This window comes from Malus domestica, chromosome 04 (genome assembly GCF_042453785.1).
Source record: "Malus domestica chromosome 04, GDT2T_hap1".
NCBI classification, from domain to species: Eukaryota; Viridiplantae; Streptophyta; class Magnoliopsida; order Rosales; family Rosaceae; genus Malus; species Malus domestica.
Genome location: NC_091664.1, coordinates 16,322,590 through 16,394,678, shown reverse-complemented (window position 1 = coordinate 16,394,678; position 72,089 = coordinate 16,322,590). Strand labels below are relative to the sequence as shown.

The following is a 72,089-nucleotide window of genomic DNA, read 5'->3' as shown; positions in this document are numbered from 1 at the left end:
GGTACTGAAGGAAATGCTATTATAAGAAGGCATACACATTACAAATGTTTTGACTCTTAACCGCTTGAGATCTTTTGTCACACAAGCCAATCGGCAAATATTTAAAGAAGAGGGAATTCAGACAACTTCTTCTGAGTCTTTTGTGTTCCTAGCATTGGAACACTTGGTCTACGCTGACCTACCTTTATACTCCAACTCAGAGCTTCAACATGCGTACTTTGACACAAAGTATGTGATACTAAGTGTTACAACCAACATGGTTCACATATCAAAAGCATGGATCCCTTCATGCATAGCAAAACATTCATAAGCATCACTTATATCAATCAACATAAACATTATACATTCCAACACATTCATACATAAACATCATACATTCAAACACATTCATACATAAACATCATACATTCCAACACATCCATACATAAGCCAACTGTACTTCGAAAGGGTTCAACATACTTTGTGTCTTCGACACTTGCAATAATGGGCCTCGAAACCTTGCCCTTATTCTCACCAATCAGGTGATGAAATGCGAAGAAGGAACTCATCTTCATGCCACCAACAAGGTGATGAAATGTACAACCCGTACTCTCCTTCATGCCACCAACCAGGTGATGAAATGTACAACCCGTACTCTAATATCATTTGGCAACTTGCCACTCATGCCACCAACCAGGTGAAGAAGGAACTTATCTTCATGCCACCAACCATGTGATGAAATGTACAACCCGTACTCTCCTTTATGCCACCAGCCAGGTGATGAAATGTACAACCCGTACTCTAATATCATTTGGCAACTTGCCACTCATGCCACTAACCAGGTGAAGAAAGAACTCATCTTCATGCCACAAACTAGGTGATGAAATGTACAACCCGTACTCTCATTCATGCCACCAACTAGGTGATGAAATGTACAACCAGTACTCTAATATGATTTGGCAACTTGCCACTCATGCCACCAACCAGGTGAAGAAGGACCTCATCTTCATGCCACCAACCAGGTGATGAAATGTACAACCCGTTCTCTCATTCATGCCACCAACTAGGTGATGAAATGTACAATCTGTACTCTAATATCATTTGGCAACTTGCCATTCATGCCACTGACCAGGTGAAGAAGAAACTCATTATCGTGCCACCAACGAGGTGATTAAAGGTGAATGAAAGGTGATAAAGGAACTCACCTTCGTACCACCAACCAAGTGATGAAAACAACTCCCCATTCATTCCACCTACCAGAAGACAAGTGGTACAACTTGTACATGTGAACTCATAGCATTCACAAATAATCAAAAATCCTCAAGCTTGACAACTCAACTAGGGGAGCACTTATGCCCAAGAAGAGTTATAGTCACCAACAAAGTCTTATTGCAAACCAACAACAACTTCAGTGCATGGCATACGAAGATCAAGCTATTCAGCCCTCTTGCATCTGCTTCAGACATTTCCCCTTTTTAACAATGCAAAGACTATAACTCATAGAAAGCTTCACACACTCTTGATCAAAACAGTGTGAAACAAAACCAATTTATGGTGCCAACAAAAGCTTCTTCAATGGAGGGCAACCACAATTCTCAAAAGCTTCACACACTCTTGATCAAGACATGTGAAGCAAAACCAATTTATGGTGCCAACAAGAGCTTCATCAAAGGAGTTCAACCATAATTCTCAAAAGCTTCACACACTATTGATCAAGACAATGTGAAGCAAAACCAATTTATGGTGCCAACAAGAGCTTCATCAATGGAGGGCAACCACAATGCTCAAAACCTTCACACACTCTTGATCAAGATAGTGTGAAGCAAAACCAATTTATGGTGCCAACAAAAGCTTCATCGAAGGAGTTCAACCACAATTCTTAAAAGCTTCACACACTCTTGATTAAGACAGTGTGAAGCAAAACCAATTTATGTTTCCAACAAAAGCTTCATCAATGGAGGGCAACTACAATTCTCAAACATTCGAAGCAAATTCAAGACTGTTCGAAGCAAATTCAATTTATATGGTTCATCCAAACCTTCGACTACTACAAAGTGTGGCTTGCATCACAATCTCTCACTCAACAGTGTGGAAGCAAAATTTGTATATGTTGTCTCTCCCACATTTTCAAATTTCTAGTTTCCAACAAAAGCTTCAACTCCAAAGCTTCACCAACAAAAGCTTCATCAATGGAGGACAACTACAAATTCTCAAAAGCTTCACACTATCTTGATCAAGGACAGTAGGGATTGGAAGGCAGGTCAGAAGAAGGACAGTAGGGATTGGAAGGCAGGTCAGAGCCTTGCAGCGAGAGAAGGAGGATAGTTGCCCTGGCAGCTCTGAAAAGCAGAAAAAGAAAATAAAAAGAAGAGGGCAGCGTGAGCCTCGGAGAGACAGGAGAAATAGGGCAGCAGAGAGAGAGGGATTGACGTGCGAAGCAAAGAGAAGCAGAGATAGGCAGTGCGCAAGAGAGGAATAAGCAGAAAGCTGCTTTGCAGCGTGAGCCTCGGGGGTTCAAAGGCACGGACAGAAGTAGAGGCTTCACTCAATCTCTCGGTTAAATCTTTCCAAACTTATATTTTATTTCTGTTTTAATAATGTGTAACTAAATTTATTTTGGCTAGAGGTTAATTCAAAGCCATGAATATATTTGTAATATGAATTGATTACCTTCAGTTGTGATTTCTGAGTTGTGATTTAATTTGCTTAACTGCTTGATTGATAACTTGTTTATGTATGTGGGTTGAGGGTCGATACTTAATTTCCATGCCTAAACTTGATGCTAGAATATAAGTGAATTTCACCTAATCGTTATGAACTTATATTCACAAATAGTGAAGGTTGTTATCCACAATCGTGTTAAGTGAATTCTAGGCGGGATTAACATGCGTATTCCATAGTTATGAATGCCTAGTCAATGTTTATGATTTCCGTTGAACTTAATGATCTTTGTTGAATGTTTCTATCATGCGTATTTCATAGTTAGGGACTTTGATGAGGAATAATTTGGTTGTAATGCGTATTCCATTCAATCCAATGAATTTAGGGAAATCTAAGCGTTAATTTAAGCGGACCTAATTAACTTGGAACATTGTCATTCACAATTTATTGAAAGAACAACTGAAAATCAATTTAGGTTGCATATGTGTCATGTGTGGAGAAGAACCCTCTAGCTAGTCCATCACCTATCATTTCACCTTAATTTCATGCTTTTGTCAATTCTGTAATTTATTTAAGTTTAATTTACTTCTCGTCAAAACCAACCCCCCCCATTATTAAATTATATTATTTAGTTAGTTTTCATTGTTGTTAGTCTTTTAATTCAATTTCTGTCCATTTCAGTTCCTAGTGTCTAATTTGATTGTTTTCATTATTTTGAGTCATTCTAAGTGTGTTTCGAGTTATTAGAGTTTTTAGCCTAGTTTTGTGTCCTTGAGTCTTGTTTAATATTTTTAAATTAATTTAGAATAGATTAGCAATCCCTCCTAATCCCCGGCCTAGAACGATACCCTACTTACATCTATACTACAATTGTCAAAAAGAGGGTTTAATTTGTGTGTCAAGTAATTCTCACATCAAATTTTGGCGCCGTTGCCGGGGATTAGCAACTTTGCTAATCCCTTTATTTTTGTTTTTGTTTATGTTTATATTGGTGTTTGTGTATTTTACTTTTGATATTTGATTTAGTTTTCTTTCTTTGATTTTAGGTACTAGAGAAGTAAGACATGGATTTTGCTAGCATTCAAGCTCAATTGGCAAATCTTACTTCTCAAATGTCGCAGTATGCCGAAAGGACCACAATGCAAAATGTCCCTATATTTGGTGCATCTTATAGGCAATGATATCAAGCCAATCAATGTTCACAAAAAGATTGGAGTGATCATTCAAACTCTATGTGGTGGGAAGCTCAACAAGTTCAACATGAAGGATATTGGCAGCCATATGAGGAGTTCTATTCAGGACCTATGCAGCCACCACAACCTCATATACAATATGCCCAATCAAACTCAGATTCGTCAATAGATTACAATCAAATTTTTGATGAATTAAATTCTTTGGTGCAGGGCTCACAAAATCAAGCCAAGGAGGCTCAACAAGATAGATATTGGCAGCAATCTGAGGAGTTTTATTTAACGCCTATGCAGCCACCACCGCACACCCCACAACAATTCCAATCAAATTCAAGTATGTCCATGGAGAGTGATCAAATTCTTCAAGTACTAACCTCTTTGACGCAGGACCAACAAAATCAAGACAAGAAGTTGGATAAATTGAAGAGTCAAATGGGAGAGATTATGGAATTCATGGTACAAATTCAATAGCAAAGTGAACTCTCCAGCTCAACTGTTGAAAATTCGAAGGAAGATTTTGAAATCCACGATGCTATCACTTTGGAAGGTGACATGAAGGATGAAGCTGTCCCAGAACCATCCAAACACATCCCGAACATGGATGAATTGCTGCTGCAAGCAGAAGAGGAGGAGGACGACCTGGGCAGTTTAGAAGAATTCTTGCTGCAAGCTCCTCAAATCCCTATGTCATCCAACTCAGGTGAGGAAGTTCTAAATCCACTTCATTCTAACATTATTCCACCAAATGTCCTTTGTCCTTGCAGGTTTTTGATTCCAAATATCAAAGAGAGTGAAAAAGACATTGTGGAAGCTCTTCCAAAGGTGCAAAGTGATATCCTAATTCTTGGTGCACCAAAACAAGTTCCCGATGGTATTGAAACGTTCAAAGAACCTTGCACACCAAGAAAAGGGATTCAAGAGAATGAAGTGGTTGAAGCATATCAAGAATACATCCAAGAGGTTGTGCATGAGACAATCAAGCCCAAAGCAGTTGAGTTTGATGACACGGGACAAGCCACAACCATCATAGTAAACCTGGCCAAGTTCAAAGTCCCTGAAATGTTCACAAATGTGGTGTTTGTCATTGAGTTTGTGTCGGAAAAAGAAAGTAAGCCATCTTCTCCAATTTCAATTTTAATTTATACTAACATGTTTCTGATTTTGATGATTCAGGCACCCACTCTTGAATTTAAACCATTGCCGAATCATTTCAAGTATCACCTCCCATTAAAAGATAAATTCCATGCTTTGGAGCCGAGGGGAATTTAAAGGAAAGATTCGTCCGGCTAAAGACGTTAAATCAAGCGCTTCTTGGGAGGCAACCCAAGCATTCAACGAAGGGAGACTTTGGAATCGCTAACCCAATCAGATTTGCATTCTTACACCCTTATCTTTACTGCTTTCATTTTGTTTTGTTTAGTTAGTTGTGTTATTTGGTTGATTTCTGTGAGTTTGTGTTATTTAGTTTAAGTGTGGGGGAAGGTTAAACAAAGTCTTTTTACATTGATTTACATATTTTACATTAATTAAAAAAAAACAAAACAAAACAAAACACACCTAAAAAAAAAAAAAAAAAAAAACATAAAAGTAAAAATATTTTACAATGATGTGTAAACTAATAGCATTCATTGGTCAGGTGGTGCTTCAGTAGTCGGCGGAGCTTCAGCAGTCGGCGGGGCCACGGAAGGAGGAGGTATCGGAGGTTGATCAGTTGGAGCTTCATTACGCGGTGCCGCCCCAGAAGACGAAGGCAGATGCGGTTGGAACAAACCCACAAACCTCCGGTGATCAAGTAAAATCTGACCATCATTTTCCTGCAGCTGGTCAATTTTCCTCTTCATGTTTATGGCATAATTGTGTGCAAGCTTGTGCAATTGTTTATTTTCATGCTTGAGTCCTCTAATCTCCTCTTTGAGACTCTGTATTTCAGCCACCAACGATTCGACGTGACGGGTTCGAGCAAATAGGCGTTGGGCCATGTTGGACACAGAACCCGCACACTGCACGCTAAGAGCCAGAGACTCCTTAACCGCCAATTCATCAGACCGTCTAGCGAGCAGTCTGTTATCTCTAGGGGTGACAAGGTTCTGGGCCACCACCGCAGCTGTCATTTCATTTTTCATCACCGAATCCCCCACGGTAAGGGGACCGGTAGGGGATATGAAGGATGGGCGCCATATGTTGTCTGGTGAAGGCGGAGCTGCCTCTTCACCAATGTTCAAGTCAAAACGACGATCGGAAGGGCCAGACATTTTTCAGAATGGTAAAGAAAGAAGAGATCGGACATATTAAGATTTTGGAAGTACAAGAAGGGAGTGTTTACAGGAGAGAGCTCAAGTGTGTTGTGGAACAAAATTAACACCTCTATAAAAAGAAGAAATCAAAGAGGCGCTCCTCAGAAATCGAATAGGCGTCCTCTCGCAAATCGAAGAGTCGGGGCTCCTTTCTCAAAAGTCGGATTCTTTTCTCAAAAGAGGCGTTTCATTTCTCAAAAAATGGGCTTGCTCAGAAACCACGAGCCGAACCCCGGATTTCAAAAAAAAAATCAATTTGTCTAGACGTGTCGTCACTCGTCACATGCAACGTGCAGCTTTGCGGAAATTACAGGCAGCTTTGTCAGAAAGTGCGTAATTTGTACTATTCATCCATCCACCGGCTGCCGACAATGAGTGAGGGAATAGTTCCGGTTGTGAAGAAAAGTCCTATAAGTGTCTACCTTCGCCTTCCCACAGCAAAGGCACACCCTCTCAGCACTTCTTCATCTCCGAGAATGTATTTCCAACACACCCTCTCGAGTTACTCAGTTTTCCTCATCCCTTGGGATACCCCTGCAAACAACCCATCCAGAGCAAAAGTATTTCATATCATGAAGGTTGAAAGCAAGAGTATCTCATATCATGCTTTCTCCCTGTCCTTTTCCTTGTATTTGTTTTACGACAAGGAGAAAGAGAGCAATCAGCCAGCATTTGGTATCAATCTTCCGATCTGGAGCCAACTGCCTGGAACCCCTTCCTGATTGCTTACCTAGCCTTGCTCTCGAGTACTCATCTTCATCATTTTATGCTTTCTCTTCATCTACCACATCTGCCTGGGGGACAGTAAGGGAAGTGAAAATGATACCTCGAAGCATGTGGAGACAATTCAGCTAGGGACAAGGAGAAAGAAAGCAAGAGGTGGGCACTTGGAAAGATTGAAGAAAGAAACAGACCAACACCTTTACCTCGTGCCCGCCCGTCGTGCAGAAGAAACAAGCAGAGAAGAATGCAGCTTGCACAATTAACCCAGCATAAGGAGTCTGAGTTGAAGAACTAGAGAAGTTGCCACATCTGCTTGGAGAACAAATAAAGAACTGCAACATCACCAAAGAGAAAAGCTCCGCCGTACAATATCATCAAATCATCACTTGCAAGTAAAAAGCTAAGTGTCACCCCGTTCAAGAGGAAAGCTGTGGAAAGTCAACAAGCACGACCAATGATCACTTATTAGTTCTATTCATTGTCTTTTATCGTGATTTTAAATTTTTCGTTTGCAATTTTTTTTACATTTTCTTGCGTTACTTAACTGAATTATTTCTTTTCTTTGCAGGAATTTTTGGTTATTTCCACCCTTGAAGTTGATTGCAGAATTTTAGCTTGGGGGGGTCATCGCTTGATTTTACTGCAAACTAGGGAAGTTTTCAGTCCAATTGCTTTATTTTGTTTCTTATTATTTATTTATTTTATTTTTATTTGCATTATAGTGTTTTCTGACATTGGGGACAATGTCCAGTTTAAGTTTGGGGGTAAAGAGTATAAAAAAAATGACCAACTTGAAATTTTTTGTACCTTCGACTACAAACTGGTTTCATTTGTTTCTGTGTTGTTGCTTTTTGTTTTCTTAATTAGTTTTGTTTTCTGTGAAAAAAACAAAAAAAACAAAACAAAAAAAATCCAAAAATTTAAAAATCCAAAAATATTGTCTTGTTTCCCTTATTGTTTTGAATTAGATTTTTGTTAGTTTCCCGACCCAATGATATAATTGGATCAAATTTGAACCATGATCATCAAGAACTTAGTTAACATGTGTTTTGTGAAATTCCTAATTCTCTTATTAGTTTTGTACATGTTTGATCATCTTTGAAAAACCAAATGCACATAGCCTTGTTAATGTGAAACTAAAGTATGACTTAAAGCTTCATATGTGAATTTAGTGACCATATACATCCTATGTGAGTTTTTGAGCCTATTGAAAGTGTGTGCATTTTTCATACACTCCTATTCTTTCATGTGTGATGAACTTATGTGAGATACATCTCTAGAACTTGCGTAACGATCTTTCGAAATGTTTGTCATTGATTGCATGAACTTGGAAATGATAGAGGCATTAGGTTTACCACCATGGCCCAAATAACCATGTTTCCCAAAGAAAAATGATATCATTAGATTGCCAATTTGAGCCGTGTATGTTGAGCCTTTTATTTCTTATCACCAAATATGTCTACCCTTATACCTGAAACATTTTTCCTTACCCTTTCCAAGCGAGCAATGCGAGATTGTCTTATGAGAAACGTTTGTGAAGTACTTTGAAGGTGTTTGGCAAAAGAATAAGTGTGGGGGTATTTCATGTTTGTATTTAAAAAAAAAAAAAAAAAAAAAAAAAAAAAAAAAGAAAGAAAGATTGTATACAAAGAAAATAAAAAGTTTTTAAAGTTTCAGTTTAAGGGTGTGATTGGAGGTATCAGAAGAATCGTTGGAGAGCTTGAGTTCTTATAAATCTAAACAAAAGAATTGCTTAAAAAAAAAAAAAAAAAAAAAAGAAAAAAAAAAAAGAAAAAGAAAGATTGTATACAAAGAAAATAAAAAGTTTTTAAAGTTTCAGTTTAAGGGTGTGATTGGAGGTATCAGAAGAATCGTTGGAGAGCTTGAGTTCTTATAAATATAAACAAAAGAATTGCTTGCAATGTAGCTTGGAACTTGTGTTTTCCTATTCTTTCGTTTCAATAACCTTATCCCTAAGCCTCATTACATCCAATAAAAGTCCTCTTGATTTAAGTTTTGCAATTATGACTGTGGAGAAGTGATCTTTATGCAAGCTTATGGTAGAAATTTCACATTTGTTTCTTTGAGCGAAACACATTAAAACTAAACACATGTGTGATTGAGTGTATATCCCGTGAGAAGGTTGCTAGTTTGCATATGATGATTTTAAAAATAAAAACTTGAAATTGCATTAGCATGGCTATCTCACACACTACACTTCAAGGATGATTTAAAGATTATTGCTAATATTTGAATAAGGAAGATGAACTTGGATTAACTTGTTTGGTGCTAGCTATGGTTCCTGATGATTTGTGTTCTCAAATGAAATTCTATGAGGGTCACATAGGGGGAAACTAATGTTTTTCATGTTAGTACTTTTTCATGTTTTCTTTGTTTTGCTCGATGACTAGCAAAAGCTAAGTATGGGGGTATTTGATCGGATCATATTTATATATATTTTTACTTCAAATTCACTCGTCTTTTATTAGTTAGTTCCTTATATTTTTGAGCTATTTACGTTATTTTTGTGTTTATAGGATTTGTTATGCAAAGAAAATAAAAATAGAACAAGTGAAATTTTATGTAATAAATTCGTCGAAAATTGCTTTAGTCGTTCTCATTCTGTCATGGGTTATTGGTAGAATTGTGTCACGGATTATAGGTCATGGAAGTTAGGCTAAATTTATTAGGTATGCATTAGAAATTATATGGCATTAGAAATTATATGATATATCTAAAATTGAAGTGTTTTGCAGTTGGTGAGTAAAGAAAAGAAACAAAAAGAAATAAGCCTTTGCAGCTAGTGGAAAACGAGTGGGATGCCAGAAAAGAATAATAGCATAGACAATGGAATAAAAAGAAAATGAGGGCAGCATGTGGGGAGAAGTGGAAGGCAGCAAGGCTGCCAAAAAGAATAAAGAAAGGAAATAAAAGAAAGAAGTGGAGGACTGACGCGGGAAAAAAGAAGACAGTGGAGGGCTGACTGACGGAAATAAAAGAAGAGGGGAGACTGTCAGAAGAAGGACAGTAGGGATTGGAAGGCAGGTCAGAGCCTTGCAGCGAGAGAAGGAGGATAGCTGCCCTGGAAGCTCTGAAAAGCAGAAAAAGAAAATAAAAAGGAGAGGGCAGCGTGAGCCTCGGAGAGACAGGAGAAATAGGGCAGCAGAGAGAGAGGGACTGACGTGCGAAGCAAAGAGAAGCAGAGATAGGCAGTGCGCAAGAGAGGAATAAGCAGAAAGCTGCTTTGCAGCGTGAGCCTCGGGGGTTCAAAGGCACGGACAGAAGCAGAGGCTTCACTCAATCTCTCGGTTAAATCTTTCCAAACTTATATTTTATTTCTATTTTAATAATGTGTAACTAAATTTATTTTGGCTAGAGGTTAATTCAAAGCCATGAATATATTTGTAATATGAATTGATTACCTTCAGTTGTGATTTCTGAGTTGTGATTTAATTTGCTTAACTACTTGATTGATAACTTGTTTATGTATGTGGGTTGAGGGTCGACACTTAATTTGCATGCCTAAACTTGATGCTAGAATATAAGTGAATTTCACCTAATCGTTATGAACTTATATTCACAAGTAGTGAAGGTTGTTATCCACAATCGTGTTAAGTGAATTCTAGGCGGGATTAACATGCGTATTCCATAGTTATGAATGCCTAGTCAATGTTTATGATTTCCGTTGAACTTAATGATCTTTGTTGAATGTTTCTATCATGCGTATTTCATTGTTAGGGACTTTGATGAGGAATAATTTGGTTGTAATGCGTATTCCATTCAATCCAATGAATTTAGGGAAATCTAAGAGTTAATTTAAGCGGACCTAATTAACTTGGAACATTGTCATTCACAATTTATTGAAAGAACAACTGAAAATCAATTTAGGTTGCATATGTGTCATGTGTGGAGAAGAACTCTCTAGCTAGTCCGTCACCTATCATTTCACCTTAATTTCATGCTTTTGTCAATTCTGTAATTTATTTAAGTTTAATTTACTTCTCGTCAAAACCAACCCCCCCCCATTATTAAATTATATTATTTAGTTAGTTTTCATTGTTGTTAGTCTTTTAATTCAATTTCTGTCCATTTCAGCTCCTAGTGTCTAATTTGATTGTTTTCATTATTTTGAGTCATTCTAAGTGTGTTTCGAGTTATTAGAGTTTTTAGCCTAGTTTTGTGTCCTTGAGTCTTGTTTAATATTTTTAAATTAATTTAGAATAGATTAGCAATCCCTCCTAATCCCCGGCCTAGAACGATACCCTACTTACATCTATACTACAATTGTCAAAAAGAGGGTTTAATTTGTGTGTCAAGTAATTCTCACATCAAATAGCTTCACCTACAAAAGCTTCACCCATAAAAGCTTCACCAACAAAAGCTTCACCTACAAAAGCTTCACCCACCACAAAAGCTTCACCCACAAAAGCTTCACCCACAAAAGCTTCACCCAACAAAAGCTTCACCCACAAAAGCTTCCCCCACCACAAAAGCTTCCCAAACCATAAAAGTTTCACCCACAAAAGCTTCACCCAACAAAAGCTTCACCCACAAAAGCTTCCCCCACCACAAAAGCTTCCCAAACCATAAAAGCTTCACCCACAAAAGCTTCACCCATAAGAGCTTCCCCCACTAAAAAAGCTTCACCCACAAAAGCTTCAACCATAAAAGCTTCACCCACCATAAAAGTTTCACCTACAAAGCTTCAACACAAAAGCTTCACCTACAAAAGCTTCACACTATCTTGATCAAGATAGTGTGAAGCAAAATCAATTCATGGTACCCAACAAAGCTTCAACCTCAAAGCTTCACCTACAAAGCTTTAAAATATATATATATATTTTCGGAAATTCAAAAATTCGAAAATTCGAAAATTCAAAAAACAAAATCGAAAAAAAAATTTCGAAAAAAAAAATTACCTGGGCCTCTCTTCTTTGGGCCTAACAACTTTCATAACAAATATATATGAAGAAGGATTTTTGGGCTACCACTTAGAAAGGAAATGCCTCATTCGTCAACTCCTTCGACCGGAGACTTGGGGGACTCCTACCATATGCTACTGCACCTTGATACTTGGAAGTCTCACGACCACTCAGTGACTTGGATTTTTTTAAGTCTTCAACCGAGAAGTTTTCCTCACTCGGGAAATTAAGGGAGCACTACCTCAACCTACATGTTTCACTCACAAAGCTTCAACATACAAGCTTCAACAAAAGGAAAAATTCAAAGAACTTAGTGAAGAAGGCCTTGGTGTATTTAACACAATACGTTGAAATGAAGCAAAGCTTGTTTATTGATATCTCCGATAAGTTACAAATATGTACATATACATGAATCAAAATAAACAAACAAGAGGGAGCCTTCACAAAGGTTGCTCAGGATAAGTCTCAGCAGTCGGCAGAGCCCCAGAAAGAGGAGGCACTAAAGGGAGATTATTCGAAGCCTCAGTACTAGGTAGAACCCTAGAAGGAGGAGGTACCGAAGGTTGATCATTTGGAGCTTCATTATGCAGTACAGCCCCAGAAGACGAAGGCAATAAATGTCTTCAGAACAAACCCACAAACCTCTAATGATCAAGTAAAATCTGACCATCAGATTCCTGCAGCTGGTCGAGATTCCTCTTCATGTTTGTAGCATAGTCATGTGCGAGCCTGTGCAACTGTTTATTCTCATGCTTGAGCCCTCTGATCTCCTGTTTGAGACTTATCACTTCAGCCGCCAATTATTCAACTTGGTGGGTTCGAGCAAATAGGTGTTAGGCTATATTAGACACAAAATCTGCACACTGAACACTGAGAGCCAGAGAATCCTTAACAGCCAACTCATCAGACCGTTTGGAAAGTAGTCTGTTATCTTTGGGAGTAAGAAGGTTCCTGGCCACCACCGCAGCGATCATATCATTGTTCATCACAGAGTCCCCAATGGTAAGAGGACCAGTAAGGGATAAGAAGGATGGGCGCCATATGTTGTCTTGAGAAGGTATGGCTGCCTCTTCACCAAAGTTCAAGTTAAAACGACGGTCGGATGGGCCAGACATTCTCAAAAAATGATGAAGGAGAAATGAGGTGCAATGAATCTCTGAAGTAAGGGGAAAATTCCTACAACCAATAACTTTATGAATGTACTTCTTGCACACAATTGGTGCCCTTATAAAAGAAAAGGCAACAAGGTCGTTGGTTCAAAAATCGAAGAGGCACCACTCTCCGGATTCCGAAGAGGCACCACTTTCCACACGTAACATCAGCTCCTCAGGTACCACAAATAACTTTGCCAAAGATCTCTGACAAAGTTTAGACACATAAATTTTGAAGGTCCAGCTACCCTACTATTACCCATAAGGGTAAAGGAACAACACCACTGCTTGATAACTAGAAAGTCTCTATGTGTGTCAACCTCCGTGCTCCGCGGCAAGGCAGACTGGTAAAAATGCCCAACCTTTACTCATATTTGAGAAAACACTCCCAACAATATTACTTGCTCAAAAATTGAAAAGGCACTGCTCTCTGAATCGCGAGAGCCAGACTCCCAACAGGATTACTTACCTAAAAATCGAAGAGGCACCGACCTTCGAATCTCGAGAGCCAGACTCCCAATATGATTACTTGCTCAAAAATCGAAGAGGCACATCTTTCCGAATCTCGAGAGCCAGACTCTCAACAGGATTACTTGCTCAAAAATTGAAGAGGCATTGCTCTCTGAATCTCAAGAGCCAGATCCCAACAAGATTGCTTTCTCAAAAATCGAAGAGGCATCGTTCTCCGAATCTCGAGAGCCAGATCCCCAACATGATTGCTTGTTCAAAAATCGAAGAGGCACCGCTCTTCGAACTTCGAAAGCTAGATTTACTTGGATAAAGCTTGTCTGCAATATTCACATGCAACATCAGCTTTCCAGATACCACAGACCACTTTTTCAAAATGCTCTGACAAAGTTAAAACACGTGAATCTTGCATCTTCCACTACATTGCTATGACCGAGAAGGGTAAAGGAACAGCATTACCACTCGCTGTTGGGATAATTCCTATATATGTCGACCTTCATCCTCCACAGTCAGGTAGACTTGCAAATAAAAAAATGCTCAACTTTCTCTTCACATTCGAGAGGGCACTCTCAACAGAGTCTCTCGAAATACTCAGCTTCTTTTCCCCTCGATAATACCTCTGCAAACAAGCCACACCAGAGCAAGAGTATCTCATATCATCAGGGTTAAAAGCAAGAGTATCCTATATCATGTTTTTTCCCTGTCTTTTCCTTTGGCCTTGTTCTTACCTACAAGACAAGGAGAAAGAGAGCAATCGGTCAGCACTTGGAATCAAGCTTCCAGTCAAGAAATGACTGCCTGGAACCCCTTGCCTGATTACTTACCTGGCATTGCTCTCGAGTACTCATCTTCAACATCTTATGCTTATAGAGAAGATACCACATCTGCCTGAGAAACAGATAGGGCAAGTGAGAATGATATAAGGAAACATGTGGAGACAAGCATAACAGAACATGTGCCGATACATCCACTACTTTATCAACAGCAAAAATATCTTATATCATCAGGGTCGAACGTACTCTAGATTTGATGGACTTGTTTTGACCCTCAAATTCTTGAGTCAGCCTTATACTCTGGAGGAAACCAGAAAACCCTCTAGCCCAGTTCAGGAATAAGCCTGTGGAAAGTTACTTCTTCAAAAGCAAAAGTATCTCATATCATCTCTTATCCATTTGCTTCTCCTTATCCTTGTTACTGTTTACGACACAAAGAGAAGGAGAACAATCAACCGGAAGCCAAAGTCGAACCTTCGATCCAAGTTGCTTGCTTGGAAGTCTGATTGCTTACCTTGTCTGTTACCTCCTTCGGCAAATCTCTTAGCTCGGCGACTTGGGGGACTCCTACTATAGGGGTTGTATCGCATTTGACCAAGCCCGAAACTACAAGTAAGCTTCAAGTGAAATTAATACATTACCTTGTGCATCTTCATCAGTTAAAGATACCACCCCTGGATGGAGGAAAAGTACTTACAGAGAAGATGCCACATCTACATATGAGACAGATAAGGCAAGTGAAAATGATACCACACTTCGGTACTTAGAAGTTTCGTGATTACTCAATGGCTTGGATCTTGCTAGTCCCTAACTGAGGAGTTTCCCTCACTCGATAACTTAGAGGCACACTATTTGTACCATACTTGACCAATCCCGAAACTGCTGAGCACCGATCAACGTTATACCGTCAAGGACCCAGAAGAGCTTCCTTTCAACTAGGAGGCCAATCACAGCGCGACACGTGTCAACATCAGAAGCCAATCACAACACGACATGTGTCAATGTCAGAATGAAACTAGAAACTCTCTTCTATAAATAGAGATCATTCTCTAACAATATTTTCTAATGTCATTTGTACTAAATCATTCACTTGTACTCACTAAATGCGAGCTTGAACCTATGTACTTATGTAAACCCTTCACAATTAATGAGAACTCCTCAACTCCGTGGACGTAGCCAATATGGGTGAACCACGTACATCTTGTGTTTGCTTCCCTGTCTCTATCCATTTATATACTTATCCACACTAGTGATTGGAGTAATCTAGTGAAGGTCACAAACTTAACACTTTCTGTTGTACCAAAGTCCTCACTGATTTTGTACATCAACAAAAAGCATGAGTGAGAGTATGTAAAATAGAGGAGCCAACATGATTTTTTGTCAAACCTTTACCATCTCAAACATAGACTTTATCTTCACCTTGATATGGAGCAGGAGACTGGATATTCGAAATATCATTAGTGATTGGGAGTAGAATCCAGAAGCCAAGAAGTAGGTGACTTAAAAGTATAATGTGCACACATGGCAGCCAATTTAGGTGGAGGTATCTTGCAAAAAATATAAGGATTCATCCTATCAAAACAGTCTATAGCTTCATGGTTTGTTGAGCCACATATATGGTGGGTACTTTAGTGCCAGAAAATGATGAGTTTCGATTATTCTGATAATTGCCCCAATAATTATTACCATGATTTCCACAATAAGAGCCACGATTTGCACGATTATTGTTATATCCTCTAGTATTCTTGCCTCGGTTGGAATTGTACCTGAATGAAGAATGCAAAGGTTGATTGTTGTGAGCAGCAAACACCTGAGGAGGTGGTGTAGGAAGAATTGGTGCCTGAGATTGAACAAAGAAGGCATGAAAAGGCTCCTATGCACTTGAAGTTGCAATTTTCCTGCAACGAGACAATTGAGAGCTCTTTGGTGAGCAATAAACTGTGCAATTCATCAAGAGAGGTAGACGAGTGGTGAAGCATGATGGAATCAATGAGAGATCTTTTACTGATTTAGTAGACTGAGAGATCTAAACGTCACTTATTAAATTTTGTCCCATTTTCTGCTACTTAGGGCTAAAGTTTAGTAACATTTCTTCACTTTTAAATGAGAGATTTTAGGCTTGATCTTGTAAATGAGAAGTTTGAAAACAATTTGCTACCCCATCTTTTATTGTAAATATATCATTGTGTAAAAAAAACAGTTGTTCAATCATCTAAAATTCTAACGTTTGAAGCCAAGAGCTTGTTAGGGCCCTCATGAACGTCATGGGTATTCACAATACGTATGAAGTTATTGCTCCAAATATTAACAGAAAGGCATGTTCCAAGATAAAAATTCTCTCATCTAACGATCTTTTTTTACCAACAATTTTTGTTGTGAGATTTCTCAAATCCTTAGTCCATGACATTTGAACTCAAAACCACCTTTAATAGAATGAAAATTGAATACCTAAGAACAAATGGCCATGCTTGAACGCAAGAGTCTAATAATCAATAGAAGGAAAGGGATGATGTAAAGCTAGCTTTCTTAAGAAAATATGGAAATTAAGGGTTTGTTTGGTATTCTACCCTAAAACTTTGATTGTTCATAAAACCATTTTTTAAGAAACATCTCTTTTGAAAAGTTTTAGGAAAAAAATTCTCAAAAATTCCAAAAACCTATTTGGTTAAATTCATGAAAATATATATTTTTATTATTATTTTTTTATATCTTTTTTGAAGAGAATTGTTTTCTTATTTAAATTCAAGCTACCCTGAACATAAATTTGAGGAGAGAGGGGAGAGAGAGAGAGAGAGTAAAGAAAGAGCAAAAAGAGAGAAAAAGAAAGCAAGTACATAGACGAAGGAGTGGGCGAGAAGAGAGAAAAAGACGGCAGGGAGGAAGAGACGAGATATTGAGGAGAGAGAAATGACAGACATACATAGAGGGGAGAGCTTTAGTTAGAAAATTTCTAAAAGCTCACTTTTGGTATTTTTAAGAAATAGTCTATTTTTTATAAGTTAGTTTTGAGTCCAGTTCTTGGAAATAGTCCTATCAAACAAGAATTCAAGGCTTAAGACTTTGAAATTATTTTTGAGTTTAAAAGTTGGATTCAAGTTAAATAATAAACAAGCCCAAAAAGTTACGTCTAAGAGCATCCCCAATAGGAACTTTATTCTCATTGAGGCTACTACATTTTAGTTCTAGTGAAAATTTAATCCCCAAAAGGTCGAAAAGTTGGGCTACTTCCACCACATGAGCTGACAACTTCAATCCTTGGGTGGCAAAAAAATAGGCTACATCTAGCTCCAAAAAGTAAGGGGAGCCACACCAAATTGAGGGCCCAGTCTTGGTTTTTTTTTTTTTTTTTTTTTTTTTTTTTTTTTTTTTTTTTTTTTAGTTTATAAATGGGTGAGCCGCATTTTTTAAATTGGTACTAGGCAAAATAACCTGTAATAAAAACTCGAAATCTGCTAGAATGATTAGTCAAATGCACTAGTCAACTAAGTACATATTTGTTAGTCAACCAAATACAAATAAGCCAAATAAACTAAGGTTACTAAGAGTTGTCAACTACAGTCTTGTTTATTCTTGACTATTGTAATTAAGTTCACTTTGTTATCAATTTAAATCCAGTAGCAAGCCCTACAAAGTATATAACAATTACTAACCAATGAGTTATGAAGATAACTTTACAAGACAAAGAACATAAGAAAGTTTTGGCTGCAAAACCCACCTCTAGGTTAAAAAACCAAGGTCTCCACTAAGTCCAATCCACTAAAGCAAATAAGGTTCTTACAAAGTACCACAAAACCGAGGTCTCCACTGAGTCTAATCCACTAGTACAAATAAGGTTCTTACAAAGTACCACAACAAACTCAATTCCTAGATCTAATCTACGAAGCAACTTTACCTTTGTGCAACCATACTTCGCCCTCGATGGAGATGTCTTTAGTCTTCACAAGATGACAACTCCTTTCCCTAAGCTCTTCACCTTGTTGCACCAAGACCAACTTAACCAATGCAAATGGTATGATTATATAGATGATATGAAATCTAGATTCAATTGACCAGTCAGTTTTTCCAGTCAAATAGTTGAAGGAAAAAACCAACGTGGACCCGAAATACGGGTCAATAAACATATTTGAAACTTGAAGAACTTGACCACGAATTTAATGCAAAGCCATGAAGACGATGCAACCCTATTATGCAATGATTGGGTGTTTAATGCATGAAGATGGTTTCACGACTAGGGTTTCTAATGAAGAATACAAGAGGTGGCTCAAAGCTATAAACACACTCTTGAGAAAAATATAAACATCCTAACCAAAAATCAAAGGCTTGAATGTTTAGACAAAGGAAACCAAATAACATGTGTCAAGTGCAAAAGCAATCTGGAAGGATCTAGGATGAAAAATCCACTCTTAGGAAAAAGGTGTCAGTTGGCCCATGTAGACTATCTTATTGCGTGAAAGCAGCGAAAACTTTTGACAAGACAGAACCACTAGACAGAATGGACTGAAAATTTAAGCATGAAATGTGTATGCATGAACAAACCTTTGAGGTGAGGAGATAAACCCTTGAGAGATTATTTCCAATAGTATGATGGTCCCATAGTGATATTGCACCTTAAAATCTAGACGATTTTTGACAAAGAAAGCAAAACACAAAATCTAGACGTCACCATTTACGATTTTTGACAAAGAAAGCAAAACACAAACTCTAGACGTCACCATTTTTAATTCCAAAACATGATTTTAAAAGGTTTATTTTTCAACCATTTGTTTGATTAATAAAATATAAAGAATGGCTATTTTTTGGTATTACTGACTAAAGAAAATATGTTGTGCTTTATGTTTAATTTTCTAATTTGAAAAGTTCATAAAAAATGATGAAATTAAGGCCTAAACCAAAAACATAAACCAACATCATAACTAAATTGTGACAAGATAATCCAATCCAATGGTTGTTATGAAAGGAAATTGTATCTTAATTGACTTTGGAGAATGAGTCAATCAAAGAAATAAATCAACGGATGAGATTGCAATAGGATAATCCAATCCAATGACTATTATGAAATGAAATCTTATCTTGTTTGATTTCGTAGAAACCAACCAACGGATGAGATTGAGATAAGAGAACGTACAACGGTGTATAATTGATGAAATCTAACTTTGTTAGAATTTAAATTATTTTCGATTGAAAAGTTCATAAGCAAAAATTTAAGATAACATGTTGAAAAATCAGCATAAGAAAAGTTACTACAAAAATAAATTTAATGCTTAATCAATTACAACGTAAATAAATATATAACCCATATAAAGCCAGAAATTATATAGCCCCTTAATCGAAGAGATTTTTTTAGAGCTCCAAAGATTCCTCGAAGCTCTAAATTGGGCTATATTCACTACTTTTATAGCCTCATATAGAGCCCCTCATTGGGGATGCTCTAAAGAGGGTGTATTCAATTGAGATTTTGAGGTAAGGTATGAAATATGCCGAATAAAAAGAAGTTCCACATATTATGGTTGAAGGTGATTCTATGTTGATTCTTCAATCGGTGTAGGTTTTGTCAAGTTCCTTGGAACTTGAAATCCATTATTGAAGACATCTGGTGGCTGTCTACAAGTTCACAAATATCAAGTGGAACGATATTTATTGGGAACTAAATTTTGCTACTGATGCTTTAGCTCACCATGGTCTAATCTTATCTTGTCCTCATATTTGGGAGCATTGTATTCCGACTCCTGCTCATAATGCTTTTATATTTGTTTGTACTGGTAACTATTGTATTAGAGGTTTCTCTTTATGAAATAATTTTCTTCTTGATTAAAAAAAAAAAAAAAGAACTGGACTTAAAAGAGCAACTTAAAAAATTACCTATTTCTTAAAAGCAAAAGCGTATCATTTTAGAGTTTTAAACTCAAAAGACGTGCTCTATCCTCTCTATCTTGTTTCTCTCCCTGTTTCTCTCCCTTCTCTCCCAATTTTTTCTGCTCTCTTTCTTTATCCTCCCTCTGTCGTCTCTCTCACGCAATTTTATCTGCTCTTTCTCTCCTATCCATCAACAAATTTATCTCGCCTCTCCTCTCTCCCCTTTCCTCCGATCCTCTCTATCTAGTCTAATTAGAAATTCTCGATTCCATCAAGGAAATGATGGAGGATGACGCCTTTATTTTTTAGATTTAAAACAATTTTGAATCTCATGTCAACAAGTTTTTGGTCTTAAAGAAAATTATTCTTCAGAGATGTTTTTAATAAATATTTTGAGAAATAATAAATATTTTTTTAAATGATACAAAATGGGCCTTTAGCTTTTCTGAGGACATAATAAATCTAGTATAAGAATTTGGTTAGTAATTACTAACCAAATGCTTTTGTTTTTCTTAAGAAAATAAATTAATTATTACGCTAAATTTTTTTCTTGATCCCTGTGGTGAGACACTACTTTTAAATCGACCCCTGTGGTGAAAAAGTGTTAATCTTAACCTTATGGTGAAGTTCGTTATCAATAAAAATGTTGACATGAGATATCCCTACCCTATGGTGAAGTTCGTCATCCTTTTTTTTCTTTTCTTTTTGGTAATTCCACTTTTTTATGATCAACAAAAATAGAAGGTAAACATAAAAAAAAGAAAAAGAAAAAAAGATATCCCTATTGTCAGCCACAGCCACAATGATCACCCACCACCATCCCCCCTCTCTCACATAACCCTAGCCATCTTGTCCACCACTGTTCTTCTTAAAATGAAACTAAATTCAATGTTTGCATAATAACTTATATTCTAACCTAAACATGACGAGGTACTTTGTGATTTTTTAAACCTTGAATTTGGACTCTTGGCTCTCTTGAAAGTCTGATAATATAAACCTTGTAATTTTATTGTTTATTTATTCTTTTATTGTAGCTCTAAAATTTTTAAAAATAAAACAAGTTTATGTCCATATGTCGCTTTATGATTGGTTGATGGAATCAATAAAAACGAAAATAACAATTTTGCCCCTACAAATGACAGAAAAATGAGGAAAAATCCAATTTGAACTATGATTGATAACGAATTTCACCACAAGATTACAATTAATAGCTTTTTCATCACAATTGTCTATTTAAAAGTAGAGTATCACCCGAAGAATCATCAAAAAAAAACTTGGCCTAATTATTAAATAGAGTGACCATAGTCACATCATTACCAATACAGTCAAATAAGAAAGCATTTGTAGCTACAATGGGCAGAGCCCTATCTCAAATGTGAACATTTTGAATACTAAGCCCAACACTAGTAATGGCATCGGTAAAAAAATTTGCTTCCCTTCTATATGCTTCCAAGATATTGATTGAAAAGCTCCAGCCAGTCATATGATGCCTTCTATAATAGTCGTCAATCTCTATGGCACTGCGAATCGACCCTAAACAACTTCAATGACCAGTTTTGAGTCTCCTTCAACACATATATTCTGAAAACCCCTCCTCTTGGCAAAAGTCAAAGCATCTCTCAAGGCCAAAACTTCAGCCACAGAAATTGTGTTTTCTTCCAAATTCGTTGCTCCCACGATAATATGACAACCTTTTTTTATCCCTAATCACGAACCCAATAGCAACACAGTTTCCAACCATACACCCATCCAAGTTTATTTTCACAAAATTAGCTCCAGGCAGTTCCCAATTGCCAAAATATTAACAAAGCATTACTCAAATTAGAAAGCTATCAACTTCAGAGTTACTTAGTTGATTCAACCAGCCAATTAAAGATAAAAACATAGTTGCTACTAATAGTTGATAGATCAGGAAACAATCCCTAAACTTCTCTAGCATAATCACACTTAACAAATAAGTGCTCATGATCCTCTTCATCGGCATCACACAAACTACCAAGGATCACTAGCCAACTGGATAGCTTCATCTTTTGTGCAATATTCAATTTCCAAATTCTGATCAAGCAACTTTTGTTTAGGATGGCAACTTTGATTACTATTTTGAATTCAAGTAGCTGATTTAATTGAGAATTTCCCACTTGTAAGTGAAAGATCTTAGGTTTGATTCTCGCCAAAGGCAAATTTAAATCATATTATTGCTAGCCCATTGTGAGGCTAAGCTCACCCCCTCCTTAAAAAAAAAAAAAAAAAAACTGAGAATTCCCCACTTGCAGCAGGACACCAAATAAAAATGTTCTGCACTATTAAAGGCAAAGGGATTCAACAAATCTTATTGGTAATATCACTATCCACATATTGCAGCAATAGATCCTTATTCCAATGCTTATTGCAAATAAAATTATTCACTTTTAGATTCCAATCTAAATTTTGTTAATTCAGCCTCAGGTATAAGGTGGAAGAGAGAGAGAACAAATCCAATTATGAATCCAAAACATAATTGTTTTACCATCTCCCACTCAAGGTTTTAAAAAACGTTAGACGCTAGTCGGGCGAAGAACTGGGGCCTAGCATCTATGCGGTTAAGCGGGGCCTAAGCAGGTGCCTAGGTGGACTAGGCAGATTTAAGTAAATATATTATATTTCGTATAAATAAGTGTGTACTTATACTTGAATATACATAACTTCATCATGAACTATAAAATAGAATGACATATATATTATGAAGTATTGAAATATAATGAAAACATGGGGAACAAGAATATAATATGTGTTCATTTATTCAACAAGTCTTTTACAATTATTGAAAAAAAAAATGCAAAATTAAAGTTATCTATTTTCTATCAAAATGGGTAGCGACCTAGACGGGTGCCTAGGCGTCTAGGCAAGCTAGGTGGGTGCCTAGGCGGTTTAGGTGGGCGCTAGCAGGTCTAGGCACCCTTTCATAATTTTCAAACACCTAAACATTAATCAGGGTGATGGCCAGCCGCCTAGCGCCTAGGCAGTGCTAGGCGGGGATTTTTAGAACAGTGCTCCCACTAACCACCTCATACCTTTCATAATAACATTTATAGAATTTATAAATTCCTTTCCAGACAATAAAATGATGTTGCTTAGTCTTAGCGTCCAAAAAATTCCATGTCTCAGATATTTTTGTTTGATAATTTTCACCCACCAATTATCGCTGTCAGTTAAAATCTTCCATCCAAACTTAGCAAGGCAATCATTATTAAAATGTCTTATCCGAAGCATCATGAAAACGTTTATTATTCCCTACCCCAAAAAGAATACATCCTTTATTTATATAGCACGATTCAAAACCCTCGCCCCATTTTAAACAGATCATAATATGGTTAGGCGGTATGATTAGACTAAATTAAACACAACTTCCTAGCTCTAGATATGATATTAACCTTTCAGCCAGGCAACTTAACTTTAACTATGAGGATTAATTCCTTGGTATTAGTAGGATCCTTCCAAAAAATTATATTGTGTACTCCTAAATGCTTACCTATAGTAGACTTATGCTGAATATGAAGAATATTGCCAATATCATTCCTCTTAGTACAATTCTAGAAATAAAGAGAAAATTTATGAAAATTAACCTGTTGACCGGAAGCAAAGAAAAACAAATTCCAAATCTCCACATTTTCCTAGCAGCAATACCTGAAGCCCTAGCAAATATCAAGCATTCATCTGAAAATACTAGACTATAGAATTTATAACCAAAAGGGGAAGTTAATAGACTCACATGAGATTTTAGAATGATGGTCAAACCTACTCAAATGTCTTATCAGTCATTCCATGCAAATAATAAACAAATAAAGTGATAGAGGGTCTCCTTGCCTAACGCCTCTAGAAGGATAAAAATAACCGTAAGGTTTTTCATTGATCAACATAGAAAAAGAAATGGAAGTAATACATTCCATAATTAACTTAATCCAACAATCATCAAAACCAAATCTATCTATGACATACTTAATAGCCCCAGTTTAGAAAATCATAAGCTGTTGCAAGGTCTAACATGACAGCATTGCACGTAATCTGCGTTTCTTGTTCTTAAAAGTAGAAAACATACGTTGTGCTACAAGACTATCATCATGAACTGATCTACCGGGTCAAAAGCACCCTGATTTTGAGAAACACAATTCTTTAACGAAGGCTGTTTCAGGATTCTCAATTTTGAAAATTAGAGCTATGTTAGTATGATTAATAAGTCTTAAGCCACAGTTATTATTCAAAAAGTCTTTAACCAAGTCACAAACTGAACCCTTAACTATATCCCAACACCCATGATAAAAAGAAGTATTTATGCAACCTATCAGTTCTAGGTGGTTTAAGACTCCCAATACTGTTAACTTGCCAAATTTCCTCACCAGTTATATTCTGCATTAGAGCAAAGATTTTGTTCACTTGTAATACAAGGGATCACAATATCTGCAAATTGTCTCAAGTTATTAATATAAGGAGTAACATGGTATTTTTGTTTTGGCGTCAACAAGGGCTTTCACAATGTTATCTTCAAAAGCGATTCACATCAGATTATCTCAACACTGAGGGATCCTTCCGCTAATATGTCGTATCTTCGTCATATTATTGAGGATTCTAAAACCCTACTGCGATCGATCACTAAGGCTTCTTATACCCACGTTTGTCATCAAGCCAATAATGTTGCCCATCGCCTAACCCACTGTGCACTTAGAGCTGCTAGTCCTTTGCCTGTGGTTAGATTTCCCTCGTGGGTTTATAGTTGATGTGCTCCTGGAGGATGGTTTTTCTTTTTAAATGGACTGAGCACGTGCTCTTCTTTTGTAACCCTTTTTTTCCATGGAATGAAAGTCTATCTGTAGAAATTATAAAATTTGATGATTTCATGATAGCAAAGGTGCCAATTATATAAACGTATGAATTAGTGTACAAGTATGTAACTGAAGAATACAAGAGGCCAAAACAATCAATACACAATAATGACTATTAAACCTAAAGAGAACGGTTGCTTTTGGACTGCCAGGACTACTAGACTTCCTGTTTAACATCCCCCCTGTTGGAAGATAAACAACTTCTGAAGTCGAAGCATCGAAGGCAGCAAGGAGCTCCCGAGCATGGTTTCTATCTGCATCAAAGAAGAAAGAAGAAATGAAGGGTTTTAGTCCCAATAGCTACTTTTTCAGTTTAAATGTATGTGCGAGTGTGTGAATAATAAGTGTACACTCCAAATTAGATCACTTAAACCCAAATGAAGGGCTAGGATTCAATCTGGGCTAGTAAGGCTAAAAAAAGTTTATTAAGTCTCTTGTCAATCACTCCTTAAGCAAGCATGGATCATGGCAATGCACCATACCCTACAAGATTTCCTCTACTTAATTAAGTCATGGTTGCTGCATTTGGCACAACCTTTGAAGCCGTAAAACAGATTCCAAAAGTCTTCTCCATTCTCTATCAAGTTCAACCAAAAAGAAGCTAATCCAAACAAACTAACCAAAAACATCTAAACAAACAAACTTTATCATGGCCTCAGAGCTTAGTTTCTGATCTTACAACTTTCTGGGTATAATATGTGCAAGTTGAGATCTTTGGGAGCACCTACGTAGTGTCCTCAACAACAACAACAACAACCAACAAACAACCTTGCAAATGAAGGGATCCAACAGTAGCAGTGAGCTAAAAGCTCCAGTCTTTGATGTGGAGAACTATGACTTTTGGAGAATAAGAATGACAACCATTTTCAAGTCCTATGATCTATGGGATATGGTTCAGTACGGATATGAACTACCTGAAATGGAGGTCGATGCTCTAGAGGAGGACCTCATAGAAACACAACTTAAAACACTGAAGTATAACCGGATGGAGGATGCTAGAGCATTTGGAATCATCCAAGGTGCTATCTCAAACACCATTTTCCCAAGGATTGCAAATGAAGAAAGTGCAAAGGGAGCTTGGGAAGTTTTACAACAAGAGTACAAAGGAGACACCAAAGTCAGAAAGGTAAAACTTCAATCCCTTAGAAGAGATTTCGAGTATACAAGAATGAGGGAGAATGTGCTGTTAAAAGACTACTTTACTAGGCTATTTGATGTTGTAAACAACATGAAAACATATGGTGAGGAACTGCCTAATGAACAGGTATATCCTAACCTTAATTGATGACTACTCACGAATGTGTTAGGTGTATTTCATGAGCTTCAAGTCTAAGGTATTGACAATATTCAAGAAGTTCAAGGCAATGGTGGAATTGCAAAATGGATACCAAAGCAAAAGACTAAGAAGTGATAGAGGATGAGAGTACACATCTCTTGAGTTCAATACATTCTGTGAAGATGTGGGATTAGAGAAGTAACTCACAGTAGCATATTCACCACAACAGAATGGCATTGCAGAAAGGAAGAATAGGACTATAGTCAAAATGGCTAAGTCTATGATGCATGAGAAGAACGTGCTCTATACATTTGGGGTGAAGCTGTGAACACCTCAGTGTACCTATTGAATAGGTGTCCTACTAAAGCATTGGACAAGAATACTCGATTTGAAGTGTTCAGTGGAAGGAAGCCTTCTATGAAGCATCTGAGAGTGTGTTGGCTCAGTGTGCTATACTCATATTCCTCAACAACTAAGACATAAGTTGGAGAAATCAAGCAACAAGGGTGTTTTTGTGGGTTATGGTACCAGTGAGAAAGGGTACAGAGTTTACAATCTGTCAACTCAGAAGATAATCCTATCAAGAGATGTTATCTTTAATGAAGACTCAACATGGAACTGGGAAACAAGGGTAAAAGAAAAAGACTACGTCTCTCTACAACTTGACCTCAACAATAGGCAAACAAGGGAGCCTATGGAGACCTCAATTCAAGAAGAAACCATAGAGAATGGTGACACACAAGGGACTCTACAGCAAGCAAGCATGAGTCCACAACCGAGTTAATCATAGATAACAACTCTAAGTTCAACTCCAGTAAGGTTGAGAAGCTTGGATAAGATCTATTCTACATGTGACTACTGTGTAGTGGAACCAGAATCATATGAAGAAGTTGAGAAAGACAAACCTTGGAAGAAAGCAATGAAAGAAGAACTTGAAATGATTGAGAAAAATGACACTTGGGAACTTGTAAATCGACCAAGTGATAAGCTTGTGATTGGTGTGAAATGGGTGTACAAAGTGAAGCTTAACCTAGATTGATCTGTGCGGAAAAACAAGGCCAGATTGGTAGCTAAAGGCTACTTATAGAAGCCTGGTGTAGACTTCAATGAAACCTTTGCTCCAGTAGCAAGGTTAGGCACCATAAGGACCTTGATAGCCCTAGCAGATAAGAAGGGTTGGAAGTTGCATCAATTGGATGTCAAATCTGCATTTCTAAATGAAGTGCTAAAAGATGAGGTGTTTGTGGAACAACCTCAAAGGTTCACAAGTCAAGAGTTTCCAGATAAGGTGTACAAGCTAAGGAAGGCTCTTTATGGCCTAAAACAAACTCCAAGGGCTTGGTACAGTGAGATTGATTCTTATTTCAGTAAGAAAGGATTTCAGAAAAGTCCTGGTGAAGCTACACTCTACACCAAGACAGAAAGCAACAACAAGACACTCATTGTCTCAATCTATGTGGATAATGTTGCCTACACTGGAAATGATGCTGTAATGATTGAAGAGTTCAAAGAAGAGATGATGAAAAGGTATGAAATGACTGACCTATGCCTTTTGCATCATTTTCTTGGCATTAGGGTAATTCAAGAGGCAAACAACATTTTCATCTATCAAAGGAAGTATGCTGAAACCTTGCTTGAAAGGTTTGGTTTGAAGGGTTGCAAACCAGTCTCTACACCACTAATTACAAATGAGAAACTTAAGAAGGATGATGGAAGTGAATCTGCAGATGCTATCTCTACAAAAGCATTGTTGGCAGTATATTGTACCTAACTGCAACAAGGCTGGATCTCATGTTCTCAGCATGCCTACTTTCTAGGTTTATGCAAAATCCTAGCAAGATACACATGGGGACAGCAAAGAGAGTTCTAAGATATGTGCAAGGAACACTTGATTATGGCATCAAGTATGAAATGGGGAAGTCAATTATCCTAATTGGATTTTGTAACAGTGATTAGGGTGGCAATGAAGATGATAGCAGAAGCACATCAGGCTATGCTTTCACTTTTGGTTCAGGGGTTTTTTCATGGGCCTTTGTGAAGAAATAAAATGTTGCACTGTCCAGAACCGAGGCAAAGTACGTGAGTGCATCATAAGCAACAACTCAAGCTATTTAGCTAAGGTTTATACTAAAAAACTTTGGCGAATTGCAAGTTGAAACCACACCACTTCTATGTAACAACACCTCTGCAATTACCACAACCAAAAACCCAGTATTTTATCAGAGAACAAAGCATATTACAAAAAGATATCATTTCATCAGAGAGGCATTACAAGACAACACAATTAAGCTAATCTATTGTAGCACAGAAGATCAGATCGCACATATTTTTACAAAAGCATTATTGAATGAGAGATTCAATTACCTGAGGAGATTGCTTGGAATGACTCCCAGAAGGAGTTTAGAAGGGAATGTTGTAAGCTAAACAACTTATAAAGTCGAAGCATCGAAGGCAGCAAGGAGCTCCCAAGCATGGCTTCTATCTGCATTGAAGAAGAAAGAAGAAATGAAGGGTTTAGTGCCAACGGCTTGTTTTTCAGTTTAAATGCATGTGTGAGCGACAAGTGTACACTCCAGATTAGATCATTTAAAACCAAAATGAAGAGCTAGGATTCAATCTAGGGTAGTAAGGCTGAAAAAAGTTGTTTAAGTCTCTTGTCAATCATTCCTTAAGCAAGCATGGGTCATGGCAATGCACCATACCCTACAAGATTTCCTCTACTTAATGAAGTCATGGCTGTTGCATTTGGCACAACCTTTAAAGCCGTAAAACACACTCCTAAAGTCCTCTCCATTCTCTGTCAAGTTCAACAAAAAAGAAGCTAATCCAAACAAACTAACCAAAAACACCTAAATAAACAAACTTTATCAAAACTGACGAGCTGAAAGGCAAGAAGTTTGGAACGCAGAAGAAACCGTTGTTTGGAAAGTCCTTTTGTCAAGAGATTCGCAGGTTGATCAACAGACGGGATAAAATGCACCTTATGAGTCCCAAGTTTGACCCCCTCACGAACAAAATAATAGTCTAATTCAATATGTTTCGTTCAAGCATGAAGCACCGGGTTTGCAGGCATATAGGTAGTGCTAAGATTATCACAAAAGACAAAAGTTGGAGTAGGAGAAGCAAACTGAATGTCATGAAGAAGGTAAGGCACCTAAATGGATTCAATGCATGCATGAGCAAGGGCGCCATACCAGATATTGCACTGGGGTGAGAAACAGTAGGCTACTTTGTAGAACTCCATGAAATCAAATTAGGCCCATGAAACAAAAGGTAGCCAGATGTCAAACGACAAGTATCAGGACAACCGACCAAATCAGTATCAAAATAACCTTAGAGAAAAAATGGACCATGATGGGGTCGAAACACCAACCCTAAATCAAGAGAACTTTTAACATACTGAAGAATCCATTTGGCAATAATGAGATGAGTCATTGTGGGATGAGCCATGAACTGAGCAATGTGATTGACAGCAAATGCAATTTCAGGTCGCGTGAGAGTAAGATATTGCAAGGACCCAAAAAGATGTCTAAATTCCTTAGAGTCAATGAAGGGCGTGCCATCCTGGTTAGACAATTGAGATCGAGAAGCCATAGGCATTGTAGCTGGCTAGCAGTCTAACATCTTAGTGCGAGTGAGAAGATCAACAACATATTTAGTTTGAGTCAAGTGAACACCAGAAGGGGCGTGAGTAACTTCTATGCCAAGGAAATAATGAAGAGGACCAAGATCCTTAAGCTTAAACACTGAATTCAAGAAAGATAGGAACTTAGCATTAACTGAGGGAATATTAGGAGTGAGAACAATGTCATCCACATATAGTAAAAGAAACATAACATATTGCTTATGAAAAAAAAATGAACAAGGAAGGGTTGGCTTTGTTGAAAATCATGGCGTATTAGAAAAGAATTGAAACGTTGAAACCAAGCCCGAGGTGCTTACTTTAAACCATAAATAGCTTTATGTAACATACAACCATGAGAAGGAAATGAGGGATCAACAAATCATGGGGGTTAAGTAATGTAAACATTAAGTTGACAAAAGGCATTTTTAACATCAAGTTGGCGAAGAGACTGAAGGATAATTTTGTGAAAACATGTTCATTTAAGCAACATCTATAAGCATGAAATTAACAATTAAAGGCGGAATCATGCTTGCATGCACTTAAAAACAAAACATTAACCAAGAAATTCAAAGCCTAGTAGATTGGTGAACCATTAATCAACTCAAAACAAAGTGAGTTGAGATTTATACCTTTGTAGATTCCTCTTTGCATAAGCAAAGGCTAATCACCCAAAGAGAGGGCCTTCATTCCTTGCATCTTAAATCTATGGATTTGGATGGATGAAAAGGTTTCTCCAAGTTCCCAAAATTGAGAACCTCTAAGTCTCTTCACCAAGGTTAGATTGAAGAAGAAATGAGTGACCTTGGAGTAGTGGGATTGCTAGATGCACCCTCCAAGGGGCCGGCCTCTTTAGAGAGAAATGGAGAGACATGTTCTCTCCAATTTTCTCCAAAACAAACCCTAAATGAATTTTGGCTATAAAGTCATATTTATACCTTTATTCATTTGAATGGCAAACTTGTAAATAAGTCCAAGTTCACTACCCTTAACAATATGGCCGGCCTTAGGGTGTATTTGGGTTGTTTGGGCCTTTGTGAATATTTAGTCATTAAGTTGTCATACAACTTAAGTCAATGGGCTTGACGTTCGAAGCCCATTGGGCCTTAAGGTCCAAAAACTATCCCGAGGTCTTTAACGAACTTATTCGTTTGATTAATTAACATATTAATTCATCCTTACCATAAATAAATAATTAAACCATTTAATCATTCTTACTCATCTCCATTGTTTCTTCAATCTCCACCTTACACGGTGTGCGATCCATTAGGTTCCTTTTAGCGAGGCAGTGGGCGATTAAAACCATTTCACATCGATTGTGAATTGAAACTTACTTTCAATTCTCCCTTTAGTGATTATACATGTTTAGGGCTTCCACAAACCATGAGTGACACCTAGCAGCATATCATGGTTACCCAAGCTAATCAGAAGAGGTGGAGAACCTATTCAGTTTAGGATTACAAATGCAATACAGTCTTTCTCTAATACAATACTCTTGACCACATTGTTTGGTTTGATAGTTTATTTATTCATGTCTACTATCCAATGTGATTCGTGTGCTTATATGATTACCTTGAATGTGATTTGGAACGCTTTCCTAAATCTCATTCATACTTTGGCCAAAGATTCTTAATCATATCATAGAGTATTCTCCCTCAAACGGTTTGAAGGTTAGAGATCCCTTGTTGCGCATTCACTTGCCTCCATGACTAAGTGGCTTAACCCCAACAATGTCGTGGACACCCCGATGGGGTGACTTTGACATAATCAAAGATCAAGGACTTAACCACAAGACAGCTGTGATGCCTCAGGTCAAATGACTACTTTGCATTATCCCAACCATGAGTTCTCATGTGACATGAATATGAGAACTCTTCGTTGATCGTGTTCAGTGAACTCATTCTCTATTGAGTACCTACGTACTTGTCTTGATGTCACACACACCAATGACTCGAGACTAGTCACTCTCCCTGAGAGAAGACACAGGACGTAGTGATCTTAACGGACTGTCAATGCCCAATTGGCAATCCTATGATCAGGAACGTTTAGGATGTGTCTACGAAAGAATGGTCTCTTGAATCTAACTTCTTTAGATCGCATTCTCCCAATCACATATTCCTTGGACTTATCGTTTAAGCATATAACATTTATACAAAACGGCTCAAACAATAATCTTTGCCCTTTATAGTTAAACTAGATTAGTTTAACATGTGAAATGTCCGTAAAGTATCATCATATGATTGGTTTTAGGGCACATTTCCAACAGAGACCACCCCTATGAAATAGCAAGACTAAACACCAAACAAATAGTAATGGTTTTGACTGTTGGAAATGTGCCCTAAAGCCAATCATGTGATGATACTTTACGGACATTTCACATGTTAAACTAATCTAGTTTTACATATAAAGGGCAAAGATTATTGTTTGAGCCGTCTCATATAAATGTTATATGCTTAAACAATAAAGTCCAAGGAATATGTGATTGGGAGAATGTAATCTAATGAAGTTAGATTCATGAGACCATTCTTTCGTAGACACATCCTAAATGTTCCTGATCATAGGATTGTCAATTGGGCATTGACAGTCCGTTAAGATCGGTACGTACTATGTCTTCTCTCAGGGAGAGTGATTAGTCTCGAGTCATTGGTGTGTGTGACATCAAGACAAGTACGTAGGTGCTCAATAGAGAATGAGTACACTGAACGTGATCAACGAAGAGTTCTCATATTCCATGTCACATAAGAACTCATGGTTGGGATAATGCAAAGTAGTCCTTTGACCTGAGGCATCACAGTTGTCTTGTGGTTAAGTCCTTGATCTTTGATTATGTCAAAGTCACCCCCTCGGGGCGTCCACGGCATCGTTGGGGTCAAGTGACTTAGCTATGGAGACAAGTGAATGCGCAACAAGGGATCTCTAACCTTCAAATAGTTGAGGGAGAATACTCTATGATATGATTTAGAATCTCTGGCCAGAGTATGAATGAGATTAGGGAATGCGTTCCAAATCACATTCAAGTAAATCATATAAGCACAAGATTCACATTGGATAGTAGACATGAACAAATAAACTATCAAACCAAACAATGTGGTCAAGAGTATTAGATTAGAGAAAGACCGTATTGCATTTGTAATCCCGAACTGAATAGGTTCTCTAACCTCTTCTGATTAGCTTGGGTAACCATGACATGCTGCTAGGCGTCAACCATGGTTTGTGGAAGCCCTAAACGTGTGTAATCACTAAAGGGAGAATTGAAAATAGTTTCAATTCGCAATCGATGTAAAATGGTTTTAATCGCCCACTACCTCGCTAAAAGGAACCTAATGGATCGCACACCATAAAAGGTAGAGATTGGAGATTAAACGGAAATGAGTAAGAATGATTAAATGGTTTAATCATTTATTTATGGCAAGGATTAATTAATATGTTAATTAATCAAACGAATAAGTTCGTTAAAGACTTCGGGATAGTTTTGGACCTTAAGGCCCAATGGGCTTCGAACGTCAAGCCCATTAACTTAAGTTGTATGACAATTTAATGAATAAAGATTCATTGAAGCCCAAAAGCCCAAAACTCCCTAAATGGCCGGCCATAGTGTGATGAATTAGGGTTTTGGTTCTTTAGGTCACTTAAAGAAGTGACTATATAAAGGACTTTATAGCCAAATATTCATAAAGGATTAAAAGGGTTTATTTTGGGGAAAAATTGGTGAGAATTGTCTCTCCATTTTCTCTCTAAAGAGGCCAACACCTTGGAGGGTACATCTAGCAATCCTACTACTCCAAGGTCACTCATTTCTTCTACAATCTAACCTTGGTGAAGAGACTTAGAGGTTCTCAATTTTGGGAACTTGGAGAACCTATTCTTCATCCAAATCCATGGATCTAAGAAGCAAGGAATGAAGGCCCCTATCTCTTTGGGTGATTAGCCTTTGCTTATGCACAGAGGAATCTACAAAGGTATTAATTTCAACTCACTTTGTTTTGAGTTGATTATTGGTTCACCAATCTACTAGGCTTTGAATTTCATGGTAATGTTTTGTTTTTGAGTGCATACAAGCATGATTCCGCCTTTAATTGTTAATTGCATGCTATATGATGTTGCTCAAATGAACATGTTTTTCAAAATAATTCCTTCAAGTGGTATCAAGAGCCTAGGTCTAGTAGTTGGTGAATCCTTTTGGGTTTTGTAGTTCATAAGTTTATGATTTAAAAGTTGTAATTGTTACAAGCTTTATTCTTGCTTCTTTGAATGTAAATTTTGTTTGAAAATTTGCCATCTCAAATGTTGTAGATGTAGTTCATATGAGGATGAATATTGGAGCTAAAATTTGGTGCCATGATTTTGGGGATTTTCGGCCAAATCCAAAGGGTGATTTTTTGGGTTCATGTTTGTCTTGTTAAAAGTGTTTTAAGGTGACTTTTGTAACCCCTAAGTACCTTAGGATGTTAACATCATTTTGAATGGTGAAAATTTGAGTTTTATGGCTTGAAAACATTCATGGAGCTCTTATGGGTTTTCATGGATGTTCTTCATTGTTCTTGATGTTCTTGCCAAGAACTAAAAGGTTTTGTGTTTTGATTCAAAGTTTTGATTATTTCATAAAGTTTATGTTATATGTTTTTCAAATGATTTATCATATATTTAAAATATTAGATATTTGATTAAATAGCAAAAGAAATATATATCATCATTATGAAAGGTAAAAGAAAAGGTGATAAGAATTTCTTTTCTTATGCACCACTTGAATGTTTTTGACAAAACTAATAAATCAAAACACACACCACACCTTTTATCCCTAAATGGCCGGCCACCCTATTAAAATAGGGTATTTTTGGAGCTTTTATGCAATTACATAAAGTTTTGATACTTTTGTGTATTTGTACTTTGACCCGAAAGTTTACGTTTTGACGTTAAGGCCTAAAAACGCTAAAGGACAAATTGTTTTGCTCCTTTAATGAAGTTTTGAGTTTAATTAAATTTTGGGTTCTAGTTGTATTTACATGAAGTAGTGACTTTTGTGCTTTTACAAAGTGACCCCAAAAGTTTATGTTTTCGCAATATGGCCCAAAAAGTTGTGGTTATTGCATGATGGCCCAAATAGGATGAGAACAAAATTGTTTTGTCTCTTTAAATGAGAATTGGATTTTCATTTTGTTTAGCTCCACTTAAATCAATTTTATGGATACAAAATCCAAATGAAAATGTTGCATTCAATTTAATTAGTTAAAATGTTAATTAATTAAAGGATGATTATGAACCTAAGCCTATAATAATTGAGCTATGTGAAAGGCCGTTTCAAATTTGTTTGAACCATGGGAATGTGTAGATAAGATTTTGGTTGTAATTTGAATTGTTCAAATGTTGTAATGAGCATAAGCTCACTTTTACTTTGAAGTATTTCTTTCTTGCTTTATATGATATGCATGAAAATGAAGTAATTGGGTCCAACGCCCCTATGACAACACGCCTTAATGTGATTAAACGCGTAATTAAAATCAATCTCCATCCCTAGACCGAGATTCAACACAAGGCTCGTGTTGAATCTAAACAAAGGTTCATAGTCATCCTAAGGCCCTAAGGCAACTATATAGTCCATCAAATGAATGCAAACCTTATGTTAGTAGTAACATATACTCTTACTTTAAAAACCGTTTTAAAAGCATAGTGGGAGTATTATGTACAACTAAAACAATCAAATGGACCAATAGTTGTAAGAGGACCAAAATTGTTTTAATAGAGATTAAAATGAATGTTTATATGTGATGAGACCTAAAACCCTCAACCAAACCAATATTAAGTTGATAAGCGGAGAGTGCTTAGAACACTCTTTCGTGGCCTTCCACCGTGGTAGGCTTCAATCGTGTGTGACTCATACACCGTATTCGTCCAATTCTGGGGTTGCAAAGTATGTGCTTACATTCAGGAGAAGCCTATACACATATGATGAAGTGAAAGGTAGGCAACGAGTGTGGCCAATATGGAGTTCTTCTGAGGCCATTCTTGAACCCCTACTTGAACTAGCATGGTGGGAATGACTTAACTAAGTGCAATGGTGCCAATATGGAGTTCTTCTGAGGCATCATTCTCTAGAGGCCAAACGAGATGGGTACTTGCATTAGTTGCAAATGAGTAAGCGTACTCTCTCATTATTATTGTTGCTAGCCAATATGGAGTTCTTCTGAGGTGGGCTTGGTAATAGTGAGTCTCCCATAACCTACTAAGAGTTTCATTCAAAACTCTCGAATTCCGATGAGGGATATGGAATTTGCCAAAAATAGTGGGTGGTGCTATTTTGATTTAAAGACCCGAATCAAATGGCTTAAAATCAATCAATTTATATTCGTTATGTATTTGATTACCAATATATTTGCAAACGCTATCCAACACTTGACAAATAAAAGCCGAACGTTTAGTTTACGGACTTGGTACTACAAAACCATAGATTGTCTTTAATGGCTTGTAAATGTACCTAAGTAGTCTCATCCTCACAATCTTCCTATTGATAATGTATCATTGGAAGAATATGTTAGAAAAGGTCTATCATAAAGAGGACAACACTTTTAATGTCATAATTCTTCAAATTACAAATTGTTGTATGAAGAAATAGGAGTTGCTTTGAACAACCCTTAGTCAATGCAAACACTTAGTGCTTGTTTCTTTGTTACATGAACAAGGAACTTGAGAAGAAAGTACAAAGGCATGGACACTTTATGTGCCATGATTCTTCACTTACAATTTGTTGTGTGAAGAAATAAGAGTTGCCTTGTACAACTCTTTAAAGTTTGTAATTATGTTTAGAACATAATGGTTGGTTGACAAAAATAGTCCATTAACATGGATTTATAATGATTTTGAATCATTAAGTGTTGAAGTGATAAAACCACTTAATGAGACGGAAACTAGGCAAGGACTTCACCTTTGTTTCCCTATCCTAATCGTTCACTAAGTTTATTGTAAACTGTGTAGTGAACAATAATCGCACTCTCTCCAAAATGTTTGATGTGTATAACACAATTGAAAAAGGTTTCAAGAGAGATAGTGGGAGTTTAGGGACCATGACTATTGTAGTCAAAGGAGAAGTCAAATAAAGAAAATAAATAACTCCAAGGGAACAAACTTTCTTTATGAAAGGATGGACATTGGAAAGGGTATTTGCAAGAAATGTCTTGCAAGTGTCAAGAACACACCTTTCGAAGGTGTTGTAAATTGTTCTTGAATAGTTCAAAACAGTTGGTTCTTCTACTTGAATGCTTGATTCCGTATTAGTAACTATGTTTTACAAATCGTTGTAAAAGTGTGACTAATAAGAAGTAGAAGATATATGAGTGAAGAAAAGGTGCTTCACATTCGGAAACGTGAATCAAATATAGATCTCTGCGAAAGCAGATGGTACTTACTTCCTCATATGAACTACCAAAGAAATTGGAAAAACATAGATTGTCTTTATATTCCAATTTTAAGGAACTAAATTCCGTCACTATGTGAAATGGATAAATGTTTTGTTTGACAAAACAATGTTCTTTATTAATCAATGATTGGATTATGGTAATCTAATTAATTATCTCTATAGTAGAGATAATATGGTAGTGTTAACTGTTTAGAAAATAATGATGCTTAAAACCCAAAAGGTTGCAAGGTAGTGACTAATCCCAACTAAAGTTGTGATACCTCTAAAACATAAATTACGAGTTGGTCATAAATGGACGCTTTGGATCGTTAGATCCGGATCCAATACCTTCTTGTTAAAATTGTATGGAGGCGAAATGTTCGAATCTTTATTCTTTTGGAAAGAAGAAAGAATCACAAAGTTGTTGAGGTTAATTCACTTAAATGTTAGTGGCATTTGTCCACAAACATAATATTACTCATGTTGAATGACATTCACCGAAGATAACTCTCGGTTGGACTATAGTTTATTTTGAATAAACACAAGTCCGAATACTTTGCAAAATGTTTCAAAGAATTCAAGTAATGTAAGTTGATGAGTAAAACATCTAAAGTATTTACCTCCTTAGATTTGATCCAAGAAAGGTAACACTTTAGATAAGTTTCCTTGAAAGATATCAAGGAAATAAGCATCATAAGATAATGTATTTCTCCATTAGGAGAAGAACGAACTCGAATAAGTTTTAGTTCGTTAGATGTTATCTATTACCCATATATAGGATATATACTTCTAAAAACAATATGATTGTCAATGAGAAGATCTTCCAATATTTTCATGACTCCATAAGATGTAGTTGGAAAGAAAGACAAATCTTAAGCATGTTAAAGATTTGGGGTTGTGTGCTAATAAGAAATATTTGTTAGATAACAATCTTGTAGGATATCCTTAAAATAACTTTTGGATATCGCTTCTATAAACCAACTAACAAATGTTGTTTTGTTGGGTAGTTCATTGTAATTCTACAATGTGATTTGCCTAAAAGCAAATGAACGAGAGATAGAACTCAAAGAATGGGTTCTTTGAGAGACAAGAAAGTAATCAACAAATATAACAACCGAGTTCCTATACCACAAGCTCCAAGGTAGTCGATAAGGATTTATAAACCGTCTCAGTTGAATGGTTTTGAACTTTATGATTACATTGAGTGCATATACGATATATACTCAAGAAAATGGTAAAGTACCATTTGACTCGAAATAATGAAACCTTCATAGCTAATTGGTAGCTTAAGGTGACTACAATCAAAGAGAATGGTTGACTTTAAAGGAACCATTTTTGACGTAGTCTTAGTTTCAATTAATTCGAAGATTGCTAGCTACAACTAAATGGTGATTCAATGTTTTGACATAATATGGGTTTCCGAAACCATTATTAAGATAGTCTTGATAATATATGTCTAAAACTATAAATCACAAGACATGTAAGTTGTAGAGATCCATCCATCATGGATCTTAGCAAGTTAGTGGGAGCTATTTGCATTTTATGAGGAAAAATGATCAAATCGTTTGATTTCTCATAAAGATGTAAATGAATCTTTTGTTTACGAGTTTTACAAAAGATTAGTGGGAGTTAATCATGTTCCTAAAATTTAAGTATATATGATATATTAATTTTGGAAATGAAAAGAATACTTGTTCGTTAAAGTTATGACTTTAATACATTATATGAAGATAGAATGTATATGGGAGATATAGTCTATATACATGGGATGGAAATCTATAATGATATATTTCATGATATAATTGGATTATATCAATCCCTAATAATAGACAATGGATGCTAGGAAGTTTCTCATATGATGATAAACTTCAATAAGAAGGACGATTCTAGTGAGACTAGCAAGTTGCTCTTCTCAAAGGGAATGTACCCTTTGACTCCCAAAGAAATAATGCGTAAATAGAATCCTTTATGCATACGCAGAAAGGTGATTTATGTATTTCATATTGTATGAAAAACATTGATATGAGTTGTACCTAGAATGGTACAAGACGATATCAATGCAAGCCCAGGATCAAAACCATGGCAACTGTCAAGTGAGTCCTTAAGTATTTGAGAAATACTAAAGGATAGATTCCTCAAAGAATGAGGAAGAATTAGAGTAACGTAATGGAAGCGTAAATGTATTAGATTATGAATCTAATCCATCATTGGATGTTTCTTCATTATGAATGAAGAGATAAACGAATATCTCTTTATTATGACTAAAGAGATATTTGGATGGAAACATTAAAGTAATGACTTTAGTGTGTTCCATTATGAATGCAAGATATATTGCCATATAGAAGTTTACAACAATGTTGTTTGGATGGGAAAGTTCATTTATGAACTCTCTATTCGGTTCCAACCAGAAAGTGTATGACACTAATGGGGCGATAGCTCAAGCCTGGGAATCAAGGTCTCATCAAGATCCGAACTCAAATGAGAGACTGAACCACATGATTGAGAATCATGTATAATGGTGACGTCGTTATTCTCAAGGTTGCTTCTATGGATAACACATATAGATATCCACTGTCTAGGCCTACTATTCAGCCATTTATGAAATGACTACAGAAGAGGTATCATCAAGATGACCAAGCTGATTGGCTCTAGTGCAAGTGGAAGATTGTTGGAAATGTGCCCTAAAGCCAATCATGTGATGATACTTTACGGACATTTCACATGTTAAACTAATCTAGTTTTACATATAAAGGGCAAAGATTATTGTTTGAGCCGTCTCATATAAATGTTATATGCTTAAACGATAAAGTCCAAGGAATATGTGATTGGGAGAATGTAATCTAATGAAGTTAGATTCATGAGACCATTCTTTCGTAGACACATCCTAAATGTTCCTGATCATAGGATTGTCAATTGGGCATTGACAGTCCGTTAAGATCGGTACGTACTATGTCTTCTCTCAGGGAGAGTGATTAGTCTCGAGTCATTGGTGTGTGTGACATCAAGACAAGTACGTAGGTGCTCAATAGAGAATGAGTACACTGAACGTGATCAACGAAGAGTTCTCATATTCCATGTCACATAAGAACTCATGGTTGGGATAATGCAAAGTAGTCCTTTGACCTGAGGCATCACAGTTGTCTTGTGGTTAAGTCCTTGATCTTTGATTATGTCAAAGTCACCCCCTCGGGGCGTCCACGGCATCGTTGGGGTCAAGTGACTTAGCTATGGAGACAAGTGAATGCGCAACAAGGGATCTCTAACCTTCAAACAGTTGAGGGAGAATACTCTATGATATGATTTAGAATCTCTGGCCAGAGTATGAATGAGATTAGGGAATGCGTTCCAAATCACATTCAAGTAAATCATATAAGCACAAGATTCACATTGGATAGTAGACATGAACAAATAAACTATCAAACCAAACAATGTGGTCAAGAGTATTAGATTAGAGAAAGACCGTATTGCATTTGTAATCCCGAACTGAATAGGTTCTCTAACCTCTTCTGATTAGCTTGGGTAACCATGACATGCTGCTAGGCGTCAACCATGGTTTGTGGAAGCCCTAAACGTGTGTAATCACTAAAGGGAGAATTGAAAATAGTTTCAATTCGCAATCGATGTAAAATGGTTTTAATCGCCCACTACCTCGCTAAAAGGAACCTAATGGATCGCACACCATAAAAGGTAGAGATTGGAGATTAAACGGAAATGAGTAAGAATGATTAAATGGTTTAATCATTTATTTATGGCAAGGATTAATTAATATGTTAATTAATCAAACGAATAAGTTCGTTAAAGACTTCGGGATAGTTTTGGACCTTAAGGCCCAATGGGCTTCGAACGTCAAGCCCATTAACTTAAGTTGTATGACAATTTAATGAATAAAGATTCATTGAAGCCCAAAAGCCCAAAACTCCCTAAATGGCCGGCCATAGTGTGATGAATTAGGGTTTTGGTTCTTTAGGTCACTTAAAGAAGTGACTATATAAAGGACTTTATAGCCAAATATTCATAAAGGATTAAAAGGGTTTATTTTGGGGAAAAATTGGTGAGAATTGTCTCTCCATTTTCTCTCTAAAGAGGCCAACACCTTGGAGGGTACATCTAGCAATCCTACTACTCCAAGGTCACTCATTTCTTCTACAATCTAACCTTGGTGAAGAGACTTAGAGGTTCTCAATTTTGGGAACTTGGAGAACCTATTCTTCCATCCAAATCCATGGATCTAAGAAGCAAGGAATGAAGGCCCCTATCTCTTTGGGTGATTAGCCTTTGCTTATGCAAAGAGGAATCTACAAAGGTATTAATTTCAACTCACTTTGTTTTGAGTTGATTATTGGTTCACCAATCTACTAGGCTTTGAATTTCATGGTAATGTTTTGTTTTTTAGTGCATACAAGCATGATTCCGCCTTTAATTGTTAATTGCATGCTATATGATGTTGCTCAAATGAACATGTTTTTCAAAATAATTCCTTCATTGACCACGGGACTAACCGTTTCATCATAATCAAAACCATATTGTTGATGATAACCGTTAGCCATTAACCCAGCCTTGTAATGCTCAATGGAACCATTGGCAAGTCTTTTTATTTTGAAAACCCATTTGCAACCAACCAGGTTCTGAGAAGAATGGGGAGGCACCAAATTCCACATTTGATTTTTCAACAAGGCATTGAGTTCATTAGCCATAGCAGCACGCTGATGAGTAGATTTTATATTATATATTTTACTCTAATCTTAGTATATTTTGGTTAATATATTGGAAGAATTTTGATACTTTGAATTGTATTTTCAATATAGGACTTTCGACTTCTTCTGGAGTAAATCAGGATCAAATGGACGAATTTTGGAGTAATTCTAGTTGGAGGACGTTCGTGAGTCACTTAGCTTGATCGTTTCAAAATCTGGGATTTTTCCACCAAGCGGTTATTTTCTGGCGATAAAATAAATGAGCAATGCGCAGTGTTGGAAAATGACATGTATGGGCTTAAATTACGTTTTTGGAGCCCAAGATGACCTTGGATGGGTTCATGGCCTTCTGGAGAAGTGTTCAGAATATTCCAAACATTAAATCCAGCTATATTGGGCTAGTTTTGGAGCAGCTTATGGGTCCAAAACGTGGTTGTTCAAATTTTAGGCGAATTTTACCATTTAATTTAGGATTATGTTTACTATTTTATTTAATTATTATTTTTAGTTTCCTAGGGGGAATAAAGGACCTTTTTTTAGGGTTTGTGTGGGGGCTTGGAAGATTTATTGCTTGGCCGTCTACCATATTTCTCAACGCTTTCTTTTATGCAATTTTGAAGACAGAGAGAATTGGTAGGGTTTTGGAGATTTTCTACTTGAAGGTGCTTTCAATCCTTTTCTTAATTATATTTTCTATGATTTTAATTATGAATATGCGTAACTAATTTCTTTTGTTAGGGTGAAGCCTTGAGCCTTAGCATGAATATGTGATTTTTATTTAATTGCTTATGATTGATTGCATGCATACTTTGAATTGTTAATCACCGGGATAAAAAACTATCTAATTGTCTTAATGCCTGATCACCATTAGGACCTTTAGAAAAGTAATTTGATGCAGTTTTGGTCGGAAGGTTCCCTGAAATTGACGTAGGCTTCTTGTGATTAATAATTGTAATTTCACTTAGGATGAACACCACGTCTTAAGGATTGCATGGTTTTTCAAAAGATTTTCATAAAGCATAATGCGTATTTCATGTTCAGATTTGATCCGAACGTCCGGACGGATTGCATGTTAGATATATGTTCTATGTTGGAGGTTCCAAGTAGAATATGAATTAGGAAAATCTAACATTCAAAGTGACATGTGTAGATCATAAGTAATCGGTAAAAGTTCATAGGATTGCTAGGTGATGGTGGAGCCCTAGTGCTTTCTTAATTTGATTTCTCCCAAAACTGTTTTCTTTTCCTTCTAGTTTTCAATATTGCAGATTGTTTACTTTAATTAATTAATTTCGTTTTTATTTTAAGTAGGTTATAAAATCAATCACCTCAATTTCTATTTTACAATAATTAATTGGAATTTGGTTAGTTTCGAATTATTTAATAATCCATGTGGAGAACGACCTTGCAAGATCCGTTTATACTACAACAACCTTGTGATTCTTGCAAGTATTATAGGAATTTTTATCGCATTCACATGAGTAGTAAAATCCCTATCAAGAAAATGACGCCGTTGCCGGGGATTATTTAAAATAATCCCTACCAATCAGATTTTCAATTAGTTATTGCTGTTTATATATATAAAAAAAATTATTTAATTTTCTATTTTATTTTATTTTTCACATATTACAGCAGTACAGTGCAGATTACAATTATAATTTGTGCATGGTCAGCACCCGTTCAACAGTGCAGAAATTGTTTCCTTTTGATCTAGAACTCAAGCAGACTTTAAGGGGACGCAAGGAGAAAAATTCGCAATGGGTTCCTCCTCTGCAGGGAACTTTTCTGCAGTCTTCAATTTCTGGGAATCTGCACAGTAAAGGAAAAATGGTATTCGTTATTCCAGAGGCGGGTCAGCCTTTGGGTGATTCTTTAACAGCCCATACCATAAATATACCAGGTTGCATTACTTATCCAGCAGTAGAGGAAGGGTCTACATTTGAAATAAAGCAGCACATGGTTGAATATTGGGTAAATTACAAAGTAGCCCCTTAGGTTTGAGGTCTATTACAACCTCATACAACAACTTTAAAACATTTCACTTTCATACCTCCAGTACCATTTTATTTCAAAATAACACCTCCGTTAGATTTTCCATCCATTAGTCTGTTAAATGATGACATGGCTGCCACATTTGTGCTGATGTGGCTGCCAAATGTGTGCCACGTGGCAAAAAAAAAAATTTTAATTTTTTTTATAAAAAACCTAAATCTTCTAAATAAATTATAAAACCAAAAAAAAAAAAATCAAAATAAAAAACCATACAAACCCAGAAACCCCCCGACCCACTTCTCCATCTCCTCCTTCTTCACCCTCCCATCCCATATCCCCGCAACACCCCTCCAACCACCAAAAACAAACCCAGATCTTTTTTCCCCCACCCCCCACCTCACAGAAACTTCATTCCTCTTCCTCACCCCCTCATCCTCCTCTATTCTCCCTCATATTCATCTTCTTCCCACTGCAACCCAGCCCACCCCACCCCCACCTTCCCTGAGCGCACCCGCACCCACCCCATTTCCCCGCAACCCCTCTTTCCTCTCTCTCTACACACAGAGCTATCAACCAACAACAATGGGAATCTCAGTCCCCAGCTTTTTCAAAGAGCGAAAGTTCTCTTTCATTTTCACACTCTTACTCCCACTCGCCTGCATCACCATCCTCCTCTTCACCAAGACCACCACCAACGCCCATTACCCTCTCTTCTTTTACTCTGATCTCCAGACCTCCCCCTCCTCCTCCCAACCCATCTCTCCTCCCGCGCCCTTCAACCCTGCCGGAGAGCCACCCCAAGGGGACGAACTCGTTTGGGAGGAACCCATTTTCCCTGTTTTTGGGATTCCTAATTGGAACCTCTGTACGGGTCTGGTGGCCGTCGATTACATTCCGTGCTTGGACAATTCCGAGGCGATCAAGGCGTTGAAGTCGCGCCGGCATATGGAGCACCGCGAGCGGCATTACCCCCAAGCGCCCCCGCGATGCCGGTTCCGTGGCCTCAGAGCAGGGACATGGTGAGATTTGTTCTTTGGTAAGATTTGTTTCTGGTTTTTCTCAAATGGGTTTTGTTGATTTGATTCAAAAAGGTGGGTGATTTGGTTTGTTCTTGGATTTTCTCAAAGGGGTTTGTTGATTTGAATGAAGAAGATGGGTGATTCCATTCGTTGTTGGATTTGATACTTGAAGCAGTTGGCTTTGAATTTAATTTTCCGAGAAAAAAAAATCATGATTTTCCTTTATGGGAAAGTGTTTGTGGAAGTGTGAAGTGGTTGTTGGCTTATTCTGTTTACTTTCACTCAATAATGTATTGGTGATGTTCTCTGTTTCTAGATATGGTATGACAATGTTCCTCACCCGAAGCTCGTCGAGTACAAGAAGGACCAAAACTGGATGAAGAATTCCGATGACTATCTTCATCTTCATCTTCTTCCCCCGCAACCCAGAAAAAAAATACACCCATTCAGTTCGTCTTCCCCCCTTCCTCCTCCTCTCTCTTCTCCCCTATCTTCATCTTCTTCCCCCGACCCCTACCTGCAACCTAGAAAAAAAAAAAACCTAGATCCCGTCCTCCATCGTCGGGTTCGTGAGGTGAAAATGAAAGGAATGGGTGTGGATTTAAGTAGTGGGGTGTGTAGAGGAGGGAAGAGGGTGGGTGCGGGTGCGCTCGGGGAAGGTGGGGGTGGGGTGGGCTGGGTTGCAGTGGGAAGAAGATGAATATGAGGGAGAAGAGAGGAGGAGGAGGGGGTGAGGAAGAGGAATGAAGTTTCTGTGAGGTGGGGGGTGGGGGAAAAAAGATCTGGGTTTGTTTTTGGTGGTTGGGGGGGTGTTGCGGGGATATGGGATGGGAGGGTGAAGAGGGAGGAGATGGAGAAGTGGGTCGGGGGGTTTTTGGGTTTGTATGGTTTTTTATTTTGATTTTTTTTTATTTTTTTTGGTTTTATAATTTATTTAGAAGATTTAGGTTTTTTATAAAAAAAATTAAAAAATTATTTTTTTTGCCACATGGCACACATTTGGCAGCCACATCAGCACAAATGTGGCAGCCACGTCAGCATTTAACAGACTAATGGATGAAAAATCTAACGGAGGTGTTATTTTGAAATAAAATGGTACTGGAGGTATGAAAGTGAAATGTTTTAAAGTTGTTGTATGAGGTTGTAATAGACCTCAAACCTGAGGGGCTACTATGTAATTTACCCTTGAATATTCTACCTACATTTCATGGGTTATCATTTGACGATCCAAGCATGCATATTGCAGAATTTTTAATGGGTTGCAAAAATATTTTGGTAAGAGGATTTTCAGCCGAATCTATTAAGCTCTGTTTGTTTCCATACACTCTAAAAGATCAAGCAAAGAGATGGCTCATCACACTCCCATCAGGAAGCATAAGTACTTGGGCCCAACACAGTGAAAAATTTTTAAACAAGTATTATCCAGCTTCAAAAACTCTTGACATGAGAACTTAGATTTTATCTTTTGCCTAAAAACCAAATGAAGAGTTTCATAAGGTGTGAGAGCGGTTCAAGGAGTTGATTAGAAAATGTCCACATTCGGGTATTAACAATACTGATTAGATGCATATATTTTTCAGAGGGTTGAATATGACTACAAAAACTCTTGTCAACGCTTCATGCGGAGGTTCGTACAAAGATAAAAATGCACAAGAGGCTTGTTTGTTATTTGAAAAAATGGCAGCGGATACACAACAGTGAGAGATGTCTAACGGCTCTCCATATGTTACAACACAAATTGAAAAAATGGAGAAAAAGCTTGATGCAAAATTTGACATGTTATTACAAAGAATACCAGGTTCACAGGTTGCTGTATAGCAGCCCTTACAAGCTGCCTGCAGCATTTGCAACATGATAACTCGTGATTTTATAAGCTGCCCACATAAGGATGTTTGTCCAGATTTTACAGCAGAGCAGGTTAACGCATTTAACAATTTCCAGCGTCCCAAATATGACCCGTATTCAAATTTCTACAACCCAGGTTGGAGAGATCATCCTAATTTAAAGTGAGACAAAGATCAGCACTCTAGGCCTCAAGTTCAACAATAAGTACAACAACCTGTTGCACCTAAGGCTACTTGGGAGTTTACAATTGAAAAATTAGCGAATACGAGCACTCAAGAAATCCAAAATCTACGGGCAGCAATGAAAAACATGGAAAAACAAATGGGGCAGATTGCTTTGCAGGTTTCAGAAAGGGCACCGGGTACATTTCCCAGCCAAATCGAACCAAATCCAAGATGAGGTGCAGATTGTAAGGCAATTAGAGTTTTACGTTCTGGAAATTTTTTTGATAATAGACGTGAAAATTGTGTTCGAAATTCGCAGGTGGAATCACAGGCAACTACAGATTCGAAAAATGTTAAAGAATCTGATAATTTGAAAGATTCTGCACAGCCCTTAAACAGTTCCGAAAAAGGGTGCAAATATTGTTGTGGAACGTGTTTATGACCCACCTATGCCTTATCCCGAACGGTTGAAGCCTAAAGTTAAAGATCAACAATTAACAAATTTTATGAAGACTTTGTCTAAGGTTCAGATTAATCTACCGTTAATTGATGCCATCAAGAACATTCCATCTTATGCCAAGTTTTTTAAGGATGTTTGCAGAAAGAAAAAGAAGCTAGTTGATTTTGAGAAAGTGATTCTTAAAGAACAATGCAGCGCTGTTCTACTACACAAGTTGCCCCCAAAGAAACAAGATCCAGGGAGTTTTACAATTTCATGCACAATTGGAAATTCTAATTTTAAACGTGCTTTAATTGATTTAGGTGCTAGTATTAATTTAATGCCTTTTTCTGTTTTTCAGAGACTGGACAAGGTGAAATCAAGCCTACATCAGTTATTCTACAACTAGCGGACCGTTCAGTTGCTTATCCTAGGGGAATTATTGAAGACCTAATTATTAAAGTGGATAATCTCTATCTTCCTGTAGATTTTGTGATTTGGATATGGATGAAGATATGCAAACACCAATTATTTTGGGACGTCCTTTCATGGCAGCTGCTCGAGCGTTAATTGATGTAGAGGCTGGAACACTTACACTTAGAGTGCAAGATCAATCTGTTGTGTTCAGTTTATTTGAAGCTACCAACAAGCCAGGTGATGTGCAAGATTGTATGCGTGTTGACGTGCTTAACAGTTTATTACATGCTGAAATTATGCCACGTTTGACATCTGATCCATTGTTAATTGTGTTGCATGGGTTTGAGAATAAAAATACAGAAGATGAAGAGGTTTTTTAGTATGTTTCAGCTTTGGAAAGTGTTCCTTTTCAACCCGTCCCCCCGTTGGAGGCACGTTTTTTAGAGTTTGGGGGAACCTAAAAAACTGTTGCAGCCTTCTAAGGTACATCCACCTAAATTGGAGTTAAAAGTGCTTCCAGAACACTTGAAATATGCTTATTTGGGTGCAGATTCTTCGCTACCAGTTATTATTGCTGCTGATTTATCATCAACAGAAGAAGATAAATTGTTACGCATTTTAAGGAGTTATCAACATGCAATTGGTTGGACTATAGCAGACATTAAAGGGATCAGCCCTACAATTTGTATGCACAAAATTTTGATGGAAGATGGAGTAAAGCCTGCCATTGACGCTCAACGTCGTTTGAATCCAATTATGAAAGAAGTTGTTCGTGATGAAGTTATGAAGCTTTTAGATGCTGGGATGATCTACCCCATTTAAGATAGTAAGTGGATTAGTCCAACTCAAGTGGTGCCAAAGCGTTCTGGTATTACAGTTGTGAAGAATGATAATAATGAACTTATGCCTACTCGCTTGACTACTGGGTGACGTATGTGTGTTGATTATAGAAAGATAAATGAGGGCACTAGAAAAGATCATTTTCCATTGCCATTCACTGATCAAATGTTGGAAAGGTTGGCTGGACATACTTTCTATTGTTTTTTGGATGGCTATACAGGGTACAACCAGATTCCAGTTGCACCTAAGGATCAAGAGAAGGCATCCTTTACTTGTCCTTTTGGGACTTTCGCATGTCACAGAATGCTTTTTGGTTTGTGCAATGCGCTTGCCACGTTTCAGGGTTGTATGATGAGCATATTTACCGGGTTAGTTGAACATGTAGTTGAGGTATTTATGGATGACTTTTCTGTTTTTGGAGATTCTTTTGACCAATGTTTGCAGAATTTATCTCTAGTTCTTGAAAGGTGCATTAAGACCAACCTGGTTTTAAATTGGGAAAATGTCGTTTCATGGTTAAGCAGGAAATTGTCCTAGGCCACTTGATTTCTAACAGGGGTATTGAGGTTGATAAGGCTAAAATTGATGCAATCGAAAAGTTGCCACCCCCGACAACTGTTAAGAGTGTTCGATCTTTTCTTGGCCATGCCGGGTTTTAATAGACGATTCATCAAGGATTTCTCCAAAATTAGCCGACCATTGTGTAATTTATTGGCTAAGGATGCTCCTTTTGTTTTTTATGAGGCTTATTTGGAGGCCTTCAAGAAGTTAAAGACACTCCTCACTACAGTGATGCGAAATATATAAGCACACAAATTTAACCCTCTTTTTGACAATTGTAGTATAGATGTAAGTAGGGATCGTTCTAAACCGGGGATTAGGAGGGATTGCTAAATCACTTGAAAACTAATTTAAAAACATAAAAACAAAGTTAAAAATGTAAACAAAAGATTTTAAAACAAGAAAGTAAAAGGGGGATTTGAGTTTGGTGAAGTTGAAAGTAAAAACGAATAAACTAAAAACTTAAATAGATTTTAAACAAATTTGGGTTGAATGGATAATGGAAGGCTAGCTAAGGGGTTCTTCTCCACACATGTCTTGCTTGCATACAAAATGATTTCCAATTGCATTTCAATAACTTATTAATTCTCAACGCCCCAAATTAACCGTGAATTGCACTAATTAACCCTCAGTTTTTCCACAAGTTATTGGGTTGGATGATTGCATACGACAACCCAAAACATTCCCTACAAGTTCCCTACATGAATTGCATAATAGAGATACAAGCAAGAATCATTAAGTTCTATGAAAAACATAAGCATTGACGAGGCACTCGTTACTATGATTTGCATGAAACTTATGCCAAGGATTTACTTAACACAATCGTGACTAGCGACTTTTACTACTCATGAATATAAGTTCATAACGATTAGGTGAAATTCCCTTATACTCTAGCATCATATTTATGCATGCAAACTAAGTATGCATCCCTAATCAACATACATAAACATGTTATCAATCAAATAGATAAGTAAATCGAATTCATAACTTATGAAACGCAATTAAAAGTAATCAAATCATATTGCAAGCATTAACATGGTTTCGAATCCCCCCCAAGCCAAGGGGGGTTTAGTTCCTCATTATTACAAAACAAAGATAAACAAATTTAAACATTGAAAAACAAAGGAAAGAAAGCACCTAAACGTTCCAACGATCCATGTTGGATAGCAAGTGCGTCTAAGGACTTTTCTCCTTCTCTTTGCCGCAACAACAAGGTTGGAATGATGTTGAAGGGTTGGTTATTTGGAGGAATGGATGGGAAGGGTTTAGATATGTAGGAGAGGCAAGGAAAGGCTTGGAGAATGGTTAATTTCTGGATGATTTCAATGAGGTTGCTGCCATGGTATTTATAGGAAGAGGATGGACATGTTTAATGCAAAAATCTGGTGGAATGAAGTAGGTAAGGCATGGCAAAGAGTGGGAATTGTTGGTGGGTTAGGTATTGAGTCATCCACTCACATGTCATGGTTAGCTAAGCATTGCATCATCCACTCACAAGTCATGGTGAGCTAAGCATTGCATCATCCACTCACATGTCATGGTGAGTTAAGCATTGCATCATTACTCAAATTTCTGGTGGAGGTGGAAGTAAAAGCCACGGCATTGATGTGTTTTGAGTGAAGTTTTGGCCAATCCTTCTAGAAATTTATCCCTTCTTGCAACTTGTATTTGTTTCACCAGATTTTTAGCATGTTCTTAGCCTCTTTTGTCTTCAAATTCGTCCATCCATCTTGCTCATATCATATGTAATCCATTCCAAGCTCAAAACTGCTCCAAAATGCACTTTCTTGCTACCTTAGCCCTTTGGACCTACAAACACACGAAAATGGCTTAAAGTACTAAAATAACTAAGAACTAATAACGTAAATGCAAGAAAACTAGTTAACTAAGTCGCATAAATATGCGTCTATCATACAGCACCCATTATTGCAGCCCCTAATTGGAGCTTACCTTTTGAATTGATGTGTGACGCGTCAAATTATGCAGTGGGAGCAGTTCTTGGACAGTGGAAACATAAGCTTCCTCAAGTTATTTATTATGCTAGTCGAACCCTCAATGATGCACAGCTCAACTATGCAACCACAGAGAAAGAATTATTGGCAGTAGTTTTTGCATTGGAAAAATTTCGTTCATATTTAGTTGGGGCTAAAGTGATTGTTTATACAAATCATGCAGCTTTGAAATATTTGTTGTCTAAAAAAGATGCTAAGCCTTGATTGATTTGTTGGATTCTTTTATTACAAGAATTTGACTTAGAAATCAGAGATAAATAGGGTAGTGAAAATGTGGTGGCTGACCATTTATCTAGATTGATTATTCCCATAGCTTCCGTAGAGGATTCCCTACCATTAAGTGAGAGTTTTCCAAATGAACAGCTATTTGCAGTCCAAATCAGAACACCTTGGTTTGCTGATATTGTTAATTACTTGGTTAAAGGTGTAGTGCATCCAGATTTAACGTTTCAGCAAAAAAAAGAAGTTTTTATCTGATGTAAAGCATTATTTCTAGGATGAGCCATACATATATAAGTATTGCCCAGACCAGATTATTCGCAGGTGTATTCCTGAGGCAGAACAGGAAAGTGTTATAAAGTTTACTCATCATTTTGCATGTGGGGGACATTTTGGGCAAAAAATGACAGCAAAGAAGATTTTGCAGAGTAGGTTATTTTGGCCTACACTTTTTAAAGATGCACATAATTGGTGCAAGGCTTGTGATAGGTGTCAAAGAGTCGGCAACCAGTCCAAAAGGAACGAGATGCCCCAACAAAATATTTTAATTGTTGAATTATTTGATGTTTGGGGTATTAATTTCATGGGACCATTTCCATCTTCTCATAGGAACCACTATATTTTAGTTGCTGTGGAATATGTTTCTAAGTGGGTCGAGGCCATTGTAGCACCAACTAATCAAGGATCAGTGGTCCTGAAGTTCCTCCAAGGGGTTATATTTCCGGGTTTTGGAATTCGACGCGTTATTCTTAGTGATAGTGGGAAGCATTTTATTAATAAACCATTTGCTAATTTACTGGCAAAATATGGGATTAATCATCGTGTGGCTACACCTTGTCATCCATAGACATCTGGTCAAGTTGAAGTTTCAAACAGAGAATTAAAACGCATTTTGGAGAAAACAGTTGGTTCAACACGTAAAGATTGGAGTTTAAAATTAAATGATGCATTGTAGGCCTACAGGACAGCTTATAAGACTCCTATTTGGATGTCACCATTTCGACTCGTTTATGGTAAAGCTTGTCATCTACCTATGGAGCTTGAGCATAAGGCTTACTGGGCAATTAAAGAGTTCAATTTTTCATATGACTCAGCTGGGGAACAACGTAAATTGCAGCTCAAGGAGCTGGAGGAAATTCGTCAGGGTGCTTATGAAAATTCTCGCATCTACAAGGAAAGAACTAAGGTGTTTCATGATAGTTAAATTTTACGAAAAGAATTTCAGCCAAGGCAAAAGGTGTTGCTATTCAGTTCAAGGCTAAAGCTGTTTTCAGGGAAATTGAAATCTCGCTGGACTGGGCCATAACTAGTAACTAAAATTTTTTCTCATGGGGAAGTAGAAATAACTAATGAGGCTCAAGGTGAATGGTCACAGGCTGAAACCATACGTGGAGTCACCCTTTGATACTGCATACAAGTCTTTGACTCTGAAAGAACCAGTGATCTAGCCACCGGACTTCCGCAATGTCTAGCTACATACTTAAAATAAAGCGCTTATTGGGAGGTAACCCAATTTTTCTAGACTCTTTCAACAATTACCTTAGGGATTTTCAATGCAACATGACATGCAAAAGATCATCATAACCACAGATTTTTTTGCCTTCCCTACCCTTGAGCACATACTTAATCAAAGTCACCACATACTAGTTCACATATAACCAATTAAAACAATGTTTTGAATGTAGTAACATGCCTTAGAGAATTTGCTCAATTCCTTACAAGATACACTCTTATTTTCACTTTGATTTTCTGACTACTTACCCTACACTAGATGTATGTGAGAAGATTGATGTAAACATGAAAACGAACACTCACATATGTTTATAGCAAAGAAAGCAATTCCTGGAGTTATTAAGCATGTATAGATATGATCTCATGACTGGAATGCTACTACTTAGATGCGAGAACCAGGGACACCATATGCTCGTACCAATCCCAAACTCCACATATTGAAACACATAACACTCAAGATTGAAGTTAAGGGTTGTAACGGGGTTAGGGGTGATTGGCTAACAATGAAAGGTAAGGAAACAAACGTTTTTAAAGCATAATAAGCAAAGTAATGAAATTGATGCTTAGAATTCCCTTTGAATGTAGCAACTAACTTTAAACACAATGGGGTTATTCATTCAACTTTTTAGGGCCGATTTCAACTACAAACAACACTTGTGAGCCTTTCCTCACTTATTTCAAACTCTTTTTCTTTTTCTTTTTCTTTTTTTCTTTTTCTTTTCTAACCCGTGCCTTATTATTTTCTTTTGGCACACAAAACACAAAAATCTCATTCCCCCACACTTGTTTTCTGCATAAGGACAATCAAAAGGAATTCATTTTAAGTCATGCTTCATTATGCTTTAAAAACAAGGGTATGGATAGTCCTAATCTAGGCTAGGTAAGGGAAATGTGGTTTAACAAAGAAAACAGGCTAAACAAGGCTCAACGGGGTTAAACTTAAACAAATATGCACGGGATAAGCTTTTTGGCTCTAGTTCACTACACAACTTCATCTTGAATATGTGTTATGCAAATCAATGTCATGCTTTGAATGGAACGGGCATAAGTTCTAGTATTTGGAACTAAATGATGAAACGCCTTCTAAGTAGCAACCAAGCAAAGAATGATGAGATCATGCAACGACTTTAGAAAACAAAAATGCACAGATTAATAACTCTCCAAAGAACGTATTAGGCTCAAGTCTCTCAAGGTTGTAGTGTTAGTTTGAGTTCCTTCCTTCAAGCATGTTACAAAAACTGATTTTTTTCTTTGTGATTACATGTGAATTCGTAAACTATAACTATAACCAAGCATAAATCAAGAGCATATCAAACTTCCATCCATGTTTATAACTTTCTTTAACAGTCATGCAATTAAAAACCAAATCCTCATTATTTGTGTTGGAAGGTACCCTAAGACACAAACAAACATACAAAAACAACTCTTTTTGGCTTTTTCAAAACAATTTTTTTTTCAAATTTTTGTCAAATTTTCGGATTTTTATGTCAAAACATACTAACATGCTTAAAAACACATTAAAAACACTTAAAACAGCAAGAAACAACATTGTAAGTGATAGGTGAATAAAATCCCACGAAAATCATGCAACAGCAACTTGTTTACCCCCCCCCACACTTAAATATAACATTGTCCTCAATGTTTCAAACATAAACTCACACAAAAGCAAACAAACAAACAACGAGGAAACATGATAAACATGGCAAAGTAAAAGCAACAGAGATGAGGGTTAAAGAACGCAAACACCTGGTTTTGGAGTCGGAAATTCCTAGGTCTTCTTTATTTCCATGGGTTGCCTCCATCACTAATGAGAACTCTAGGCATGCCAAACCTAGCAAAAATATTAGTTTTCACAAAATCTGCAACAACCTTTGAATCGTTAATCCGGGTGGCTTTGGCTTCCACCCATTTGGAAACATAATCAACAGCTAGCAAGATATAAGTGAAACCAAAAGATGGAGGGAAAGGACCCATGAAATCTATACCCCAATGTCAGAAAACACTATAATGCAAATAAAAATAAAATAAATAAATAATAAGAAACAAAATAAAGCAATTGGACTGAAAACTTCCCTAGTTTGCAGTAAAACCAAGCGATGACCCCCCAAGCTAAAATTCTGCAATCAACTTCAAGGGTGGAAATAACCAAAAGTTCCTGCAAAGAAAAGAAATAAATCAGTTTAGTAACACAAGAAAATATAAAAAAAAATTGCAAACGAAAAATTGAAAATCACGATAAAAGACAATGAATAGAACTAATAAGTGATCATTGGTCGTGCTTGTTGACTTTCCACATCTTTCCTCTTGAACAGGGTGACACTTAGCTTTTTACTTGCAAGTGATGATTTGATGATATTGTACGGCGAAGCTTTGCTCTTTGGTGATGTTGCAGTTCCTTATTTGTTCTCCAAGCAGATGTGGCAGCTTCTCTAGTTCTTCAGCTCGGACTCCTTCCGCTGGGATGATTGTACGAGCTGCATTCTTCTCTGCTTGTTTCCTCTGCATGGCGGGCAGGCACGAGGTAGAGGTATTGGTCTGTTTCTTTCTTCAATCTTTCCAAGTGCCCACCTCTTGCTCTCTTTCTCCTTGTCCCTAGCTGAGGATGAATCAGCACGTTGTCTCCACATGCTTCGAGGTATCATCTTCACTTCCCTTATACGTGAGAGACGAAGAGGAAACATAAGATGATGAGTACTCGAGAGCAAGTGCTGGCTGGAGAAAGGACAGGGAGAAAGCATGATATGAGATACTCTTGCTTTCAACCTTCATGATATGAAATACTTTTGCTTTGGATGGGTTGTTTGCAGGGGTATCCCAGGGGATGAAAAATACAGAGTGACTTGAGAGGGTTTGTTGGAAAGCCATTTCAGAGAGGAAGAAGTGCTGAGAGGGTGTGCCTTTGCTGTGGAAGGCGAAGGTAGATACTTATGGGACTTTTCTTCACAACCGGAACTATTCCCTCACTCATTGTCGGCAGCCGGTGGATGGATGAATAGTACAAATTACGCGCTTTCTGACAAAGCTGCCCGTAATTTCCGCAAAGCAGATTCCTCATTGATATCTGGAATCGGCGCTTCGAGCTCTGAGCATCGTCGATTGTAGAGGTAGCATGTGACACGTGCGGATAAATCTGGAAAAGAAGATTTGCCCGTGGGTTGAAGCCCAGCTTTTAAGAAATGAAACGCCTCTTTTGAGAAAAGAATCCGGCTTTTGAGAAAGGAAACTCCTCTTTTGAGAAAAGAATCAGGCGTTTGAGAACGGAGCTCCGACTCTTCGATTTGCGAGAGGACGCCTCTTCAATTTCTGAGGAGCGCCTCTTTGATTTCTTTTTTTTATAGAGGCGCTAATTTTGTTCCACAACACACTTGAGCTCCCTCCTGTAAACACTCCCTTCTTACACTTGTTTAATCTTGATCAGTCCTCCTCTCTTCTTTCTTCACCACCTCTAAAAATGTCTGGCCCTTCCGATCGTCGTTTTGACTTGAACCTTGGTGAAGAGGCAGCTCCGCCTTCACCAGACAACATATGGCGCCCATCCTTCATATCCCCTACTGGTCCCCTTACCGTGGGGGATTCGGTGATGAAAAATGATATGACAGCTGCGGTGGTGGCCCGGAACCTTGTCACCCCCAGAGATAACAGATTGCTTGCTAGACGGTCTGATGAATTGGCGGTTAAGGAGTCTCTGGCTCTTAACGTGCAGTGTGCTGGTTCGGTGTCCAACATGGCCCAACGCCTATATGCTCAAACCCGTCACGTTGAATCGTTGGTGTCTGAAATACAGAGTCTCAAAGAGGAGATTAGAGGACTCAAGCATGAAAATAAACAATTGCACAAGCTTGCACACAATTATGCCACAAACATGAAGAGGAAAATTGACCAGCTGCAAGACACTGATGGTCAAATTTTACTTGATCACCGGAGGTTTGTGGGTTTGTTCCAACCGCATCTGCCTTCGTCTTCTGGGGCGGCACCGCGTAGTGAAGCTCCAACTGATCAACCTCCGATACCTCCTCCTTCCGTGGCCCCGCCGACTGTAGAAGCACCGCCGACTACTGAAGCACCACCTGACCAATGAATGCTATTAGTTTACACATCATTGTAAAATATTTTTACTTTTATGTTTTTTTTTGTTTTTTTTTAAATCAATGTAAAATATGTAAATCAATGTAAAAAAAAAAAAAAAACTTTGTTTAACCTTCCCCCACACTTAAACTAAATAACACAAACTCACAGAAATCAACCAAATAACACAACTAACTGAACAAAACAAAATGAAAGCAGTAAAGATAAGGGTGTAAGAATGCAAATCTGATTTGGTTAGCGACTCCAAAGTCTCCCTTCGTTGAATGCTTGGGTTGCCTCCCAAGAAGCGCTTGATTTAACGTCTTTAGCCGGACGAATCTTTCCTTTAAACTCCACTCGGCTCCAAAGCATGGAATTTATCTTTTAATGGGAGGTGATACTTGAAATGATTCGGCAATGGTTTAAATTCAAGAGTGGGTGTCTGAATCATCAAAATCAGAAACATGTTAGTATAAATTAAAATTAAAATTGGAGAAGATGGCTTACTTTCTTTTTCCGACACAAACTCAATGACAAACACATATAATTCATTAAGAATTTAATTATAATTTATTGACGAACCTGAGTTTGATTGAGCATATTGCATAGGTTTTGAATAGAAATCCTCCTCTTGCTGCCAATATCCCTCTTGTTGGAATTGTTGAGGTTCCCCCCACATATAATTTGAATGATCTCTCCAAGCCGAATTGTAAGCGTTGGAAAACATGTTGTTGCTTGGTTGATCATAGCCTTGATAACCCCAAGCATCTTCGTTCACAGTAAATTGAGGATGTTGATATCCTTGCCCATAGGGCACATCAAATGTAGGGACACTTGGCATTGTGGTCCGTTCGGCATTATGAGTCAATTGAGCAGTGAGCTGTGCCAATTGAGCTTGAATGATCGCAAGTGCCATGTCTTGCTCCATTTGTACCTAAAATCAAAGAAAGAAAAATAACTCAAATATCAAAAGTAACACAAAACAAGGAAAACAAAACTAAGTCAGAAACTAAAACAAAAACAAACTAAACAAAAAGAAAAGAACCAAGGGATTAGCAAACAAATTTAACCCTCTTTTTGACAATTGTAGTATAGATGTAAGTAGGGATCGTTCTAAACCGGGGATTAGGAGGGATTGCTAAATCACTTGAAAACTAATTTAAAAACATAAAAACAAAGTTAAAAATGTAAACAAAAGATTTTAAAACAAGAAAGTAAAAGGGGGATTTGAGTTTGGTGAAGTTGAAAGTAAAAACGAATAAACTAAAAACTTAAATAGATTTTAAACAAATTTGGGTTGAATGGATAATGGAAGGCTAGCTAAGGGGTTCTTCTCCACACATGTCTTGCTTGCATACAAAATGATTTCCAATTGCATTTCAATAACTTATTAATTCTCAACGCCCCAAATTAACCGTGAATTGCACTAATTAACCCTCAGTTTTTCCACAAGTTATTGGGTTGGATGATTGCATACGACAACCCAAAACATTCCCTACAAGTTCCCTACATGAATTGCATAATAGAGATACAAGCAAGAATCATTAAGTTCTATGAAAAACATAAGCATTGACGAGGCACTCGTTACTATGATTTGCATGAAACTTATGCCAAGGATTTACTTAACACAATCGTGACTAGCGACTTTTACTACTCATGAATATAAGTTCATAACGATTAGGTGAAATTCCCTTATACTCTAGCATCATATTTATGCATGCAAACTAAGTATGCATCCCTAATCAACATACATAAACATGTTATCAATCAAATAGATAAGTAAATCGAATTCATAACTTATGAAACGCAATTAAAAGTAATCAAATCATATTGCAAGCATTAACATGCTTTCGAATCCCCCCTAGCCAAGGGGGGTTTAGTTCCTCATTATTACAAAACAAAGATAAACAAATTTAAACATTGAAAAACAAAGGAAAGAAAGCACCTAAACGTTCCAACGATCCATGTTGGATAGCAAGTGCGTCTAAGGACTTTTCTCCTTCTCTTTGCCGCAACAACAAGGTTGGAATGATGTTGAAGGGTTGGTTATTTGGAGGAATGGATGGGAAGGGTTTAGATATGTAGGAGAGGCAAGGAAAGGCTTGGAGAATGGTTAATTTCTGGATGATTTCAATGAGGTTGCTGCCATGGTATTTATAGGAAGAGGATGGACATGTTTAATGCAAAAATCTGGTGGAATGAAGTAGGTAAGGCATGGCAAAGAGTGGGAATTGTTGGTGGGTTAGGTATTGAGTCATCCACTCACATGTCATGGTTAGCTAAGCATTGCATCATCCACTCACAAGTCATGGTGAGCTAAGCATTGCATCATCCACTCACATGTCATGGTGAGTTAAGCATTGCATCATTACTCAAATTTCTGGTGGAGGTGGAAGTAAAAGCCACGGCATTGATGTGTTTTGAGTGAAGTTTTGGCCAATCCTTCTAGAAATTTATCCCTTCTTGCAACTTGTATTTGTTTCACCAGATTTTTAGCATGTTCTTAGCCTCTTTTGTCTTCAAATTCGTCCATCCATCTTGCTCATATCATATGTAATCCATTCCAAGCTCAAAACTGCTCCAAAATGCACTTTCTTGCTACCTTAGCCCTTTGGACCTACAAACACACGAAAATGGCTTAAAGTACTAAAATAACTAAGAACTAATAACGTAAATGCAAGAAAACTAGTTAACTAAGTCGCATAAATATGCGTCTATCATACAGCACCCATTATTGCAGCCCCTAATTGGAGCTTACCTTTTGAATTGATGTGTGACGCGTCAAATTATGCAGTGGGAGCAGTTCTTGGACAGTGGAAACATAAGCTTCCTCAAGTTATTTATTATGCTAGTCGAACCCTCAATGATGCACAGCTCAACTATGCAACCACAGAGAAAGAATTATTGGCAGTAGTTTTTGCATTGGAAAAATTTCGTTCATATTTAGTTGGGGCTAAAGTGATTGTTTATACAAATCATGCAGCTTTGAAATATTTGTTGTCTAAAAAAGATGCTAAGCCTTGATTGATTTGTTGGATTCTTTTATTACAAGAATTTGACTTAGAAATCAGAGATAAATAGGGTAGTGAAAATGTGGTGGCTGACCATTTATCTAGATTGATTATTCCCATAGCTTCCGAAGAGGATTCCCTACCATTAAGTGAGAGTTTTCCAAATGAACAGCTATTTGCAGTCCAAATCAGAACACCTTGGTTTGCTGATATTGTTAATTACTTGGTTAAAGGTGTAGTGCATCCAGATTTAACGTTTCAGCAAAAAAAAGAAGTTTTTATCTGATGTAAAGCATTATTTCTAGGATGAGCCATACATATATAAGTATTGCCCAGACCAGATTATTCGCAGGTGTATTCCTGAGGCAGAACAGGAAAGTGTTATAAAGTTTACTCATCATTTTGCATGTGGGGGACATTTTGGGCAAAAAATGACAGCAAAGAAGATTTTGCAGAGTAGGTTATTTTGGCCTACACTTTTTAAAGATGCACATAATTGGTGCAAGGCTTGTGATAGGTGTCAAAGAGTCGGCAACCAGTCCAAAAGGAACGAGATGCCCCAACAAAATATTTTAATTGTTGAATTATTTGATGTTTGGGGTATTAATTTCATGGGACCATTTCCATCTTCTCATAGGAACCACTATATTTTAGTTGCTGTGGAATATGTTTCTAAGTGGGTCGAGGCCATTGTAGCACCAACTAATCAAGGATCAGTGGTCCTGAAGTTCCTCCAAGGGGTTATATTTCCGGGTTTTGGAATTCGACGCGTTATTCTTAGTGATAGTGGGAAGCATTTTATTAATAAACCATTTGCTAATTTACTGGCAAAATATGGGATTAATCATCGTGTGGCTACACCTTGTCATCCATAGACATCTGGTCAAGTTGAAGTTTCAAACAGAGAATTAAAACGCATTTTGGAGAAAACAGTTGGTTCAACACGTAAAGATTGGAGTTTAAAATTAAATGATGCATTGTAGGCCTACAGGACAGCTTATAAGACTCCTATTTGGATGTCACCATTTCGACTCGTTTATGGTAAAGCTTGTCATCTACCTATGGAGCTTGAGCATAAGGCTTACTGGGCAATTAAAGAGTTCAATTTTTCATATGACTCAGCTGGGGAACAACGTAAATTGCAGCTCAAGGAGCTGGAGGAAATTCGTCAGGGTGCTTATGAAAATTCTCGCATCTACAAGGAAAGAACTAAGGTGTTTCATGATAGTTAAATTTTACGAAAAGAATTTCAGCCAAGGCAAAAGGTGTTGCTATTCAGTTCAAGGCTAAAGCTGTTTTCAGGGAAATTGAAATCTCGCTGGACTGGGCCATAACTAGTAACTAAAATTTTTTCTCATGGGGAAGTAGAAATAACTAATGAGGCTCAAGGTGAATGGTCACAGGCTGAAACCATACGTGGAGTCACCCTTTGATACTGCATACAAGTCTTCGACTCTGAAAGAACCAGTGATCTAGCCACCGGACTTCCGCAATGTCTAGCTACAGACTTAAAATAAAGCGCTTATTGGGAGGTAACCCAATTTTTCTAAACTCTTTCCTAATTTTATTTTTCGTTTGATTTTCACTTTCAAAAAAAAAACGAAAAATTCAAAAATGGAAAATTGCAGGTTGATTTTTTTTTTCCAAAGATAGAATATATTAAATACAAATGGGAATGTTTACATCCTTGGCGAGAATATTAAATAAGAACTCCGGGCCAATACAGTCCCAGACAAAATTACTACCCTTAATAAAGGCATACTTAGCCACCGAGTGAGCAACACAATTGCTCTCCCTAGGCACATAGGAAAACATCACCGACATCATCCTGTGAGCTAGAATCTCAATATCACCAAGTATGCACTCAAGGTTGTAGTACCAATTTGCTTCCTTCCTAATCATTTGGATTATCATCCTAGCATCAGACTCGACTACCACGTTTGCAAATCCATTCTCAATACAAGCGAATAAAGCTTCCCGGATTGCACACGCTTCAGCAGCGGCAGCAGAGTGATAGAAGCTCACCCCTGAGCCGCCGGCTGCTTGAAGTAACCCTGTAAAATCCCTGCAAACCCAGCCCACACCCACCCAATGGCTAGTTTTGCACCAAGCCGCATCAGTGTTGACTTTAATGGTCCCAAACTCCGGATTCCTCCAAGAAGATTCCTTTTGACTTACAACCCTCACAGGCAGATCATCCACAGGGCGATTATCCGAGGCGGACCAGTCCAAGGCATCTCTGTACTCAGAAATGCTTTTCTTCCACGCCTCGAGGATTTTAATGGAGCTCTGATATACTCCGTTAAAAACAATGTCATTTCTATTTTTCCAAAGTCACGACAGGCCATAGGTAACCTCTTGCAATATCTCGTCCGCAGGGCCGCACTTCTTGACCTGCTTACAAAGATTCCCCCAACTTTCTCGGAAATCTTTACCTGCCAGACCCTGGGAGTTAAGATAGAGTGGAGAGCAAAACCAGAACTGATGGCTTAGGGCACAATGGAAGAATAAATGATTTTCTTATTCATCCACCATACCACAGACCCCGCATACGTTATCGACCCTCATGTGGCGCCTTTTCAGATTACGTCTTACAGCCAGAGCAAGGTTGCAGCACCACTATATGAAGTGCTTGATTTTGTTTGGAACTTTCTACTTCCAAATCTGCATCCACTCTTGAGGATTCTTAGTATTATCACAGGGCATTCGTCTTCCCTTTTTCCCCAAGGCCCCGTTATCCATTAGATTTACCGCCACTTCATACCTGGACTTGACCGAGTATTCCCCATTAGTATTATAGTGCCACACCAGTCGATCATCGCATCCCATCCTACTCAAAGGTATCCCTAGGATAGTAGCAACATCCTCTTTGTAAAAACCCGATGAGACCATATCCACATTCCATTCTTTCAGAACCGGATTAATTAAATCGCACACCAAAGTGCTTCGCAAACCAACCCGCGGTCTAAATTTAAATGTAGATGGTTTAGGGAACCAAGGATCATCCCTGATATTTATACCAGCCCCATCCCCCACCCGCCACCTTAGCCCTTGCATTAGCACCTTACGGGCTTCGAAGATACTTTTCCATCCCCAAGAGGAGCACTTACCCCTACTTGCAGCCATAAAAGAGCCACATGGATAGTATTTATCCCTGAGGACCGTTGCAAGGAGAGACATCGGCTTTTGGGCCAGCTGCCAACCAATCTTAGCCAGAAAAGCCAGATTGAAACATTGTATGTCTCTAAAACCGAGGCCTCCAACATTCTTCTTCTTCGTTAGCCTATCCTAGGATATCTAGTTAACACCCTTCCTTTGATCACTACCCCTCCACCAATAATTACGGATGGCTTTCTCCATGTCCCTACAGACCTCAATGGGTAGCTTAAAGCAGCTCATGGCGTAGTTTGGCATAGCCATGGCCACCGCCTTAACCAAGACTTCCTTTCCTGCTTGGGATAAAAATTGCTCAGCCCATCCCACCGTCCGGGTCTCGATTCTGTTTCTAACCTCTTCAAAAACAACTTTTTTGATAACCTAAAATTAGCAAGCAACCCTAGGTACTTACCAAACCCATCCTTACATTGAATTCCCAGAATTCCCACTATTTTTTTTTTAGGCGAGACTTGGTTTTGGACCCAAAGACCACAGAGCATTTATCCATATTAACCTCTTGCCCAAATACACACGCATAGATCTTCAGCACTTCGACAATGCAAAGCGCCTCGTCCTCCGACGCGGTGCCGAACAATACTAAGTCATCTGCAAAGAACAGGTGCGTCATCGGGATCCCGTTAGGCCTTATCCTGAACCCGTGGAGGGCACCACTTTCCAACTCCTTTCTGATTGACATGGATAGGCCTTCAGTGCAAATAAGAAATAAATAGGGAGATAAGGGATCTCCTTGTCTCAAACCCCTCTCCGGCATAAAATACCCAATCGGGTTCCCGTTCACCAGAATGCTGAAGGAAGTAGTGGAGATGCATTCCTTGATCCACCCACAGAACGTCGACTCAAACCCCAGCTTTTTCATTATAGATAGGAGGAAGCCCCATTCCACCCGGTCATACGCCTTGGCCATGTCCAACTTGATAGCCATGCCCTCTTGGTCCTCCTTTTTTTGGTGTCAACGAGTGCAGAATTTCGTGCACCACAAGAATGTTATCCTGGATATGTTTTCCAGCAACAAAGGCAGAATGATTATCGCTAATAACCATAGGCTTCACCTTCTTCAATCTATTAGCTAGGACCTTTACGATGATCTTATAGATAACGTTGCACAAAGCAATAGGCCTATATTGGGACATATTCTTCGGGCATTTCACCTTTGGAATAAGCACCAGATTGGTGTGGTTAAGCTTCCTCAAGAGTTAACTGGAGTGCCAGAATGCATTGATGATCCTGACAACATCCAAACCAACAATCCCCCAGTGGTCCTGGTAAAAATAGCCAGAGAAACCGTCGGGCCCTAGGGCACTCATTGGAGGGATTTGGAACACCGTCATCCTAATTTCTTCTTCCGTCACCTTCGCCGTTAAGGCGATGTTATCTTCATTCGACACCCTAGCCCCTATGCCGCAGTTTGGCTCATTCCAATACATAGGACAGCTAATCGAAAAGAGCTCCATAAAGTAGGATATAGCCATGGAGCATATTCCCGCTTCGTCCTCACGCCATACCCCATTCTGGTCCTCCAGCCCTCGAATTTGATTGGATTTCTGACGCTTCATAGTTTGTGCATGGAAGAATTTCGTGTTTTTGTCACCCTCCTTTAACCACTGGATCCTTGACTTGGCTTTCCAATAACTCTCTTCATTTTTTTTAGCAAACCTCAACTCACACTCCCATTGTTTGACCCTTTCCGAGGTAAAATCGTTGGTTTCGTACGCACTTCTTATCTCACTTTTCAGCAGCTCGATGACTTGTTTAGAATTCCTACCTCTCACTCTATACCAGGCTTTTAAACACCTTCTGAGAGATTTAATCTTTTCACAGAATCTGAAAGCATAGGAACCTCTGAACCTGTCCTTTCAGTCCTCATTTACCAGATCACGACAATCTTGCATTTTACTCCATCTGGCATCGTACATGAATCTCCTCCCCTTCCGCAGCCACACCTTCTCCGTGGTTAGAAAGAGCATAGCATGGTCCGATCATTCCAACATTACGTGCCTGATCTTTGAGTCCGGATACAAGCTGTTCCATCCCATCGTAGCCGGATCCAATCTCTGCTTGGAAAAGCGTCCCGATTGTTCCTCCATGTGAAAGGATATCCCTCGAAGCCCAAATCCATTAGCTTGTTTCCGACCACGAACTCCCTAAAATCCCTCAGACTAGAAGTCACTCTGTAATTACCTCCTTCCTTTTCCTCATTACACAGAATATCGTTGAAATCTCCGATAATTAGTTTTTGGTCCCTCTCATTTTCAAATCTTTTACTCAGGTTCCCCCATTGCTCCCTCATTTTTTTTCTCATCGGTGCTAGCGTAAATGGCAAACAGCTTCCAGTGGCTATTGATTTTTCCATCCTAAAGTCTCAGTTCAATAACAAATTCCTCAGATTTCACCAAAGTTACCATAGAAACATCCCTCCAAAACATACACATGCCCCCGCCGATCCCTTTAGGCTCCACCGCGTGAATGAAACCCATATCCAGCCTTCTTTGAAGATACTCAAAACATCTACTTTATTTTTTGTTTCTAGTAGAACCACAATGTCAGGGGTGAGAAGCCGATTCTGCTCCAATAGGTTGTCAACTGTCAGGTCAGCCCCGATACCCTGACAGTTCCAAATGATTAGCTTCATTGGTACTTGGGAGACCCCTCAAGGGTAGTCTCCCCGACCTCTCTGAATAAGCATTTCCTTAGCCTATTTGCTTTTGGTTCATTTCCACCAGGCTCTGAGCATTCTACCTCTTGAGCCCCCTTCTTTCTCCCTTTGTTCTCGTTCATCACAGCTTCCATTCCATTTTTCAAAATTTGTCCCCCTTCTTTCTCCCCCCGTCCCATTATCCCGCTTGCGGAGCCGTCAACAGCAATCGGTAAAGAATTAAGGTCAAAGCTTTGACTTAGACCTGTTGACACATTAACCATAACCTCCCCATTGAGCTCCTCTGGTATCTCGAACGGGACAACCTATTTAACTCCAGCAGCTACCACACCCTTTGGACCAATTAGCCATACATCATACATAATTTCTCTAGCCCTTCTGGCATCTTCCTCTTCCTTTCTCTGGCAACGAATTTTATCAACATGTTTATTGTCTCCCTTGCCTCCCTTGCTCGACGACCACTTGGGCTTGCTAGGCGACGATCTAGTATCAACCACATCATCCTCCATTAAGGCAGTGCACTCATTCCCGCTCTAGGATCTAGCTCACCCTAATTAAGAGTGCCCACCCATTCCTGATGTCGTCAACGAGCGCCCAGAGCGTCTTCCCCCATCAGTCTCAACACATCTATCTTCCAGCCCTCCCTCCGAGCTTCTCCCTCCCCCACTTGAATCTATGGAGGCCCTTCTCCGAGGCCCATTGCCCAGAGGATTTCCCCTAAGATCCGTTATTGCATCTAGCCCTTGAAATCCACTCCTCATCCTTCTCCCCGTAGCTAGCCATTTCCCCTCTTTCTTTGACCTGCCTATCTTTGCATGATTGTGTAGCCTGTCTTAACATCCCACAGATGAGGCAATATTTAGGTAGTACTTTATATTTAAAGTCAACCCAAACCTTACCTTCATCAGGGAACTGTACAAACGTTCCTCGCATTAGTGGCTCTCGAACATTGAACCTGATTTTCACCGGAGAAACCTTCCTATGCAGTCACGACTACCCGACTTATCCACCTTTTGAACACATCCTACCAATCCACCGATGAAGTCCGCAACCGCCTGTGTCATACTAAGCATATGAACGTTGTGAAATTGAACCCATAAGGTACCCAGAGACAGTGGTGCCCATCTGTTTAGGTCATGCTCAATTCTATCCGCCACCATTACTAGGTCATTTCTGAAGGACCAAGGTTGATCCACATCCAGAACCTTCTGCATATCACATTGACCTGCAAATCGAGCCAGGAACCTTCGCTCTCCTATATCCCTAATAGAAACCCCATCCCTTCCCCGCCATAGCGACATAAAGCAGTCGATAAAGATCTCTCCTTTAATCTCTTTAGTGGTAAGCACTTCAGCAATCATGGTATATTGGAACCCCACCAAAGCTCATTCCACATCCTTTCTTTCTATATTGATACCCCCAAGTTCTTTCTCAGACAGTCTCAACTTGGATCCAAACCGTGAACCCAGATCTTCTATCCCTGTCTTTACAGTAGCCAGATCCCACCAGATCTACCTTCCTTTAACCACTTCACCTCTGACCTCCCGACCCACTCTCATAGTCAGATTCGCCCTCGATGTTTAAGACGGATTCGCCTACTTCTTCCTCAGTCAGATCCCCCCTCGATCTCCTTTAATCAGGTCCACTCTCGATCTCCAAGATTCCGTAGGGAGTCGAAAGGAATCCCCTAGAAACAACAGGCCACGCCGGAGTGACGGCAACGCAGGTTCTCAAACGCTCTCATAAGCCACAGAGCACCAAACCCTCCTTACGAGGAACCTTCACGAACATCGCCTTCGCAGGTTGATTTTATTTACCCAGTCGATTTTAGTTTATTTTATTTTATTTTAATGCATCTTGGTTAATTGCAGGTTGCGCACGTGGAACATAAAGAGCCTCCTATACTGGAATCATGCACCCAGCAGCAAATCTACATTAACATCACCCACATCTACACTATGCTGGAAATTTAAAGCAGTCAACATAAAGTCATTCACAAATGCAAGTTTGGGGGTGATTGTTGCAGATCCAGCACAAAAACATAATTTTAAGCAGTTCACATATCCATACACCACAGAACTGAGTACAACTATTATTACCAGATCTACAACAACTACACTTGCAGGGATTCGAATTTTACCTCCCAGATGCACCGATATGGGTCATGCGGCCTGTGCTGTTTTAGTCCAATGAGCTTGTGTGTTTACTTTTTTTCCCTCGGCTGTATCATGGATCCGTATACCCCTACACAAAGAGCACAAATATGAGTACATGCAGGACATCGAACGAGCATCTATACAGATCAAAATAGAACTAACCAGATTCATGAGTTAGCAACCAGACTATTTTTCAGCAGATTTATTACTCATGCATTAGAGTTGAATAGTATGTCATTATTCAAGTCTGGGATGGTTCTTCAATATGTCTTCTAAACGGTTCTAGTTCACATGGTCTACATGTATGTTCTCAGGAAGGATCCAGGGCTTCCTTCATTCTTTTCTGGAAGCCCATGTGTTTTAGTCCGCAGTGTTACCAGTTTAGAGATACAAGTTCTTCAAGTGCTTGTATGTTTTCAGTTCGTATAACGTTATTTTGGGAGTATATACACTGTAAAAAATGGCATCATACATAAAATGTTGTTGAACTGTAAATGTTGTGCTTAGAAAAAGCAGAAGAACGAGATCTTTACCTTCATGATTTGCAGAGGCCGAGACATTTGCCATTTATTTTGCCTTCTGGGACCATTAGACCGGCAACATAAGCTTGTTTTCTCTCGGTTATACGCTGGATTTAAGTGTTATTTTTTAGTCCCATTAGTGGTTTTATTAGTCAAATATCAGATCATCGTCAATCCATCAAAAGGGTTGCGGGTTTTACCTCAAAATTTGCAGACCCATGAGTTTGGGAATTTTTTTTTTTTTTGAGTTAGTCTCTTCAATCTCTTTGTAAATCTCGGGTACCTAATACAGAAGAACATCACTGTAAGCTTCTACATAGACTCATAACGAAAATATAGCTCTCAGAGATTTTTCGCAAGCTGAGAGACATGTATATTTGAACCAAGTGGGAGAAGATTACCGTTGCATGTGCAAAATGGTCTCGATCTGCATGCTTAGAACTCGAATCCGTGATGGCGTGAGGCTTAGGAGCAACATGGTTTGGTTGGGACGAGATGGCGATTCGGGGCATTTTCCTTGTGTTGTTTGTCTCAAATTTGCAACTATTGGGGGTCCTCACATAGATAAAACGACATGCATGTGTTAGATCTTGTTCCATTTCTCTAAAACAAATAAATCTTACAATGAAACCAAAAGATTAGAGGATGATTTTACCTTTGGCTTTCAATTTTTACGATTTCTACCACGGATGGGCTATTGAAACACTGCGGGGGGTACGTTGTTCAGTTGGAAGCAGAGAAGATTCGAGAAATGAAAGGGCTGCAAGGGTTGAGAAATACAAGAGAGGAGGAGGCTGAATTTCTAAAGAGACAGAAGGTTATTTCGTTTTTTAGAGTAATGAAGAAGAGAGCGGTGATGAATTGAGGAAATGAGAGAAAAAATATAGAGACAGAGAGGTCTTTTCATTTTAGAGAGATGGTTTCTAAGAGAAATGGAAGAAATGTAGCTTTTCAGTTGGAATCCTAAGGAACTCCCCACCCAGATGCACGACACATGTGCAAATCTGAACGTTTCCATGATCTACCGAGTGGGGATTTTGAAATGCCTCAGAAATGGAGCCGTTTGGCTCTAGCCTAGGTGAAAAGAGAAGAGCCATTCGGCTCGGTAATCGAGGTTCGCAGGGAATCTAATGTCTTCACATACTGGTGCTCGGGTTTTGGTGCACGCATGTTGTGCACATGGACTTGGCGCATGGTCTGCATATCTAGCCCATGCATGTGCATTTCGGGGTTTTCAATAAAATGGGCTGGTGCAGTCTTTTACGTGGGCTCCATGACTGACACCTTTTCAAAATTGGCATGCCAACTGCAAGTCACTTTCCTGGGGAATCCAATGTTCTCCTAGTGTGTTGCTTTGCGGGTTGGGTTCAAACCCAACGAATGTGTAGTTTGTCACGGCCCAAGGATTGTCACACCATGACCTTCCTCATAAAAAGCCAAGTGTTATGCATTCCTTTATTTTCATTTTGTTCAATATTTTCTTTCATTTTATTTTTCTTTTTATAGTCTTGTCCATTAATTTTTTTTAGTGTCAAGGTTTTTGTTTTATCTTTTCCAGTTTTGTTTTTTGTTTTTTTTTTAAGTTTCTATTTATTTTCCACACTTTGAGGACAACGTGTGAAATAAGTTTGGGGGTGGGAAAATAACATTTTAGGTTTTTAATTTTTGTGTCAGTTAAAAATTTTCATTCTTTTTAAGTTAATATCCATAGATTATTTTAAACGTTAGAACAAATGGACATGGTGAAGATTAATTTCACAGTAGAGTCTTTTCTATTCATGAATTATACTTTGAACTTTGCACATCACACCAACAGGGTTTGTGGGGAGTGAGATTGAAACACTTGCTTTTAGTCTAAGTTTATTTTTAATTTTTGTTTGAAGTAAAGTTAGTTATTATTGTGAAAAAAGTAATAATTGTCTCACCCGAGGTTTTGCCTAGTAACCGGACCAGTCCTGCCTAATCAGTAGTCATTCTCGCGTCAAACGGTAGAGTTTTAGCATGGGGCAAGGTGGTTAGTTGGTTTCATAGCCTTTTCAGCTCGGGTTAATAAGTCCTTAAGGATGTTCTACACCTAATGCCCTAAAGCCCTAGTGGTTTGGGAGTCATTAACCTAAAGCTCATTACTTGGGTTGGATCGAAAGCTTAAGTTAACCGACATTGCACGACCACTACTGTCATTGAAAAAAAAAAAAGGGAAAAGAAAAAGAAAAATAGTTATATTTAAATTTAGTATGTGTGAAAGTGTGAAATAAAGAATGACGAGAGGTAAGGGTTTTAGTCGAGTCTCTTTAACTGTGTTGGTTCACTTTACACCAAAGGAAGTTTGTGAATTCTTTTCTAATTGATTCTAAATGGCTTAGACTCTGTGGTGGGATTGGTTGGAACTTTTGAAAAGATGTTCTAGTTTTTAAAATTTGCTATGGATTGCAACTTTGAAGGTGAAAATTTTTGTCAGTTAATTTTAGCTAGTTGTCTAGTTTGTTAAATTTTTATTTTTGTTTGAGTCTTGTTTTGCTTGAGGACAAGCAAAAAGCTAAGTTTGGGGGTATTTTGATGAGTAGATTTTATATTATATATTTTACTCTAATCTTAGTATATTTTTGTTAATATTTTGGAAGAATTTTGATACTTTGAATTGTATTTTCAATATAGGACTTTCGACTTCTTCTGGAGCAAAACAGGATCAAATGGACGAATTTTGGAGTAATTCTAGTTGGAGGACGTTCGTGAGTCACTTAGCTTGATCATATCAAAATCTGGGATTTTTCCATCAAGCGGTTATTTTCTGGCGATAAAATAAAGGAGCAATGCGCAGTGCTGGAAAATGACGTTTCTGGGCTTAAATCACGTTTTCGGAGCCCAAGATGACCTTGGATGGGTTCGTGGCCTTCTAGAGAAGTGTTCAGAATATTCCAAGAATTAAATCCAGCTATATTGGGCTAGTTTTGGAGCAGCTTATGGGTCCAAAACGTGGTTGTTCAGAATTTAGGTGAATTTTACCATTTAATTTAGGATTATGTTTATTATTTTATTTAATTATTATTTTGCGTTTCCTAGGGGGAATAAAGAACCTGTTTTTAGGGTTTGTGTGGGGGCTTGGCAGATTTATTGCTTGGCCGTCTACCATATTTCTCAACGCCTTCTTTTATGTAATTTTGGAGACAGAGAGAATTGCTAGGGTTTTGGAGATTTTCTACTTGAAGGTGCTTTCAATCATTTTCTTAATTATATTTTTTATGATTTTAATTATGAATATGCGTAACTAATTTCTTTTGCTAGGGCGAAGCCTTGAGCCTTAGCATGAATATGTGATTTTTATTTAATTGCTTATGATTGATTACATGCATACTTTGAATTGTTAATCACCGGGCTAAAAACTATCTAATTGTCTTAATGCCTGATCACCATTAGGACCTTTAGAAAAGTAATTTGATGCAATTTTGGTCGGAAGGTTCCCTGAAATTGACGCGGGCTTCTTGTGATTAATAATTGTAATTTCACTTAGGATGAACACCACGTCTTAAGAATTGCATGGTTTTTCAAAAGATTTTCATAAAGCATAATGAGTCTTTCATGTTCAAATTTGATCCGAACGTCCGGACGGATTGCATGTTAGATATACCTTCTATGT

The 72,089-nt window shown here is 38.0% G+C and overlaps 1 non-coding gene across 1 annotated transcript; it reads right to left on the bottom strand.

Annotated features, from left to right (window-relative positions):
• Nucleotides 1-46,303: 46,303 nt before the first annotated feature.
• On the bottom strand, nucleotides 46,304-46,408 carry LOC114824675 (small nucleolar RNA R71). Its single transcript, XR_003772947.1, has one exon. It is a non-coding gene; the product is annotated as a small nucleolar RNA R71 (small nucleolar RNA).
• Between the last annotated feature and the right edge of the window lie 25,681 nt (nucleotides 46,409-72,089).